Below are 59,171 nucleotides of genomic sequence, written 5' to 3'. Positions count from 1 at the left end.
AAGTAGTATTTTAAAAAAATCTAAATATATAAAAGGCTACAAAGATTTATAATCAATTAAAATATTAATTAAGAAAATAGAATAAAACTTCTTAAATTAGATTCAAATGATATTTTAATATAAATAATAATTTTTAAATCTTGCTCAAACTCTTATCGTCTTATGGGTACGTGATTAGGTATGTTAAAAAGACTTTTTGTTCGTGAACAACTCGTGTTCGCTCGTTAAGCAAATGAGTCGAACACGAACACATCTTTTGAGCTCGAAATATAAACGAGCCGAACACTAGCGAGCATTACACCCCTAGTAATTATTGTATATTTAAATATTTAATATTTAAATTTGATATTTACTTGAGTGCATTCTAGTTCTCAATCATATAAGAAGTAAATATGAAAATGTCTTTTTTTTTTTTAAGTTTTAATAGGGGTGATATTTTTTTATGTGAGTTATAATTTTAAAGTATTTACATGCGTGCTACTTAAAATATCTTATTTAGATATTCAGCCTAAAGAAATTTATACTAACCCACATAGTACTTATACTTGTAAACAATATAAGAATATATTCATACTTATCATTTATCTTAACTTTTGGTTATCACGAACATAACCAACACCTCTTATCACATATGTAGTCACAATAGATAGTATTTGTTCAAAGAACCAACTCAGAGCAGGAGGTAGGCAAGAACCATCCAGAGAAAATTAGTAGAAAAGATTAGAGCGTAGTATGTATTTAGAGAAGGTCAGAGAGACAAGATTGCAATAACCACAAGTAGCAGGAACATCTGTTAGCCAATTCATCCCATTGTTGGAGCAACAAGATTCATCATTAAAAAAATTTTAAAAAGACCATTGAGAATTAGAGAATTCCTTCCAGGATGTGAAGGTTCCGATTGAGGGTCTGTTTGGGGCAACTGTAGCTTATTGAATAATCTACTGATAAGCTGATTAAGAATAATCTGCTGATAACTTAGGTGCGGTGACTATTCCAAATTTTTATTTTTTTTTGGAAAATTTAGATCATTGCCAATAAACTCCCACCGCACATAGTGTGAAAACACTATTTTCTGTTTTTTGAAAACGCATAAGCTATCAAAACGCAGTTTACCCAAACAGACCAGTTTACCCAAACAGACAGACCAGGTGTGTTTTCAAAACGTCACCGCACCAAATAAGCTGCCCCAAACGGCCCTGAATCTCCAAAATTATAGAATCATCCCTATGTAATATGCATCCATAGTCATAATAGAGCCCCATGTAGAGATCAAGTCCAGACAAAAGGCACCACTCACCATTCCATTGCATGAAATAAAATAAATAAGTAGTGCATTAAGATATAATGAAATGCAAAAAATAACATTCTACTAGTAGTGAGAGAGAAATCTATTGTCAAACTTATGAAAAACTTATGCAGAAAAAACACCCCAAAACTCTAATCCATTCTAGATGTTAAGCACAAAAAATAGCATAACATGTGTCATAATAGGAACAAATTAGTTACAACAGTTCATCAACCTACCAAAGAGAACCGCATAACCAAACACGACAAAAACTTTGTAGAAAGAGAATTGAATCGACTAGTTTAAATTAATTAGAAAAAAAGATATAGGACGTAGAGATTGTGAAATTATGCTTAATCGGCTTCATTGGAATTGAAGGTGATTAAATCACCAGCAATATTAGTCTCATCCCAAATATTTGATTAGGATTCATGAATCTTCACTCTTCATTTCTGTTTTTGTTGCCATCGTAGGCAATTCATGTAAAGTGTATGTTCTAAAATGCTAAATCAAAACGTTTGGCAAAGTGGAATATTGATCCATTAATCATTGGTGTTGTTCGGGCAACTCTAAATATATCTCAATTTTGAAATGAGTTTTTTGTATCTTTATTTATTTATTTATTTTTTGGGTGTTGATTGATGGTGTCAACCATTTGAGATTATTTGATAGCATTAGGGCAGTCAGAAGAGTTTGTTGTTTGCAAACAGCTTACACTCTAGATAACATCATTATTATTGTTTAGGTAATCTATTGCTGGCATCAACGACGTTTAGAGAGTATTTATATAGTGGTTTACTGGGGGCATTTGAAAATTTTAGGCAATATTTTGTTGTGTTTGTGGAGCCAAAAACATCCCAAAACCTCGATGCCTAAGCACTGGGTTTGGGTGCCTAAGTGTCCATTGTTGGACGCTTGCACCCTTGTTTGGGCGCAAGCAGAGAAGCCTTGGGTGCCCAAGCTCCCAACAAAGCTAGGCGTAGTTTTCTGCTTCCCGAGAGCTTGACGCTTAGGCGCCAAGTCTGGGCGTCTAAGCGCCACGAGCGGTTGACTTTGGGATTTCAGTTTTAATCCTGATTTCGAGCAGATTTCGCAAGAGCTTGGAATTTTCTTCCTGTGTATTCTTCAACAAGCATCTCAGTGAACGGTGAGAAGTGTCGACGAGGTGGATTCGAAGATTTAACGTGATTTTCTTGCGTCTGATTAGTGAAGGAAGATTGTTGAGTGTGTCCTGTAAGTTTCTTTGTGTGTTGAGATGAAACATGTGCGAGTTCCCATAGTAAATTTCTTGATAGTATGACTCCATAGTTTTTCCCATTATTAGGCTTTTTCATGTAAAATTCTTATGTGCTTATCTCTTTGCTATTTATTATATTTTCTGTTCATTCTTTTGCATCATGATTTAGCCTCTAATCGATGATAAAGTGGGAAATTACTTGGTATACAGTTATTATAGGTGTTAAATATGAGATCTATAATTTGTCCGTAAATCCCCGGCCCCAAAAAACCAGAAATCCCAATTTGGCATCTACTTTCTTCGTCGGATCGAAGCCACTGACGCCGAAATTCGACTGATATTCTTCGTCGGAATTCAGCGGAGGGGCCATACTCGGGGAGAGAGAAGCAATGAGTTCTCTGGGGACGGCGAAGGGCATCCTGGAGATCGCCAAATTCGCATTGTACATCGCCATTCCGGCCTCTCTAACCTATGCAGTCGCCACTGATTCCGGCACTCTTCACAAGCTCATGGGATTCGTGAGTCGTACGTCTCTCTCTCTCTCTCTCTCTCTCTCTCTCTCTCTCTTAGGGCATAGTTCGCCCGCGATTATTACTCAACAAGTTTGCTTATTAACAATCTGATGGAAGAGCTAGTTCTGACCTTTTCTTCAATCTCAACTCTCTTATATACAAAAGTCTCCCATGGTTGGGCACGCATTGTAGATTAATTTGGTTATTATAATTGTCTCCTGCATCTGTTTCTTTGTTGGTAAATCGTGGGGATTGTTTAATTCCTTTGTTCATTTGAAAGTTTGGGTTTTTCCCTTTTTGTGGTTATCTGACATGACTAATGTTTAACAAATTAATCTAATGTTTATAAGTAAGAAGTTGGCCTTATGTAAAAAATATAAATAAAAATTTGTGGAAAGTTTACTGAAGTGATAGAGAATAGTAATTTGATTACTCTAAACTGTATGCTGTACAAAGGGATGTATGCATAGTGTAGATAGAATTGATTATGCAAGGATAGTGGTCCCAATGTAGGATAGTGGAGAGGAAAGCAGGTTGTTAAGAATAGAGGAGATGAGCTTGGTTGTTTTAACCAGCTGAGATGCATTATGTGTAATAGGGCCCCTCAAATTAATAATTCGAGCCTTGGATTGTTAATTTGGTTCTGAGATCACGGAATCTTGAGGTTGGTAGCGCTTTGGTCAAAATGTTGGCGATTTGATCATGTGTGGCAGTATGATTCACTGAGATTGTCTTCGTGGAGATTTGGTCCCGAAGAAAGTAGAAGTTGATTTCTATATGTTTCGTTCTGGTGTGGAAGATAGGATTTGTTGTGGTGGTGAGAATAGATGTATTGTCCCAGTAGACTGGTGTCAGATCGGAGATGGGGATGTCAAATTCCTGAAGTAGTTGTTGGAGCCAAATGGTGTATGTGACTGCGGCAGCTACAAGCTTGGTATTCCGCCTTTGTGGACGAGCGTGCTACTCTTTGTTGCTTTTGGAATTTCTAAGAGAATAATGTGCAGCCTAGGAATGTGTAGAAGCCAATGGTCGATTTGTAGCGGCTCCTGCTCAATCACAATCCGAGTAGGTGCGAAGGTGTAGCCTCCCTTTCGCAATTGGTACGCCGTTGTTTAGAGTCCCCTTAAGGTAGAGAATAATTTATTTTAAGAGTTGGAAGTAAATTTATGTGGGATTGTGCATGTGTTGGTAAGCAAATTGATTGCAAATGTGATGTTTGGTCGAGTAATGGTTTCGCATTGTAGGGATTCGATGAGGTTGTGATAGAGGGCTGGGCTGGGAAGAGTTCTATTGGTGGTGATTGAGTTGGAGATTTGGTTTGAAGAGGCGTTTGTATAGGTTTGCAAGTGTCCATGCCGGCTTGTTGCAAAATTGGGGAGAGGTATTGGGATTGAGTCAAGAGCAGCCTTGATTTTGTGTGATGAATCTGTATTCCTTGGATTGAGAGATGGTACTTATATCTTTCATGGAGAATTTGTTGTGGAGGTTTTTGATCAGTATGGTGGAAAATTGTTGTTGTTTCTTGTTATGAGAATGTATTCGACATAAAGAAGTAGAAATTTGTAATGGGTACCTTGGGAGTGTATCAAGAGGGAGGGATCCGCTATACTTTGAAAAAATTACTGGTGTTTGGGATTGCTTGAGAAGGTGGAAAACCATTGTCGGGGAGCCTATTTCAATCTATACATAGCTTTACTAAGCAGACAAACATAGTTGGGACGTTGAGTGCTTTACATTTTTCATATATATAATATCTTCTAATTGTCAGTCAATAAATGCGTTTGATATGTCTAATTGGAGAATCCTAATTGTGGAGGGCAATAGTTAGGAGTAGTCGAATGGTTGGAAACTTAACAATTCTGATTTGTTGTTGGATTTGTTTGATGGTTGTGTTAAGCTGGATTGAAATCATGTTGCAAAAGAGAGCAAATTTCATAGATGTTTCTCTTCTGTATGTCATTGGATATAACCATGTGTAACGAGTAAAGTCTTCAATGAAAAATATATAATAGTTGTAATTAGCAGTAGATAATATTGGGGAGGCTCCCCAAATACATATGTAAATGAAAATGAAAAATTACTTGTAGAGGTAGATATGGGAAAAGGTAATTTGTGACTTTTAGATTGCATGCAAGGGGTACAGGTGGGGGGATTGAGTGATATATGCAATTCTTTGTGGCTGTTAGAGATAGTTTGAAGAATGGTTGGATGTGGGCGACCGAGTCTTTGATGCCAAGGGAATGTATGAGTGGCTGACTGCAGAGCTCAAACTTGCTAGATTTGATAAATGTCATTGTCGATTTTGCATTTATGAAGACTTTTTTTGGTGATCTTGTCCTGAATGTGATAACCATGAGAATTGATGAGATGGTACAATTATTGTCAGTTGCTAGCTTCTGGACGGATAAGAGGTTATGAGATCAGTGTGGATTGTATCGAAGATAAGATAGATGCAGCTTACGGGTGGGATTTGGTAGTATTCCTTTCCCCATGTGAGTGATGGGTAGTGCAGCTGCATTGCCAACTATGATCTATTCAGTTCATGGTAAGATGTGACGATGCTCCTGTATGCAAGATCCATTCATTGGAGGGATATGTGGTAGTTTTCGTGAGCGCCTTCTGCTTCTTGTCAAAGGGAACGTAGCTCATATTCGATCTTTGTTAGCAATAAAATGCGGAGTGCCCAGGTTTCTCACATATCCGACATTGAATATTTGCTTTCGAATTGGGTATACTGTTGTGTGTAGTGGATGGAGTGGATCGATTGGTTGGGTTAAGATGAGCTCTTCCACCAGGTTTGTATTTGGATGTAGCATCATTTGAGTTAAGGGAGAGTAGTGCTAGTTGTGGGGTTGCTTCTTCTTTGGTTAAATCAACAGCAACATTTACATCTTCACTATAGAGTAGTTAATATAGACCGTCAACGTGAATTGGGGTGAGCTAGGTTCATATTACTGCTTCGAAGGAGTTATATGTCGGTGAGAGACCATTAAAGATGTATAGTTTGATGTCTTCTGGCTCAATGGTGGATCCTGCCGCTGTAATTTGATCTACCAACACTTTTACTTCGGTAAGGTATTGGTGCATATTATTTTGCATCATAGATGTGGTGTAGGTCATTTTTTTAGCTGGATCTGGAGGATTGCAGCCGTTTTTTGCAGAGTGTATTAGAAGGATGCAGCGGGATCCAAATTAAGAACATATGGAAGTATATTAGGGGATATAATGGAGAAGATTGCTGTTGAGAGGTTTTGATCTATTTGTTTCCAGACAAGGTATTTTGGGTTGGGTATGAATTAGCTATTGGAATCGATGAGATGTAGGGCTGCTTAGTCAAGAGTGTCGTCTTGGAATGTCTAAGAACTCTTTGCCTGAAAGAGTTTGCTGATTTGGGTGCTCCAAATAGTGTAGTTTTCTGTGGTAAGTTGCGTGGATTCTAGAGATTTGTTGTGAGTGAGAAGGAATTTCAGGGAAGGGGGGGTGTATGAGGTATTTGCGGGCTGGGCAAAATTAATGGTGCTGGTTTGGGATGATGTCATGACTGCTTCATTGGGAAGAGAGTTATTTGAGGAAGAGGAAGAAGAGAGCTGAGAAAAGAGAATGAGGAGAATTCTCAGCCTGCTTTGATATCATGTGGAATGTTTACTGAAATGACTCGATCCGCGGCCTGCGTTTAGTGTAAAAACTCCACTGCGTTTTTGGATAAGCTGCCGAAACATGTTTTCCAAACGGTGAGGCGCGACGCACATATAAGCTGCCCCAAACGGGCCCGAAGTTGAGTGTAGTAGGCATGGAAAGTATATTTGTTTGCTGGTTGTAGTAAGTTGGTTTGAAATCATGTTGCAAAAGAGAGTAAATTTCATAGATGTTCCTCTTTTGTATGTCATTGGATATAACCATGTTTAACAAGTAAAGTCATCAAGAAAAATATATAATTGTAATTATCAGTAGATAATATTGGGGAGGTTCCCCAGACATATATGTAGACTAAATGAAAGTTAAAAGTACTTGTCGAGGTAGATATGGGAAAATGTAATTTGTGACTTTTAGATTGCATGCAAGGGATATTAGAGGAGGAATTGAGTGATATATGTGACTCTTTGTTGCTGTTAGAGATAGTTTGAAGAATGGCGTGTGGGGGTGCCCGAGTCTTTGATGCCAAGGGAATGTATGAGTGGCTGATTGCAGAGCTCAAACTTGCTGGATTTGATAAATGCCATTGTCGATTTTGCATTTATGAAGACTTTTCTTGGTGATCTTGTCCTGAATGTGATAACCATGAGAATTGAATGAGATGGTACAATTATTGTCAGTTGCTAGCTTCCGGACGGATAAGAGGTTATGAGATAAGTGTGGATTGTATTGAAGTTAAGATAGATGCAACTTACGGGTGGGATCTGGTAGTATTCCTTTCCCCATGTGAGTGATGGGTAGTGCAGTTCCATTGCCAACTATAATTTGTTCAGTTCCATGGTATTTTTCTTGTCGTTAGAGATTTGCAAAGTTTGGAGTTAGATGTCATGATGCTCTTGTATACAAGATCCCCTCATTTGAGGGATATTTAGTTGCTTTGAGCGCCTTCTGCTTCTTGTCGGAGGGAACATAGCTCATATTCGATCCGGTGTCAGCAAGAAAAAGCGGAGTGACCAGGTTTCTCACATATCCGACATTGAATTTTGGGTTTGGAATTTCGTATGTTGTTGTTGTGTAGTGGATGGAGTGGATCGATTGGTTGGGTCAAGTGGAGCTCTTCCACCGGGTTTGTATTTGGATGTAGCATGATTTGAGTTAAGGGAAAGTAGTGCTAATTGTGGGGCAGCTTCTTCTTTTGCTAAATCAACAACAACATTTACTTCTTCACTATAAAGTAGTTAATATAGATCATCAACGTGAATTGGGGTGAGCTAGGTTCAGATTGCTGTTTCGAAGGAGTTATATGTGGGTGAGAGACCACTAAGGATGTATAGTTTGATGTCTTTTGGCTCAATGGTGGATCCTGCCGCTGTAATTTGATCTACCAGCACCTTTACTTCTGTAAGGTATTGGTGCATATTGTTTTGCTTCATAGAGATATGGTGTAGCTCATTTTTTGTGTTGGATCATACTTGAACGGTGTGAGGATTGCAGCTGTTGTCTGCAGTTGGATTAGAAGGATGCAGTGGGATCCAGATTAAGAACATATGGAAGTATATTCGGGGATATAGTGGAGAAGATTGTTGCTGAGAGGTTTTGATCTATTTGTTTCCAAACAAGGTATTTTGGGTTGGGTATGACCTGGCTATTGGAATCGTTGAGATGTTGGGCTGCTCAGTCGAGCGTGCCGTCTAGGAATGTCTGAAAACTCTTTTCCTTAAAGAGTTTGCTAATTTGGGTGCTCCAGATAGTGTAGTTTTCTGTGGTAAGTTGAGTGGATGCTAGAGATTTGTTGTGAGTGAGAAGGAATTTCAGGGAATGGGGGATGTAGGAGGTATTTGCGGACTGAGCAGAATTTATGGTGTTGGTTTGGGATGATGTCACAACTTTTTCACTGGGAAGAGAGTTATTTGAGGAAGAAGAAGAAGAGAGTTGAGAAAAGAGAATGAGGAGAATTCTTTGCCTGCTGTGATATTATGTGAAAAGTTTACTGAAATGATAGAGACCAGTTTTTTCGATTACAACACATCATTGCCCCAGGGACACATTGATTCTTCTCATAATGAGTGATATGCTGACGGACTTTGATTATCTTGTGACCTGTTCTTTACTGAATTCATCAGACCCTCTTTGACTTTTTTAAGCCACTATTTCGTAAGCGGTTTGTGATAAATTATTCTCTTGATTGAGAAAAAATATTCTCTTGAATGAGAAATTTATCCATAAAAATATTGAGGGATATTTGTATTATTATTATTATTATTATCGGTCAATTCTAAATTGATGGCAAATCTTCTCAGAATTATTTCTATGAATCCAATAGCTAGAACTTTGATTTGTCACACCGATGTGTTCATGACATTGAAATCTACAGTATGTATTGAGATCACCGACTAGAAATATTTCCACTTCCTTTTGAGTTTAAGCTTAGGTCAAATGGGTCAATTGGGATAATGAATGGGCAACATTTATGGTTTCTTCATATGAGAAAATGATTTGCATCATTCTTTGCTGGTAGTTATAGGGAATATTTAAAATAAATATGAGGATGTCATTTTGGAAAACGTAAAGTAGCCTCTCATTCAGTTCATTTTTGGAGATATTTCTATGCTTGGAAGGCTTGTTCTTTCTTCACAACCATTGTCACCTCAAAACTTTTTCACAACCTTCAATTGCTTTGTAGCCATTGTTGCACTATGATCCACTGCAACTTCCACTTGCACAATGGCCATTGCTCTGAAACCCATGCTACAACAAGTTTTGCATTGCAACAAGACCTATGTTGTGACTTTTGCTTGCATTGCAGTCGTCCACATACCGAGATCCACCACAATGTATTACAACTATCGCTGCATTAAGATTTATGCTGCAATTGCCTATGTTGTTGTGGTTTCCTTTATGATTAAGACAATAACTATCTTTCCTAATGCCTGTGCTGCAGCTATTTCCTATCACGCATGTGGAGCAATTTTCTCCAATAAACCGGTTGCATAACTATCTTTTTTAAGAACTTACTTGCACCATACTTGCCTTCCTTTTGATCTACATTGTGATTTTATTCCTTAAGAAACTGCAAACATCTTTCTCAAAATTGGTGCCGTCGCCATCTCATACAAGAAGTTTATTCGTTGCTACCTTTTGTCTGTAGGGGGTGTAAACGAGTCACTTGTGTTCGGCTCGTTTATATTTCGGGCTCAAAAAGTGTGTTTGTGTTCGGCTTGTTTGCTTAACGAGTCGATCATGAGCTGTTCACGAACAAAGAGTCATTTTAACAACCCTAATCATATAACCATAAGACAATAAGGGTTTGAGCAAGTTGAATCTAATTTAATAATTTTTATTCTATTTTCCTAATCAATATTTTAATTGATTATAAATCTTTGTAGCCTTGTAGTCAATTAAATTTTTTTAAAATACTGCTTAATATATATATATATATATATAAACTTGATGAGTAGTATTTCGAGCCAAAACGAGTCGAACACGAACGAATACATCTTAGTTCGTGTTCGGCTCGATTAACTTATCGAACGAAATTAACGAGCCGAACACGAGTTGTTCACGAACAATGAGCCGTTTTGACAACCCTACCTTCAGGTACACCAACCACCATTCTACAGTGCAACTATTGACAAAAATTTTTGTAGCTTTTTTTTTTTTCCCCTTGCATTGGCATCTTCTCTAGCCATGGGGAAAGACCATATCTTGTTACTGTTTTATACTAATAGTTCTTTTTCAATTGGATAAAGCCTCTAGGTTTTTTCCCTTCTTGTGTTTACACGTAATAATTTTTATAATCTATTCTTTTTTGTTTGTAGAGATTAAAATGATTAAGGCAATCAACATTGTTTCATATTTTATCGATTTGATTTATCTCATGTAAACTGGTTGGCTCCATATGTGGAAAATATTTCACCTATGTTGATTAACAATTGTGATCATTGTGACATCTTTGGCTGATTAGCACAACTAAGACAAGGTTCCGTGCTTCCTCAATATTATCTTTTAAGGTACAATAATGACATTGGTCAACAAATTTAAAGTGGACTCTGCCACTCATAATTCATTAATTTTGCTTCACTTATTAATTCAAAAGCATGGATCAGTTCTAGGATAACACTTTTTTATCCTTCAATGAGAAATATAGTTGGTCCAAAAAAGCCCCTTCTCTATAATTGTTGGAATCATTGATCCATTCAATCCACTATGATAACAAAAAAGCTTGATGTTTATGTTTGGATGATAAGTAGCTTGTGTTTAGCTTGTTTTCTACGATATCGTTTACTTTTTGAGTGAAATACAAGCATAACATTATTTAGTTGTCTTTCATTCGATTGTAGCTTGATTATGCTTATATAATTATAAAAAAATAAAAGTCTATTCCATATATTTTATTGATGATAGAGTGGACACATGGTTAATTATATAATTTATGGGGCACAACGACAATAGATATTGTCCTACAGTTATGCGGAGAACAATATAAATCTTTTATGCGACAATTGTTGGGATCTCGAACTTGAAATCTATATACCCTAGAAATTAGGGATCATGTTGTTTGATCCTAAGGATTTTATGTGTATATGCATCAAGGCTTAAAATTGCGCAATTAGATATTGGGGGGTTTTTCTTCAATGAGGTGAGGCATAAGCCTCAAGGCATTTTGAGGCGTAAGCCTTGCAATTAAAAATTGTGCAGAGCAAAAACGAAAGTAAAAATTAACATATCAACATACTAACGTATAAACATATAAAAGGGAGATATATTAACATCTTAACATAGAAAAAATTAGAAAAAAATAAATGAAAATTTGGATACAAATTAAGGACTAGCTCCTTGCCACGTTATGCAAAGTCTCTTTCTTCAATTTGCTCAACCATAGGAGAGGATGCCTCAATCACTGAAAGATAGCACCCCTTGTGGTTGAGTTAGGATTGCAAATGAACTAAAGCGTTTGAGAAGCTACTAATGGCTCAGCTCGATTAAAGCTCGTTTATGATCATTTGATTAATTAGTTGAATGAGTTTGAATACTTGCATAGGCACTCTTTTATTAAATGAACAAGCTTGAATGACTTATTGTTTGGTTTAGTCATATTCATGAATATTATTATTAATAGTTCGTCAACAATCTCGATTAAAACTTCATTATGGATTGATTAAATCTTATCATGAACAATACTGTTTAAATGTTTTATTTTAGGTTCAACAACTTTGTTTGATATGATTCGTTTATTTTTTTTTTTGAATAAGAATAAGTTGCTCGTATAAAGCTCTAGTCAATCTCGATTAAAGTTTGATTAAGCTTTAATTTGAGTTCATTTTTTTTATTAAATGAGCTGCTTGTTAATAAGCTCAATAAGATCATACATGAATCGAGCTCCAATCCAGTTTAAGCCGAGCACGAACAGGGTAGCTCTAAATGTGCTTGTGCTCTAACAGAGGCTTAAAAGCTCGAATCGAGCTCGAACAAGCTCGAGCTTGAGCAAGTGCCTGCTTGGCTCAGCTCGGGTCATTTCTAGTCTTAGTTAGGGGTGTAAACGAACCGAACACGAACGAACAAAGTTTGTGTTTGTGTTCAGTTCGTTTAAAATTTAATTTGTTTGAAATAAGCTCGTGTTCGTTTCTTAACGAACGAGCCGAACACGAACCGAACACGAGCTGTTCGCGAACGACGAGCCAATTTGACATCTCTAATATTAATATATAAAAATAATATTATATATTAATTATATAACTTATATTATATAAATATACAATATCTATATTAGTATATTACTACTATAGTATATTAATATATTATTATTATTATTTTATTATATATTATAATTTATAAAATTTAATGTTTTAAAATATAATAAATTTTTTATATATAATTATTTTATATTATTTTATATTTCAAACAATAATGATTCGAACACGAACGAACGCATCACTGTTCGTGTTTGGTTCGTTTAACTAACCGAACGAAAAAAATTTGTTCGCGTTTGTCTCGCTTACTTATCGAACAAATCAAACACGAATTCATTGACGAACCGAACACGAACTGTTCGCGAACAACGAGCTTTTTTGACAGCCCTAGTCTTAGTTGAGCCTTCATTCACGTGGAAGCACTCTTAAAAAGTAATAAATCCATGAAACGAATTCCTCGAGAAGAAATTGAAAACATGAATTGAGTGTAATATCTCTGCTGCAACTGGTTGTCTTTCAGAAATGTTTCCAGTTCCTGTCAATGAAATACAACTTACAAAGGTTAAAAAACCTACCACCTTCTGTTTGCTAACAGGAATCTATTATTCAATTTGAGTTTGAAACATTGCATGACTTTTAAACTTTATTATTAGTGTGGCTCTAGTTCTTCTCTGCTATATATCACTTTCATTTAAGCTGTTCATCCCTTCACTTTGTTACTGAAGTATCCTGCTGTTCTTTACACAGAGGCCTTATGTTGTTTATCCTCCTGAGGGTCCTCCTCCTCCATCCCCAGAAGAGCTACGTGACATGGCCAGGGAGTTGGCGCGTAAGAATAAAGGTAGCTGATTAAATCTAGGAAAATTTACATACTAACACAAAATTCTTATATATTTACATATCTCACACCTAAACTTTCATATTTACATACATAACAGGTTGGTGCTTTAATTTACCCTATGCATGAATGTGTATTTCACTTTAAAAAGTGGTAATTGCGTGCTTTTTTTTTTTTTAATGTGATATTAAAGATTTTGAGTGTTGTGTGTAAATATGAATGTTTAGGCGTGGGATATGTAAATCGACCATTGAACTGCTGTAATTTCACCATTTAAATCTGCAAAATTTCTCACAGCATTCATACCGTTGGCCATTTTTATATTTATCACCAATTGTATGGTTTTACCAGCTTATACTCTTCAATGAATCTTCTTAAGATTAGGAAATAATAATGCAAAATTTGCGTCCGGAGTCCAGTAAGCATATGTCACGGGGGCATGTGGGCCTCAATCCTCTTAAAAACCTACCAACCAGTGTACTGCAGTATGGAGGGCCATTTGCCACATGTCAAGTGTTGATGGACTCCTGTCACAAATTTGTATCCGGTGTTCTGATAGAATAATCTCTCTAAGATTAGCGGTCCTTTCACCTTAATGGCTTTTCATGTGTAGTAGATATGCTTTTATGAGCTTGTATTTAGCCAAAATTAAGTTAAATATATGGTATGTATCAATAAACATTTCAAAATTGAGATAATATGTGATGCAAACATTAAGTTATGGATTTGAATTTTTGTCTCGAGAAGAAAACATATTTATTTAGTTTTTATTATAGAAAGAAAGGTGCCATCATACTTTAGGATTAGAAGAATCGTTGATGTAATTTCTTACAATCATCTATAATAAAATCTGCAGCAATGGCGGCCGTGGTGTTAAAAATTGGGCTAGAACATTCGCCGGTTCAACCGTGATCCGATTAGTTCGGTTTAGTCCAAGCTTAGAATTATTTCTGGATAGAACTAAGATTGAATTGGTTATAATTGGGCGAATGGTGAAACGTACAACTTCTAAAGAATTTTTCAATTCAAATAATATCAAATTTTAGCCTTTTGATTTTCATGGGATGACCATAAATAAGATATTTAAATTGAAAATAAAAAAAAAAAAACTTATCTTTTCTTAAATTTTTATCTAGAATATTATTCAAAATATTGAAATGATTATTTTAAATTAATTTTTTTTGTTGAATCAATAAAAATGATATTAATATATTATTATTATTATTATTATTATTATTTTATTTAAATTATTTTAAAATAATTTAAATATACATTATGTCTTTCAATTAAATATCTGGTTTAACCTCGGTTGGACCATTGAACATTGAATATTTATTTCTTGTGGTTCGTTGTCCGGTCCGGCTTTCATGACTTTGATATCAATTGATTTAGAGGCATCTGTTTAGTCATTTCGTGGGTTTGAAATATGATTTAACACTACCACTGTCGGGTCTCTAGTCTCATATATAAAAAAGTTGAGAGTTGTGTTTGGTAATTGACAGCCAGCATAATTTTTTTGTCGAAAGAGTCAAGGCATGAACCCTTTTGATCATTGTGTAAATGCTAGAACGCTCCCTAGCAGCGGTACATTTTATGAAATGAATACAATAAAAAGTATGCAAGGTCCGCTAAACTGGCACCCAAGTCTAGTGTGTGATAAGCAAAGTGTTCCCACAGTATGGACGTTTATGTGCATAAAGTTAGTTCATAAAATTAATATTAAGATATGATTTTGGAATATAAATATTCTCATAGATTCATTAATAAAATGAGTAGATATTATATTTTATGTAAAGGTGAATATCACATGCATTCAAAAAATTAAATCGGTTGGAGAAAAGACTGAGGAGATTAATAGCTTAGGTTTTGGTATTTAGATAGAAGGCACACTACAATTTGTTTGTAATTATACATAAGAGTGAAAGATAATATCGTAAAAATTAATAGAATTGGAGATAGAATTGCAACTCTAAAGATTATTATTGATATTACGATTTTTAATGTTATAGTATGTATGAACCTCGAGTAGGTTTAGATAAATTTTCAAAAGAGAATTTCTGGAATTACTTAGAAAAATTAATATCATCGAATTAGATTGAGCAACTAAAATACAAAAAAAAATTATTTTTATGAGTAAACTTTAACATTTTAAGATTTGGGATGTTCATGAAAAAGTTAATTCTATGTGGAGTAAAGTAACAAACACTATTAAACAAGTGAGAACTATAAAGTGACACATATGTAGTTTAAATATAAAAGTTTAGATAATTGGGAAAACTATAAGGTGGCACATATGTAGTTTAAGAGGATAATTTGTCATGTTAGGAATTATTGTTTTAGTGATCTTTATAATAGATTAGATACTAAAGAAGGTGAAATATATACTTATAAACTAACCAAATAAAGAGAAAAAAAAAGTAAGGATTTAATTCAAGTAAAGTCTATTAAAGAACATCAAAGTGTGATTTTCTTAAAAGAAGATACTCAACATAGATGAGTGAGATATTTTGATAAATTTTTCAATGTGACTTAATATTGTTAATAATAATAAATCTTTTTTTATTTTTACCGCCACATTAGTAAAAAGAAGTTAACGAGGCTTTAAAGAAAATTAAGGGTAGAAAATTTGTAGGACCTGATAATATCCCAATAGAAGTGTTGAAATATTTATGAGATTTGAGAATTTCTTAGATTATTAAATTTTTTAATATTATTTTTAAAACAAAAAGATATATGAAGAATGAACGAAGAGTAATTTGATTCTCATTTTTAAGAATAAAGGGGGCGTACAAAAGTGCAAATTATAGAGGAATTAAGTTAATGTGTCATACATTAAAATTATGAGAAAGTAATTAAGAATGGGTTAAGCGTGATACGAAGATTTCCTACAATCTGTTTGGATTTATGTCATTCAAATCTACCATGGAAGCTAAACATTTATTGAAAGGTTTATGGAGAAATACAAAGAGTAAGGAAAATTTACATATGATTTTCATTGATTTAGAAACGACGATAAAATTCCAAGAGAAATTTTTTAAAGAGTTTTAGAAAAGAAAGTTATTGATATGAGTTATATTCAGGTCATTAAAGATATGTATACTAACGCTGTTATTAGTGCTCGAACAGGAGAAGGATTGACCAATTATTTTAATATTTGAATTGAATTACATCTGGGATTGGCTTTAAATCCATGTCTTTTTTGCTTTAGTTATAGATGCACTTAGTAGACATTTACAGGAGGACGTACCTTGGAGTATGTTTTTTGCATATCCTTCTTGTGGATAAGAGTAGAGAAAGAGTTCAGAATAAACTTGAATTATGGAGGTCTACATTAGAGCTCAAGACTTTTGTTTGAGTAGATTTAAAACTAAATATATAGCATGTACTTTTAGTAATAGTACTAAATTTAGTGCAGAGTTGTTACAATGTGTGATCAACTCATTAAAAGGAGTGAATGTCTTAGATATCTCGGGTCTATTGTTCAATGTGCTTGTGATATAGACGGGGATGTTATTAGTAGAATTCAAGTTGGATGGTTGAAGTGAAGAAATGCATTAGGCCTTTTTTAGTGATAAAAAAGTACCGCTTAAACTTGAAGGAAAATTATATAAGATGGTGGTGAGACCTACAATGTTTTATGGCTCAAAATGTTGGCCTATAAAAGAGAAGCATAAAATTAAGTGTTGCTAAGATGAGAATGCTTAGGTGGATGAGTTCTTTTGCACTTAGAGACAAAATGTTAAATAAATATATATATGTGAAGGTGTTGGTGTAGCTATAGTGACAGACAAGATTAGCGAGAGTTGTCTTTGATGGTTTGGTCACATTAAATGTCGGCCATCCGATGATCCCATCAGGATATTAAACATTTTAAATTTGACTTTTTTTAAGAAAGGTAGAGATAGACCTAAAAAGACTTAGACATGTTCTATAAAAAAAATGATATTAATTTATTAGAATTAAATGAAAATATGACAGTCAATAGGACACAACGGAGAAAAATGTTTCATGTTGCCAATCTCACTCATTGAGATAAAGACTTCTTCTTGTTGTATTTATTAATTTGTAGCAATGGTAAGCATGGTTTTAAACTTCTGGCCGAAACGGCCGATTCATTCTAAGCTTAGAACTGCACCTGTATAGAATCAGGATTGAACCAGTTAGAACCGAACTAACCGGTGAAATGTTATGGTTTCTAAAGAATCGGTTGGTTCAAATATTGTCTAGTGTTAGCCTTTTAATTTGATCGGATGACCATAAATGATATATTTAAATTAAAAATACAAAAAATATCATATTTTAAATTTTTGATCTAGAATATTATTCAAAATATTCAAAACTATTGTCCTCTATCAAAATATTATTTGTTCAATCGATAAAAATGATATCAATATATTATTATTCTATCACTTAAATTATATTAAAATAATTTAAATATATATTCCATCATGTTAAATCTCTTGTTCAACCTCAGTTAAATCATTGAATCTTCATCTTTTGTAGACATCTTTTGTTTAATAGGCATCCATTAACCATTTGGTGGGCTTAAAATGTGATTTATTTGGGCTTAAAATGTGATTTATTTCTTGTATTTGTCATATTTTTTTGTATAAAACAATGGGCCAAATCTCTCTAACCATGTTGCATACATAGCACACAACTCGCATCTAAATTTTCATATTTACAAAAATAGCATTTAAATATTTAATATCACATAATAGCACTATTATTACTTTTTAAAATGCTAAATACATCTTTTCATGAATGAATTTAAATCACTAAAATGTTATGTATGTAAATTTGAAAATATAGGTGTGAGATAATGTAAATACATAAGAATTGTGTGCTATGTATGTAAATTTTCCCCCAAAAATAGGGAAGAGTTGCATTCATTCCACCTATTCCAATGTATCTACATATCTAACACCATATATATATGCAAATAGTGGTATTTTTTATATGCAATGAAAGATTTGGATGGCATATATGTAAAAATTGAAGTTTTGGCATTCTATGTGTAAATACATTTTAGAATTGAGTGGTATGTATGTAAATTTTCTTTTCTTATATATATATATAGAGAGAGAGAGAGAGAGAGAGAGAGAATTCGTAATGTTTTCAATTCAATTAATTGAGAGAGAGATTTCAATTCAATAAATAGAGAGAGAGAGAGAGAGAGAGAGAGAATTCGTAATGTTTTCAATTCAATTAATTGACCTAGAGAGAGAGAGAAAGATAGGGCTGTCAAAACGGCTCGTTGTTCGCGAACAACTCTTGTTCGGCTCGTTAGCTCGTTTTGAACATATATTATTATTATTCTATGTATGCATGTGTGTGTGTATGGGTGTGTGTGTGTGTGTGTGTGTGTGTGTGTGTGTGTGTGTGTGTGTGTGTGTGTGTGTGTGATGAGCAGTACTTTTAAAAAATTTAATTGACTAAAAGGCTACAATGATTTATAATCAATTAAAAATATTAATTAAGAAAATATAATAAAAATTATTAAATTAGATTCAAATGATGTTTTAAATTTTGCCCAAATCCTTAACATCTTATGACTACATGATTAGGGTTGTCAAAACGACTCTTTGTTCGTGAACGGCTTGTGTTCGGCTCGCTAAGCAAATGAGCCAAACACGAACACGCTTTTTGAACTCGAAATATAAATGAGCCGAACACGAGCAGAGTCGGGGCTCGTGTTCGCCTCGTTTACATCGAGAGAGAGAGAGAGAGAGAGAGAAATTGTAATGTTTCTAATTTTGTCAAAATTTGATAAGAATATCTTACATCCTAATTAAATTTTTTATTTATATCACAAAATCATTGATTAGACCATTCCCTTCACTAAAGATTGGATCTACTCTCCTAATCTGTATTATAACATAATTAATTGTCAGCATAGTCTCCACCACGTTGGCATTATTCCTTGCCAGACGTCTATTCGTAATTTATATATATAAGAGGGTTGGTGGCCCAGAAGAGGATAAAAAGTGCTGTCAAATGACCTGAAAGAGAACAGTGTTTGTTTGTTGGGTTGGCCCATAAGACATAAAAATAGTACATTTTTTTCTTTTATTATAATCATATTATGATATTCTTTTTATGGTATGCTTTCAATGCACTTGAGAATCTCATGTTTCAAATTATTAGAAAAATAGATTAAAAACCTTAATGGACCTCATTTTAAAATAATGTTGAATCTCAATTTGTGAATCACACCCAAGAAATATAGTCTAATGCAGGAGGGAGGAGGAAGAGAGAGAGAGAGATGCACGGTAATGAACAATAATTCAAATTATGGATTAGGTCTTTTTGAGGAAATGATCATCTTATTTATAGAAGAATGAAGTATGATATTTGAAATTATATATTTGTTTCTACTTTAATGGAGCATTATATAATATTTTAGGTACTGTACATTTATAGACCTTCAGTTTGACCACCACATGACTTGACCGGCTGAAATTAGTAAGTCCTGGCACTTGTTCGTCCGATTGTGTTGAATCGAGGTTATTGGTAGGCCTTTGATGGTCTTCCGGTGGGTGAAACTTGACTCAATTGGTTTGGTTTTGCCAGTCTGCTATGTTAGTCTGGTTGCAAACTATTAACTCCTGGATAAGGAACTTTTGTCAGCATAGCAAGGCTAGCTATCAGGCAGAGAGTGAATCACTGTAATCCTGCATGTAGCTTACTCATAGATGTGGTGATCCATCTGGACTAGGGCTTTTATTCAACTTAATATCGAACATGGTCCCATTAATAACATCAATTTGAAAAAGAGAGACAACGGTTGTGATTTTATCAAACTCCAAGTTTCCTCTAATACAAATATCTCTCAATAGATATTATTCATTAGAAAATAATGAGGAATTTAGGAACCACAGGATATCCTTACTAATATCCTACATACAATTAAGGACTCTGTTAGAAGATTTTATTTCATGAATTCTATTATTGTTATCCCTTCCACAATAAAATTGTGTAAGAAATTCAAATCAGATTCATCGTTCTTGAGTTGGAGACATTTGGACCACAATTTTAGCTAACAAAACTCTAAATTCTTAGCAAATGAATTGTCATCTTTCAATTTGAGTGCTTAGATGTGATGTTCCTTTTCTAGCGGATTCCTTTTTAAATTTTCATATATTATAATCTCCTCCTTACATAGCTTAATAATATCATAGGATAAATGATGTAACTTGAAATGTAGAGTTCGTTAAAGCCTTTAAAATATTATTAAGCTTATAATATAAAGCAAGAATAGGATCTTCCCTAACATTCATATTTCATGATGCCTTAAATGCCTGTAGTCTTCCCCCATCTATTTTTATATAAGAATTTGTATCGACAATGAGTATGGTTAGCTATATTAGTTATGATTGGTAAATGACTTGAGAAGAGTAGAGTACAAACTCCATAATAAGTATAATATAAATAATCCAACCAACTCATATTACACAAAGCCCTATCTAGAGAGATTCAAATTAAGGCTTGAACATATTGATTGTACCAACTATATAATAAGGCTTTATTGGGAAGATTCAATAATATATTCTCTAAAATGCAATTTTTTAAAGCCTTGGAGCTTATCAACGAGAATACAATTGTCTCTTGTATTGACCATGTTGAAGTTAACCATCAATAACCATGGTCCTGAAATATTCATAGCCAAGTATTTAATATTATTCTAAAGAATATTTCCATCCACAACCTCATTCTCAGCAAAAATGAAAGATTAAAAAATATTTTTAGATGGAGTAACATTGAGAAGATCATGAATAATTTGAGAATTTATTAAAAGTGTCAAATAATCTACTTATTATGCTTCCATTTTTCTCAAGTTTTTCTCAAGTTTAATTTTGTGGGTGTGTGTGTGTGTGTCTATGGGGGGGTGGGGTGGCGTGGTGAAAAAAAAATAAGACTCCCATTAAGTCTCTTAACATTAGGACGGAATGCCAATGAACTTGCATCAAACACAAAAGGTGAACAAGGTGACTCGACAAGATCGAACTTCACTACCAATGTAGGACTTACACCGGGTGGGAAAAAAATTATTACAATCTTTCTCATTATTTAAAAAATCTAGAACGTCTATAAGGGAATTATCTGACATATAATAGAATGGTATAAAGTTTAACTAACTAAAAAATTTTAGTTTTTCAGATTTTTAATGAGGTCTTCAACTTCAAATTATAAGGCTCCCATTAAGTCCCTTGACAAGTAGCCAAAGTTAGTAGTGCGGTAATGAAAAAATAAAAATAAATAAAACTTATATTTAAAAAAAAATAGAAATTATTAGTAAATAGTAAAGGAAATAATGAAATTGAAGATAAAAGGGGTGGTCCTTTAGAGATTAGAAGTATGCAATTTATTTATAGACTTCTTACATTTATAAAAGGCTAGAGAATGAGGTTTAGTTGGTTGCTAAGAGGAATTAGAAATGTTATATTGAGAGTGATCATTCCTCTCACCTTCGGTAGAGGGATGGAGCATGAGAGGAAAGTTGTTGGGGACAACATTATTAGAGGGAGAGTTAATAGTTCACAAATTTGAGGGAGAGTGCTCAAAAGATTGAGCTTGAAGCTAATATAAAATAGATAAAAAAATTAGACTTCAAGGATGGATCTATGAGGAGCGGATTTATTCTTGTGAAGATTAGAAGAATTTGAGGTGGAAGTATTACAAAGATGCAAATTTGGAGCTAGGATGAGATGAGAATTTGTTTGATTTAGAGTTGAAGGTCTCCCTTTTTGAGAAATTGTGGATCTATGTTTTCAATGGATAATAGTAATGGGCTGGAGAGGATTAATATTAGGATTCTTTTGAAAAGAAGCAACATTGTGTGAAATAGGACGAAAACTAGAGCAGTGATTAGGTTTTATTCATAAACAACTTGTTTCTGAAAAATAGTAACACCATTGAGATATACAGAGATAAACTCAACAAAAGTAAATATTGACTTATTAGTTGTTGAGAAATCAATAATTAGAGTGGTGCTAATTTTTCCTGCTCTTTTAGATATTCCTACTTCATTCCAAATAAAGGGGGGAGTTGGGAAATTTTATTTTGATAGAAATATCTTTCAAATCTTTTTTTTAGTTATCTTCAAATTAGATTCTCTTTTTACATGATAAATGGTCAACAAAAGAAGAACAGAGGGCCACGAGCATAAACGTAATTGTAATTATCTAGGCATGAAAGTTTGAAAAGAAAAAAACCAATTATTATATTAAGCATTTTAAAGCTACCATTGAGTTTCTCTGCAGAAGAAATGACATGGTAAATGCTATTGTAGAATGACCTTTTTCCAATAGCATACTTGAGAAGCATCAAATCCCAATCATTTGCTCTTTATATATCAAATTTAAGGAAAATAAAATTTTCCTTCTTTGATGTGGCATATGAAAGATCAAAGGTAGAACTTTAGAAGCATTTGGATATAAGTATATCATTCTAGTTCATAGTAGTCTTACTTATGGAGGTTAAATATGTGTGAGGTGGCCATAGAATACTTTTACCAAGCAAGGGGAATGTGGTTCCTTCTTTGAAATTTTTTATTCTATGCAAAAAGAGCTAAGAGAAAAGGGAAATGAAGAAGTTGGCTGAAGCCGGAGAAATCTGGATGTAGACCATGAAATGTCTAGAAAATCTTAGTGTGTATGAAATGCATAGAACTACACTATTTTGTCATACGAGTGGCTCTAATTGTTTGCACAAAATATGATAACATATTAGTATTCTTAACTTTACCATTTCAAAATGTCTATAATGTTCATAGTTTTGCAGTACTGTTATTTTGTTATAATTTTACATTTTAAAAGCAAAATAATCTACTTTCTTTTGCTTGCTAATAAAATTTCACACTTTTAATTTAAATAATAATATGTGTTGAAAGATCCGTGGCTGTAGAGTAATGAATTATTATCTTAGTGTTGCACGAAAACTCAACACACGCTTAGGTAATTACAGAGAAGTAAGCATGAGGAGAGATCTTAATTTTTACATGGAAAGCCCTGAAAAGGGGAAAAAATCATAGGGCCTAGCTGGTTGAAACAATCCACTATAATTGGCGAGTACATAGGCACACCCTTCTCCTGAATTAGGGAATATGGAGTTACAAAGTTGATCATTTTAAATGTATAACAGTAGTTCATCAATAATAGTTGTAGTCTGATGAATGAAGTTCTCGGTGATAGCTGGTTGTAAGGACCATAAATGATTGTTATGGTGACACTAGTTTGTCGTGAATGTTATAAAAGGTGATTGTAGCTCCAAATTGTCATATAGGCCATAGGTAAACACATTGGTAGTAGTTAGCCGTGTTGGTTGCTTCAAAAGGGTTGGTTAGCCATAGAGGCTATAGTAGGAATCTATAGAAGTTGTGAGCTATGTAGAACATAGTTTGCCACATAGGCCATAATGGTAGATTGTAGAAGTCAGAGTTGGGAGTTGCACTAGCTGTAAACCATGTAGGCCAAACTTATTCACGTAGGCCATAGTGGTAAGTTGTGACAATATTTATAAGTCGTAGAGGGTAGAGTCGAGTGCTGCACGAGTTGTGGACCATATAGGACGTATTTGGTCACATAGGTCATAGTGGTGAGTTTTGATGATGTCCGTAAGATATATGAGCCGGTGTTGAGAGCTGCACGAGTTGTGAGTCACGCAGATAATAGTTGGTCATGTAAGAGGTGGTAAGTTGTGATGACATTTGTAAGCCATAGAAGCCAGAGTTAGGTGTTGCACAAGTTATGAACCACAAAGATCATATTTGGTCATGCGAGTTATAATGGGTCACTAGGTCATAGTAATGAGATGCGATGAGATCGTGTGCCACGGATGTCTTAGTTAGAAGCTGCATGAACTGTGGACTACGTAGGTTGTAGTTCAAAAACTTGACTCGGCCTGCATTTACGTGTATTTTGAATATCCAAAATATTGCTAAAAACTTGAGCCAATTATATTCAGTGGCTAGTGTGAATAAGTATAATGATATGAAAAATAAATAATAAAACTTCACATTAAAAGTACTACGAAAGTATACATATCGTTTCAAGTAATATATGATTTTCCTTAAAAACCCCAGTATCGATCCAACGATGATAGTTGAACTATTTAAGTTGGCTTGCTAAACGCAAAAGTAAATTCTATTTAAATTGCAGATTTAAATGAAAATGAAATGATAACACTAGTTAAGACTAAATTAAAGCAAATGGAAAGAACTATATTTACCAGCTTAATAAAAGTAATTCTAACGAGTTTGAATAATATGTAAAGATCTTTTCCCTTGCAATGATATAATAATTTATGTAGGATTTGAATGACTAAAAACATGATGATGTATTGTGACAAATAGAGCATTTATATTCTTTACCCTCTCCCAGTGCTAGCAAAGAACATTGGCTAATTTAGATTTTTTTCATCAGCTTGTGTAGAGTGCTGAGTAGATTCTGGCCTCTCACCTCAAGATTACCCATTGTGCTCTCTTTATAGGACCTACAAGGAACCTTTACGATCCAAACTCTAAACCAAATTTGAAAAAGAATCTAGTTTGTCACCCTAGAAACATTAATTCTACGTCCATCAAAACTTATCTCCCTATCTTTCTGCACTCCCCTTTAAGTGATCGCAACGGCTCTGCCCAGAATGAAGTGTGACACTCACTAGTTGGGTGAAATCATAGCCCTCTCGGGTCTTTATGTTTTTCAACAGATTTTAACCTCACAACTGGCCAATTTGTAAAGTCAATGAAGAATCAGTGAAAATGTCATCATAATTTTTAAAAGTAAATAAAAATCTTTAAATCATTCTCATCCCACAAGATTAATTCCCAAGAGCAAGGAGAAAGAAAGGAAACAACTCAGAATTCATAGAGAGTAAAACAAAAACACCAAATTTGTATTGAAATCCAAGTTTTAGAAACAAAAACTCAAACACAAATACAAAGTACCTTATGTCTTCTCCCCAACACAAATTCTGGAGTCTTCTTGAAGAAATCTCAACTCTTACTCTTACAATAAAAAACACACTAAAACATACACTTAAACACTAAAGTGAGACTTCAAATGCTACCATAAAGTCCTCTAATTCGTCTAATTTTCGTCCATATTAATAGATCTCTGAAAATAACCAAAAGTTGTTTCAAACACCCCTTTAAAATTTGACCAAATTCAATGGATCTTCTTGAAGAGAAGTTACCAGCGCTATAACGGCATTTGCTCACGTCTGTGGCGTTGTAGTGCCAAGGGCGTTGTAGCGCCAGGGGCGTTGTAGCGCCAGGGGCGGCGTTATGGCGACATATAATTTTACACAATTTTTGCTCATTTTTCACTCATTTTTTTCAAAATGACCATTCCATGTACATGAAACCAAAAATATACAAAATACTTTTTCTTAAAGTGTAATATCACTAAAAATATGCTTAACATGGTCCTAAAATATGCACTAAAAAACATGTAATTTTAAGGTGGATCAGTCACATAGGTCATAGTGATGAGCAACGATGATGTCCGTAGATCACATAGGCCGGAGATGTTAGCTACATAAGTCGTGAGCCACATGTCATACTTAGTCTTGTAGACCATAGTGGTGAGTTGCGATGAATTTCGTAGGCCTTAGGAGCTAGATTCAGGAGTTGAAAGAGTTGTGGACCACGTAGGTCGTAATTGGTCATGTAAACAATAGTGGTGGGTCGTGAGAAGAGAGTTTTATGGGTCCAAAAAAAGTCACAGTCTTCGGGGTACATTGTTACATTATCTTCAAGAGGCGTCATTACACCCATGAGGGGTGTGGCACTACATGGTTTACTAGATGACGCATTGCTCAATTGACTGCTTCACTAGCTCACATTGTACATTGGGATTCCGTAGTGTACGTTGTATCTCTACAAAAAACTTCGCCGCAAGGGGCAAGTGGTGGCCAATGGACGACCGACAGGTGGTGGTTGACAGTGATTGGCGGCTGTCAGTGTGGGAGGTGTTCCTTAGATCTATGGTGCAGAATCGATGCTGAACTTCAGGGCCCTTTCTAAGCTTTAGCTTTTTCTGCCTCAAGGTCTCCCTGGTCTCTCAAGAGGGGGGGTATAATTATATTTATAGAATATAATAGAAGTCTATCTGTAAATAAGGAATGGATTCAAACCAGTCAATTGGACAACCCGAAAAGATTCCATAAATCAAGTATCGTTCAATGAACATTTAAGTGCCTTAATAATGTCAGACTTGAACAATATTATGGTCGTTGTATTCCTCTCGTTGAGACGCTCGATTTGATTATAACGTTGTGTGATTTGAATTTGTTTGACCTTTCGATTACATACTGAAAGCTTTCAAAATTGATTTAACGACTTGTTATGTGCTTGATAAGATTCATATTAGACCAATTTTAGTATCGTTGTGTTCTTCTCATCGAGCCGGTCAGTATGATTATAAGTATGCCGAAATACTAGTTCAAGATGATTTTTAATCCAATTTAGAATGTTTCTTGCTAAAAAAATTGCTTCAAGATTCATGTCACGTCTCAAAATTTACGTGGAACGATAAATATTTATTGATGACGCATCAATTCCGATAGTATTATTTTCATAAAAAATTATTTTTTAAGTAATAAACTTTACTTTTTTTCTTAATAATTTTATTCTTTTTTATGTTAATATCGCTTTAAAAAAAAGGCTTAAATTATAATATAAAAGCATTTAGAGAGGAAGAGAGAATCTTTTGGTAATCACACTTCAAGCTTCGCATTAAAAAAGACCAAAAAGTAAAAGGGCAGATTTGTAAATATTCCAATCCCCTGCTTTTCATAACATAGTTTTATATGAATAACAGCCGAAAAAATTCAAATATTATTCTTCCTATTAAAATTATTTATTTATTTATTTTATCCAAAAAAAAAAGAAATTTTGTTGAGAGTGGGATTTGAACCCACGCCCTTTCGGACCAGAACCTTAATCTGGCGCCTTAGACCAACTCGGCCATCTCAACTTAGCTGTGGTGGGCTTTAATTGTAATTTATTTATATATTAATAACATTTAAATTGTCAATTTCATTTTGATAATTAAATAATATAAGTTTATGAAAGAGAATTAGCTATTATACACTTCTATTTATTAACAAATCATCATTTTTCTAATTTTTAATCTGAAGCACAAAATTAAAATTAGTGTTTGGAGATTTGTTCAATTGGGCTCCAAATTGGTGTCGATTGGGACTAGATAGGTTGATAATTGATTTAGGTTTGAAATTGAGTGAGATTGAAGTAAATTTGGTGAGAATTGGGATTTTGGTCAAAATTGATCAATTGGGTCAAATTGGACCCAATGGGCGGTTAGGTTGATTTAGAAGTGGTTTCGGGAAATTTTTGGACATGAAGGATATTTTGATAATTTTTGTAATTTTATGGGTATATTGAGAATTTTGAAAATTTTTGAGTGTTTTGAGCAATTTGAGTGATTTGAAATGATCTGAAATGATTTTTGAGGAGAAATTAACAATTTGGGCATTTTTTAAAATTTTAGGATTCTTGGGATATTTTGGTAATTATGGAAAAGTTTGGGGGAAAAAAGGTCAAAAATTGGAGTCTTGTGGAATTGCTATCAATAAGGATGTTAATCAAAAAATCACCCTTTTTGAGCCATAAGACCAATGGAACCCTCATTTTGGATCATCCATGTGTTAGTCCTAGCCATCCTAGCCATGGGCTAAGAGTTTGAGGGACCACCCACATGAGTCTCCAAAAATAGGGAGCCATGCTAAGCATGTGTCGTTTAGGATTTTAGGTTGTGAGTGAAAGTGAGAGGTGCAAGTGTGTTTCTGCATGACCAAAACCACACCAACTTGGGCTAACTCTAATGTCAGACAGTCATATGAGAATCCTTCTTTGAGCTCCCCAATGCTAGTTTCATCCTACTAAGTGTTAGAAGATAGAACCAAACATGTGGAACTCCAAGAAAAGTAAATAAGTGTTTAGAATTTCTAACAGGGTAGGGTTTCATTACTAGTCCTCTAGAATAATCAATAGGAAATTCATATGACTAGATTCTAGGCTTCTAAGAAAGAAAGACTAAACCTCAACAAAAAGTAAGGTCAACAGAGCCAACCAAAAACTTTGTTTTCTAATCTTTAATCTTGTTTTCAGGACCAACCATGTAGACCTTGGAGCCACTGATGAACTGAATGTAAACATCTCGAATGATTCTAAAGGATAAGAAGAAATGGTTGACTAGGTTGATCGACCAGGGAATATTCATCCTTTGACAAAAAAAGGATGAAAGTCATTATAACAACCACAAATTTTGAAGAACCTTAGAGGGATGATCCCATATTAGTCAAAGATCGACTGCAACTCCCTATAGAATGACAGTTGAAGACCCATTTTAAATTTATCTTTGTAGAAGACTAAGTCAAAGAAAAAATGACTCATGGCTTGCTCGGGATTAGCTGCTAGTCCAAGTTGAATCGAAGGGGTCAAGAACATAAAGACTCTAGATCTCCCTCACATCCACTGCAGAAAGTACTGAAACCTCTGAAGCATGGGAGAACTTCCGCTCCATGAAACTCATGATGTTAAGTAGAAGAAGAGTGGAGGGAGGAGGAAAATGACAAATCACAAAGAGGTGCAAAAACCCTCCGCCACCAAAGACATGGACACTGTCTATATATATATACCGTAGACAATTCCTCGGTGAAGCAATCTCTTATACCTGCATTCACCGCATATCCTAAAAAGGTCATTATGACCGTCCCTCAACTGAACAACAAAGCCCTCTCTAAAGGCTAACAACGCCAAGCAAAAGCGCATTATCTCCCCTCAAACAGCAAGCATCTCCCACTCGCAAGGCAGAAAATTCCTCGCGCAATGAAACAACCTCTTTTCCCACCCGATTGACCCTCTTCAAGACCTCAACAACTCCTTTTTCACTATCTCCTCGATGATATCCCATGTACAAAGGAAGTGTTCATCCATTTCAGCAAGACGGTGCTTCAAGAAGTCAGAAGACACCGACACCCCCCGATTACTTTCTCTTCCCTTGCCAAACCATACTCTTTCCCCCATCGAGAGATTAGTTCTCATCCATCCTATATCTCACAACGCCTTATTCCATAGCACCCTGCTCTGTAGCACCCTGCTCCATGGCACCCTGTTCCACAACACCCTGCTCGATAAGCACCTTATTCTGCAACACCTTATTCTGCACTGTCCACTCCCCTCACAAAGATTTGCTCAACAACAATCGTATCATCCTCAAACTTGATGTGAGTACCGTAGGAGATAGAAATGACAATCGAAACTTCTACAAATGCACCAAAGAAAGAAATATAAAGGACATAATTCAAGCTACGTACTCTAGATTTGGTTCTACTTAGATGTGATATAAGAAATAGCACATTCACCGGTCTTCTCTAGCCCTTCACCCACTGAGGAAAGGCCGCCCTTTTGGTGGTTAAAGCCATTTCTCAGCTTCAGTCGTCGCCTCCTCGAGTCCACCTTGGGGAGTCATTGCCCTACAACCGTTTGGAAGAATGTTTCTTTTAGTCCGACAGGAGCGCCCACTTTTGAGGATTGATCAATAAAGTAATCGTTGGGATTACCCCTGGTCTACTCCAAAACTCTTTCCTGTAACGAGCCTACCAGGGAATCGGGGGATCCAATGTGATCCTCATGATCAACAGTCTTAAACCTCTGCATAGCCCTCTTTTTTGCTCACTTTCCCCACATAACTATCACCCATAAGTTTTTTCTTTGCCTCCGATTTTTGGGCTAGGGTTCAGATGCCACCCAGAGCTTTATGGAGAGCATTCTTATCAGCGGATGAGCCTCCCGCACTAAAACTTGTGACAGACTCAAACGGAATGAGAGGGAAGAGCCAATGGTCAAGAAGGAAGGAAGACTGCGCGAACTTCTCTTACTCTGTGGCTTATTTAAAGTGACCTGGGAATAATAATGATGTTTAATTTGTAACTTTTATGTATTTTTTCTTTTACCACTGAAAAAGATACCCTTGTTTTTATGCACTGCACTATTTTTAAGAAATAAGAAAATCAGGAAACTAAATATTTACAAAAAAATACGTCCGCACAAATCTCAATACAATCAGATGGCTCTGAAGAAAGGGGATGATCGATTGTCCAACCGGTCACCTACAGTAATTGACAACAGAAGGTTACCAAATGACAGACATATCATGTGCTGACTAGGAAAATGTAAGATGCCAACAAGTGTATCAAAGGACCTTGCCCTCAAAACGATGATCGACCTTCTTCAAACCAGTCGTCAGATAACCCAAACTTGGATCTACAGAGTCAAGACGGGACGAACGGTTGACGAGCTTGTCACCATTCAGATAAATCAACGAGCCTTATTTTATTCAAATGTTCTTGTAATTTACTAAAGTGACCCTCTAAAAGTTCATGATGAATGGGCAGATCTATAATTTTGAAATACTAAGTCCCATTCCTATAAATAAGGGGTCTATATCATGAAAAAAATTTAGAAACTCTTTCTATTCTCTATTGTACACTCCATCTTTTTTTTGTGTGCCGCTCTATACCTCGGTGTTTTTCTCACACTTTTTGGATTCAACAGATTCATTTATTCAAATTAAAACCAGACAAAACATCTTCGCAGTTGCCTAATTATTAGTGTGAAATTTTCAATTATTGTAACTAGTGAACACTTACAATTAAAGAGGAAGAAAGACATAAAGTATGAGCGACACAAAATAATGGATATAATGAAACTATTTGGGGAAGAATGTAGCAAATAAAAATCAAGAAAAATATTATAACTGTCATCCAAACGTGCAGACAATGATGTGAATTTCACCACACTCCACGTCCAACAATGTGATGTGGCTACACATCTAATTTATCGGATGAAATATTTTCTCATTAAATTAAAAATCATACGTCCATAATCTTGATAGTAATTATTGAGCCATAATCAAGAAATATCCAACCAAAAACACTCGCAATAGTCTCATCATAGGGATATATATGAAGGTCAAAATACAGGTAGCATTGCATCACAAATCAAAGAGATAAAAGTAAAAGCCAACTTAATGTGATTTTCATCATTACATATCAGACAAGTTTATTAATTGAGCCGCCAGTGAACAATATCAAAAAGATAAGCATAGTTGTTATATACAAGCCATCAATTGCTTGCCCATATGCCACAACAAGTCAATTTATTTCCTTCTAACTTTATTGCACTTGGTTTGAAAATTCATTCCTAGAAGATAATGCTAATTTCTTTTTCCCTAAAATTCTAAGTATCAAACCCAGTTTTCATTAATAAAAAGTCTAAGAACAAATAAGATATTAGAAAAATGAATAAACAGAATACATCACAAATGCAATTTCCTTCATAAAATATATCTGTTGAATCTATTTTGGGAATTATCATCCCGTATACCATACAATCCGATAGAAGATCTCTGTAGTTATAGTATTGAAAGAAAACAAAGAATCAGAAGAGGATAGATGGATAGTAGTTCCTGATGCACATCTCCAAAAATATCTCGACTCATTAGAAGAAGAAAGAGATAGGAAGAGAGATGGAGAGAAAAGGTTTAGAAGTCGTTCTCTCTCTGAGTCCCCTCCCTTCTCTACAAGGGAGACCCTTGGCTATAAAATTTTGACTACAATGTTTCTTCATTCTAGATGTAAAGACATTAATGTCTGATGCATATTTGTCTTGTGCGATGGGCCAGACATAAAAAATAATCAAATTTATTTAATATTGATCGGATTGTACTTCAGGCAAGATTTTAGTCTCTAGTACTCTATTTTGTGTGTTGGTTTGATTCAACCTCTTCGGCTGAACATATCGATTCGAAAATCAGATTCCGCCACTTTTAGTTGATCGGCCAGGTCCGGCCACTTCTACTGATCTACCTACTACAATGTTGGCAAGATGATCCTGATTTCATGTCTGCAGTCTAGTTTTTGTGCATACACATTTATTTTTTTTCATTCCATCCAAATTGCAAACTAAAAGCTATAATCTTTATAAAACTATTTAAAGAAATTTCCTTTAAATTATCTTCACTACACACTTCAAAAACAACTTTTTTAAACAGATATAAATCTGAATAAAGAAAACCCTCCTCTTTTGAAGTGAATCTTCTGCTCTCGATATTATGAAGCTTTGAAACTCTAACGCGGCGGACTGTCCCACTCCTTCCCTCTCTTTTCTCTCTCTCTCTCTATATATAAATATCTGGATTCTTCTTTCTCTGTGGTAGAGCGCGCATGGGGTACGACCCCTATGTCTTGGTCCAATCCTCACATCCTGCTTCGATGCCACCCTACTCCTGCACACCTACCCTCTTCTTCCCACGCCACTCTGCTCTGATTAACTATATTTATATTCTACATTTTTTATATTACATAATTGCACGCTTTCCATCTCCCTCTCTCTCTCCTCCATTAAAGCTTCCAACTGCCTTGCTGCCTTTCCTACTATATATTCCTCCAAGTGTTACCGCACCTTCCTCATACTTCCTTCCTAGTGCTCTGTTTTCTTCCTTATCGCTAATGATTCATTCCCAATATTTTTTTGTTCTCTTTCTTTTACTTATTCATGCAAGCTTCTTTCTTTCTTTCCATTCTGTGCTTTCAAATGAAGTATAAGCTCATTTGAGGCTTAAAAATTATATTTCGTGGCTTAAAATTGGTTTTTTTATATGATTTGATATAGTATAATTAATGCTTGTTGGGAAGCGAAGCTCTTGCATGTGTTTTCTTGCTTGTCTTATTAAGAGGAAGAAGATTCAACCACCTTTTCTTCTATTTTGATTTGCTGCTAGGGATCTTGGGGTTGACTTATGGTATTTAAATTAACACCTCATCCACATGCTATATGCTTGCTAATTAATTGCTAGTATGGTAAACAATATTTATCTCTTCCCTTCTAGGTCATGCTAATTTCCATCTATTTTTCAAGTTTTATTCCTTCATTACTTTCACCATCCTTGGTCATGTATCAATGTTTCCTGAGTTACTTTCGCAAGCTTTCATCAATGCAAATGCAGTGGAATCTGACTAAATGTGTTCGAGGGAACAGGTGAAGCTGCCAGCATGATCTAGACTTGGGTGATCTTGTCACAGTCATAATTTCATAATTGTAAATCTTTTTTTATTGTTGCTTTTTTTATGTTTTAAGCTAGTTTTGTAAAATTAGTAGTATTTCATGGAAGTATCATACTTTCAAGTTTGTGATATGATTTGTTTTTTAAACTTTTTTAAGTAGCAAAGGTCTTACTTTTTACATAAGCCAAAATGTGTAATTTTAAGAAGTGAAGGTCAGTCATTGCTAGGTCATGCTCGGCAGCCTCACTTCTTCCCAGTTTGGAGCATGAGAACCAGCAGCTTGGTTTATAGTATATTTATGTATATAATCATGGTGGAAAAACATTGTAATGAGAAGTGTACTGTTCATGTAAGTATTGTTCAAGTTCTTAAGAATATTTCTTTAATTGGATTCTAATTTCTTTTTTTATTCTTTTCAGGGAGCTTTGCTTATATTCCATCACTGCATTGTGAAGGTTGATTTTTCATGTCTGTTTCTGGTTCTCACATACAGTTTTGGAAAATAGAGAGCTGATGTAACAGCAGTTCGGGATAAAATTGTAAAAATATGTCGTATTTACATATCACTTGTTTTATATTTGAATTGATGTGATCTTTCCATTATAATTTGATGTGATTGTTAAGTGATGTAATTTGGATACAATTTTGGGTTGTATTATTAATGTTCTAATGATCCAAAATTTCGAATATATTATTTTTATCATCATCAAAATTTCATGAGTTTAGGAGGATAATTGAAGCGGTTAAATTGCTATTAAAGGCAGGATTTGCCTTCCTGAATTTGCAGCGTTGTAGATGTTATTCTAAACTTTCATCTTAAATCTTATAAGCGAGCTTTCTCTTCAAAATCATCTTCTACGTGAACCACCTTCATAAAGAAGTCTGTGTCAAGAGATTTGGCATGAGAAAGCTGCCTTCGTTGTTTTTGAATTAAGGATTTAAACCACATAATTAACTACTGATAGCGCTTTATGCATGTCCATTAGACTTGCCTATCCATCTGTCACTTTCATAATTTTGTACAACTCCCCTTGTTTCATATAGTCTTGTTTCTCAATAGTCATCACATTTGTCAATATATCTACAAAATTTTAAGATTTGTATTGTGTATCTTTTAGGAGTATTTACTTGTCAATACTCTTTAATATATGTAAAAAATTTCATGGTATATATTGGCTATCTTTTAGGGGTGTGTATATAAAGTGATATCTCAGATTGTCATAAAATGAGAATTAGTGTTATTGGCAAAGTAAGTTGCATTCATATTATCACTACGAAATTTTTCAATCTTTTGCTCCTTGCATCTTACTAACCTTAGTGATTGTAATGTATGTTGCCTTCGTAGTTAAAACGTGCTACTTGAAACTCAAGCTCATTGCTTTTTACTCCCAAGTGAAGATAAATCTCATTCTTATACTATCACATCATCCTGTCATTTCTGATCATACATAAATCCCTATAGATTGTTCTTTGTACTTCCAAATTAGAGTGTCATGTTGATTGTTTCTCTTCAATACTTAAGATTAATCCCATTCCATCGTCTCTCAGAGATGTAAGGGTTGCCGGAGTACATGCTGACCACTCATTTATATTTGATCTCATAAAAACTGTTGGAAGCATAAGAAGTTCCCATCTGTTCTAGTTTTGCTTTAGACTTAAGCGATACCTAGTTTTACTTTACGTTAAATCTCTATTAAATCTTTTCAACATACTATTTGAGAGAATTTTAGTGTACTTGCACCATGTTCATGTTGATTTTTTTGGTTAAATCTCCATTATTTATCTTGAAATCTCCTTATAATTGCTTCTTTAAAATCTTGATTTTTTTTTATATCTGTCTATATAATTAAAATGTCTTCCACATACAAAATAAATATGATATAACAATTACCGAAGTTTTTGAGGAAATAATCATGGTTTGCTTGTCACTTCATGAACTTGTCAAAGCTTAACCATAGTAATGTTTCTTCGGCTTGTCAACTAATTTTCTTTTCCTGAAACCTCATTACCTTGCAGTTGTACCATGTATAATTACTCCAATTCTCCATGTAAGAAGGCCATCTTTACACCCATCTGCTCAAGATGTCGATCTTCTTTTTACTATTAAACTTGGCATAACTCTGGTTGTTGTCACCTTTATCACTGGAGAAAAACCTCAATGTAGTCGTTACGTCTGTGTAACTCCTTCATAAGAGGACTTGCCTTGTAGCATCTGATACCATACGACACATCTTTCAACTTGTGGACCCATTTGCCCTGTATTGCTCTTTTTTCATATGATAATACCGTTACATCTCAAGTTTAATTTAACTCCAAGGGTTTTTATATCATCCATTATAAGCTCACACTATTGTACACTTGAATGAATTTCATATGTTGTAGGGCTTGTATAGTCCCTTAAAGGTCTTTGTAAATCATGATCGTTTTCAACAGTTTGGTTATTTAAGTGATTTTGTGATGTTTGTCATTTCTTGAATATTATGAAGTTCTTTTCATTTTCAAAATTTTCTAATAGTTCGTTCTAACTCAAAATTATAGGGTAGTAAACCTTCAGATCCCAAGCTATGCATGCACATTTAAAAATTCAAAAATTAAAAATAGAACAAAACTCTTAAAATAAAAATGTTTTAGTTATTTTTTATACTTTTTTGGGTTTTTTAGAATTTTTGATTTTTTTCAATTTTTTTATGTTTTTATATTTTTAGAAAATAAACAAATCTAGTAAAACAAAATAAAATACAATTCTCCCTAAATAAATCTAAAGCCAAATAAAAATAAAAAAATTTCTAAGTCTAAAAATTTCATTATTTTCTCTGGCAATGATGCCAAAAATTTGACCTGACCCGCAATTACGTAATTATTTAAGACTGAAAAGATGGCTAGAATGTTGACCCCTGTATTGCAATGTAATTAAATTGATTAAAAGTTTACACACTATGGGTACTACACAAGTATACATATCGTTTCAAATAATATAGAATTTTATTTAAAACCCCTGTATTGAACCCACAGGGAAAATAATGAATTTAATATGCTAACTTAGAAATATTTCTACTTAATATGTAAACTAAATTTGTCGAAGAATAACATTGAACTGTTTGTAAAAGGGTATAACTAATGTGACAACTGCTGCTAAAAGTAAATGTAAAGTCTCTAAATTAAAAAAGTGTAAGTAAATGTAAAGTCTCTAAATTAAAAAAGTGTAAAGAAGTACGATTTTAATAAAAAAGACTTTTCCCTTGCAAAGAGAGTGTAAATCTGTGCAGGAATCAAATGATTAAAGATGAAAATGAGGTAATGTGACAAAAAACATACCTATTTTTTACCCCTTCGGAGCAGAAAAAACATTGGCTAATCTAAAGTTATTTCCAGCTTGTGTGATAGTGCTGAGTAAATTCTAGCCTCTCACTTATAGATTACCCACTGTGCCATCTTTATAGAACCTACCAGAGACCATCCTTAGTTCCAACAATAGACCAAATTAGTAAAGGATCTAGCTGTCACCCCTTGGATTTGACACCAATTCACTTATAGATTACCCACTGTGCCATCTTAATAGAAACACCAATTCTACGCCCATCAAAACTTATCTCCATATTTATTTGCACTACTCCTTGGATTTGACATCCCCTTTCCTCAAAGGTTTAGTGTGGTACTTACTAGCTGTTGAAAATCATAACCTTCTCGGGTCATTATGTTTCGCAACGGGTGTTAATATCATAAATGGTCAGTTTGTAAAGTAAATGAAGAATTAGTGAAAATATCATCACAAATTGTTTGAATAGAAGAAATCTTTCAAACATTCTAATCCCACATATCATTTATTCTTATTGCAAGGAGAAAAAAAAGAAAACTACTTAGAAATCATGGGTATAACAAAACAAAACATCATATATATATAAATCAAGTTTACAAGACAAATCTTAAACAAAGGTACAAATACTTGTCTCAAACTTATTTTCAAGCAATCATTTGAAGTTTTCTGAAAGAACTTGACTTCACAAGACTCACACAAGACTCTACAATCACCACACTCTCACTATAGTGGTTGCTTATCTCTATAGTAGCCTAAACTACTAATAAAAATTAAGTTTTTCTCTTTTCTCCACCTCTAAATGTGTAGAAATTTCTTCTATATATAAAACTATGAAAATAACCAAGGGACACTTTTTCGAAATTCGTCCAAATTCAATGAATATTGGGCAAACTGTTTCTGACACCTAGGAGCCCAACCTTCACGCCTAGGTATTGACTTTCTAGAACATCTTGACGCCCAGGGGTCAAGTCACGTTTTGTGTCTTCGGCTTCAATTGACCATTTTTGCTCCCCTTTTTCTTAATCTCTATTTCTTACACCTGAAATTAAAAATATATTTTATTAAAGCGCAATATCATTAAAAATAAGCATGAAATACATAGATAAAAATAGGTAATTTTGAGGTGTGTCTAAAAGCTCCAAGGATAACTCAAGAATAACCTAGAAAGGTCTAAGGTTATGTATACAAGTGAATGGTAAATAATTATCTAGAAACTAGACTATTCAAATGTAATCTAGAAAGCTCTCTTAAGCTTGGGGAGGACTAAAAATAGAAGTCCCTCCCCCTCATTTGGATCCATCCAAAAATCACCAAGGATCCTAAGCATTCAAGTCTTGTATCCGCTCTTTCTTAGTGAAGTGTTTCTTTCTCCAATACTTCTCCCTATTCTTCTTCCAAGAGTGTTTTTTTGTGCTTACAGGTTCAAGCATTCTAAGAATTAGGTTGATTTAGTACCAAGGAAGAGCGCTAAAGCCGCACGGGTGACTTGACATAAGTTAGTACGGGACAAGTTATACTTAGACCTAAGTACACACTATCTCCAAATAGTGGATACCACATTTACTATGAAGACTTGCTATAGTGCTTACAATTGGAAGTGTGATTGTATGTTGTTTCATTTGGCTTACCATGTATAAATGATGTCTGCTATTATCATTGAAATTATATGCCCTATTTTGTTCTTAGATGTGTCTACTATATTTGAGTCATACTATGTCAACTTTATTTTGTATCTCTTTAGTGGACCCCTTCGTTGGGTCTACTTTGAACTAGGTCAAACTGTCACTCCCTCTTATCTAAACTTTTGTAATGCCAAGTTGATTGATGAATACATCTCCTTAGTTTATTATGTTTCCTTTTGTCCTTGTGTAAGAAATCATCACATGAATGTGAAACAGCTCACAATTACCTTCAAAGTCTTCATAATGGGTTGTTAAATATGCCCATCAAAACATATTTAATGTCATATCAAAGTATTAACTATGCTGCAATTTCTAATTAAGAATCTTATGGTTAGTCGACTTAATTGCTTTTCATTTAGGCCCACTTTGCCATTATATAATGAAGGCCGACATGCTGAAAGTAAAATATTCTGAAAGATTTACATGCATACCACCCAAAACCAATGTATTTACATATCTAACACCTAAACTTTTATTTTTACAACAAACCACCTTACTTATGCATGAAACAGGAGCATTTCATTCTTTTAAAAGTTAATAAATTAGTATTTTGATGTGATATGCAAGATTTAGGTGGTATAAATGCAAAAAAAAAGCAAAGTTTAGGAGTTAAATATGTGAATAAAAAGGATTTGGATGGCATGTATGTAAATGCCCCATTTATTTAATTAGAATTTTTTAATGGGAATTAAATATTATTAGTTTGTCACTAAAAAACTTCATTAAAAAGTGAAACTAGAAAAATAAAAAATACTGGTTGATTACATTTTTGACTCAATTAGGTAGATCATATACCCAGTGTATTTCATTATTTCATTACAAATGAAATTTGCAGCAGCTATGGATTGAGCTTAATGGGATCAATTTGTAGGTTTCAATCTATTAAGGAAATATTACGTCTTGTAAACCAGACATTCAGACGATGACGCGGATCATACCACCAGACGCACGAAGTGGTGCGATCCACGCAGTCAGATGCATGGCGTAGTGCAATCCACGCCGTTGTGTTTTTTTTTTTCAAATAAATATTATGAGGATATCATGATTACAGTTATCTTCAAATAGTTTTAAAAAACATTGTATTTGCTTTGATATTAGTGCAACACAAAACTTTCACATACAACACAAATCTCGAAGTAAATCAAAATTGATGTGCCACTCGTTGTAACTCTTTGGTTGGCATCTACGAAGTTTTAAGTCCTTTAGGGTCACAGGTTTGAGCCCTCCTGAGTGCACTGCCTTGCGACGCGAGCTCGAGTGGTTAGGCACCCCCACCCCTCCGAGTGTAGGGTGTGGTACTATTATTGACGCATGAGAGATGATCGAGGCTCGTATCATAGCCTCCGGTCATTCCTCCTACAAGTTATTGGAAACTCATCAAAGTATCCATGAAGGAGAAAATCACATAACTTTATATTACTCACAAACCAACACTAAAATAACAAAATTCAATTATAATTGCAATATATAAACTATTGATTACTTAACGGACAAGCCACATGTCTCTTTTACATGACTTCTATTTATATTTGTCATACAATTGTGCAATCACTTCATGTTTCATTCCTTAGTCAAAGTCTTCCTCATAAGCTTTGACCATTGATTTGAAGTTCTTCGCATGGGAACAAAAGTCAATGTCAATAAAACTCATGGGGCGAGTCATGTACTTGATTTGAAGTTGCATCGTGTATCTTCTTGTATACTCACTTGAGTCCGATGCATGTTTTTAAGGCATGTTGAGGATGTCAATATACAATACTATTTAATAGCTTAAAAGATAAATGGTTGGAATTTAATGACAATAAGGTTAAGAAAATTTATATGTATTTATGTATAGTTATTTTAAAGCTACATATTGACTATACATTTCAAATATAAGCATGTTTTAGACTTAAATATGAAATTTAATAGTATTAATATACTAAACTATTTATTGCATTCATAAGAAAATATTATTACATGAAGAGTAATACATCCTAAAAATTTTATGGAAGATTTGTTTTGTTACATTATATTCAAAATAATACTTCTTTTTCTTTCCAATTTTACAACCTTTATTGAGCATGATTTCAACTTAAAGGAACTATAAAGTAAATAAAATTACAAGAAGAACTAGGAAGAAAATTAAGTAAAGAGAAGCTAAAAATGATTATAAGGAGAAATTAAAGGATCAATATTTATGAGGGGAAGGGAGAACCCACATGTCAAACAAAAAAAATTGCAGTTTCCGGTTTACATATGTAACAACATAAACTCTCAACCATCGAGATATTGTCCGTTGGTGCCTAATGGCCTCCCAGTTTTGTCACCTTGAGGTAATTTCCCAAGAGGTAACCCATCTTAGAAGTGCTCCCAACGCGCTTAACTTTGAAGTTTCTATCAAATATCTAATTGATACATCACAAGATGTCTTTATGTTTAGGAGTTCCGTTTTATTCTACTTAAAGGTCATCATAATCTCCCCTACTTAAGTTATTGATGTCCTTGTTAATACTCTTAGCCCAAAGTCAACCACTAGATATATATCAATTTAAAGGTAGCCTCTACAGATTTAAGAGGTGGCTCCTACCATGAAGCACTTTGTCGCATCTTGGCTCCCATGATATATTACTTTGTTCTATATTTAGGTCACATAAGATGTAATCCTGTGACACCATTTGTAATAGTCTTAACTCTCACCATCAAGATATTGTTCGCTTTGGCCAAATGGTCTCATGGTTTTGTCCCCTCAGGGTAACTTACTAAGAGGTCACTCATTTTTGGAGTGCTCCCATGCAAGAATGCTTAACATTGGAGTTAATGTCGAGCGCCAACTATTACAATAAAGGTGGCTCAATGTTTAAGAGTTCGGCTTCATTCCACTTAAGGGGTTTCACGACAAATTTACTAGTAAGTTGGTTGTTAAAATTTGATGGGTTGTAGTAGCAAAACAACCATTCAGTAACACCCCGCCAAAAAAAAAAAATCATTCTTAGTGACTATATCCAATTAAAAAAGGAAAATTTGAGGTCCTTTAGATTGGTAACCACTTTAAAGAGAATAACTCGATATCTCCAGCGCACACAAAAAAAAAAAGAATCTACCATTCATGTTTCACCAGCAAGTCATACATCGCTCATTGTATCATCTTTTAGCATTTGTATTTTCTTGTAAATCCTTTAAAAACTAATATAGATTTTCTTAAAAAATAGCACCTCCTTTACATAATTTCCAAACATAAAATATATACATAATACTTTTATTCAAAGAAAAAATGTCATCCATAATAATTATATATATATGCAACAAAACATTAAAAATATAAATTTGGAATCATAAAATGAGATTGTAATGTTTATATGAATGAACATAAACAAAACCAACATTTAACAAATTCTTACAAACATATTAATCCAAATAATAATTATACAATCACAAATAAAACATACATTAATTTCTTATGTCCAACATCAATATTTGTTTTTGTCTCACTCTTCATCCTCTATTTCCTCATCCCCCTTTTCTTCCTCTATATTTATTGGCAATGCATAGCTCCTATTTCAGCATCCAATGCAGTAGCATGAGCTTTCAAAGATTATGTCAATACAACTACTTAGTCTTATTATCTCTTTTATCATATCTCTTGTCTAGCCTACATAAAATGTTGGGAGCATTGGGAATCAAATGTTAAGTCTTAGATGTCTAATTTATAAAATTTTCTTTTCTTTTGTTCTTTAATTATCTAGCTAATATTCTGAAATTTGACTGTTGGTATAAACTACTGGATGATCTTTTTATATAATTTACTCTACAAATCCCTAGTGTTCATGTGTTCATCATATAAAATATTTAGATTAGCAATGAATAATAAATCAATGCATAATTAATATTTTAATTGCAACCTTTTAATTTAACATAAATATGAATTAATCAATTGTCGACCCACTTTAAATTTAATTTATTTTTCTTTCATTTTTTAATTTGTTTAGCTCTATTGTACCAGATTTTATTCTCAATATTATATACCCAAGAATGATGATTTATGATATATATTTGTCATAGTTGTTTAACAGGCACAATACTTCTTACATCACTGACTTGTGTGTGTGTGTTGCTTTTAAATGGAAACAATGGGGAACAATGGGGTTCAACTCCAGGAAAATAGAAAAACATACAAAATCGAATTATCCAAGGTCCCAAAAAATAAAGCAAGATGGAAGAAGAGAAGGGAATAAAGAAAAATGCTCATTAAGCTACAAGCAATAACCAACACAAAGCTTGCAAATAGAATTGTCCAATCTCTAAATCTACAACCCTACAAAGAAGGAATACAACATAGAATAAGACACGAGATGATGATAACAATAACCTTAATTAATAATAGGAATTATAGGTCCATACAAAACTAAGTCAAACTAGACTAAGAAGACCAGATACAAGATAATAAATAAAATAAACTAGTTAGATGATAATACACTATCGATTTAAAACCAAGAAAAAATACATAAAATAAGGGTTTTATCGAAATTGGTACCAAGAGATATAAACGACCAACTAAGAATTACTAGAACCAACTCTGAGAATAAATGAATAATTAGGTCCAACCAAGATAATAAGTTGAAAGTGTCTACAATTAAGAGATCTTTTCAGGCTCAAATAAGATAAATCCATATGAGGCTAGTCCATCATGATGACATTCTAAATAAAGCCAAACTCTTAGTAAGCGACCATTTTCTATCTAAATGAAGGGGGCAACTCAAACCTCTGGAAAGAATAAGTATCAATATGTCAATTCTCTTAACTGCAAAGGTTATAATTTATAAAAAATATGTCATGTTAATTAAAGAATAAGAAAAAGTAGTGATGTAATTATGCTAGAGGTAATAAGAAACTACAAAACACTGTTGACCTCATTTTTGGTGAAATTTAGTTTTCCTCTTAATACTTAGGATCTAGCCATAGGACTTTTCCTTTGACTATTCTAGAAGACTAGTGATGGGATCCACCCCATTCAGGATTTCAAGCCATTTCTTGGCTTTTTTTTTTCTCACATGGGTTTTCATAAACCTCCAGCACTTGGAAGGTTAGGACCAACATGTGAAGACTCAAAGATGAGTTCCTATAGAATCATAAGGCCTTAAGGACACCTTGTTGACCCTTGGTGGCTAGGGCATTCCACTCCACACACTAGCCTCACATCCCCCTCCTTTGAGGTTCCTAGTACAGTGTGATCCTTTTGGAACCTCACATAGATGGTCATAAACCTCCAGCACATGGAATATTGAGACTAAAATGTGGAGGCTCCAAAATAATTTATTTTGGGACAATAAGGCTTTGGGGAGGCTTTTTATGCTTTGGTCAATTACCTTGTACTGCAGTATCTCCTCACCTCTCCAAATCATGTAAGATTACCTAAGTTTCAATTCCAGAATCAAGTCAAGACCTCTAATCCTATTCTCATGGACCCAAAGTTTCAATTCACACCACTTTACCTTAAATCCTATACAAAATTCTAAATCCAAATCATCATCCCACCAAATCCCAAGCCTCATGGCCAAATTTGACCAATCCACATCAAATTCACTTCAAATACACCCAGTATTCAAATCAACCCACATAGAACTCCATTCCATAAATCCAATTGCCAAGAAAACACTTGAATTTCCCCCTTAACAATGCCAAAAACTCACCACATCCACCAATTATGTCCTGCCTTGCGTTCATCGGTTGAATTGAAGTAAAGAAGGATTTAGACTAGACTTGGGTTTAACTTGGGCTAGACACAATGCCAATACTACCTTAACACACCTCAATACTACCTCAATACTATCATTTCAATGTCAACATAACACCACCAAACAAGCCTTTGAAAACCCTCATCATAACACCAAAAATCCTTCAATAACCCCACAATACAACCATATTTTCATCCCAATACAACCACAATAACACCACATGTTAAACCCTTGCAAATCCCCATAATAACACAACAAAATTTCCTAATAACACCATAATGCTACCAATATACCACCACATGAAACACCCAAAAACACTGATTTATACCCTCACTAACACACCTAATAACTCCTACCCTCACTAAACTGCGGTAACACCATAATACGCCCGCAGTCCTACGAGCGTACATCTACCCGCGGCCGCACACACCCACTCGCAATCCCGTATGCACACCCCCACAATCCCACGCGCACCCTCCCACAATCTTACAAGTGCACACCAGCCTGTGATTGTGCGCCTGCTCTTGCAATCCCATGTGCTTGCCCCCGCAATCCCACATGCACATCCCTGCGATCCTACGAGCGCACACCCGTTCACTGCTGCGCACACGCCCGTGCAATCTCGCATGCACTCTCTGCAATAACCCCTCCACACCGCGCTGCAGTCATGCAATACCACTGATAACACTAGTCCCGCGGTACCGCTCAAACCCTGAGGATAACCTCACATCTCCGAGTAATACACCTGCCAAACCACCCGCGGTTCGTTTAAATCCCAATACGTCTGATTTTTTGGTGATTAAATGCCCAAATAACAGTAAGTTGGCAATTCTTTGTGAACGTTGTACCCATAATTCTAGACATGTTCTCTCCACATTAAACGATGCTCAAACCATGCCACCCATGTGCATGCTTGTTTTCCTTAAATGGTAATAGGTGGGACTTCTTCCAATGTCTTAAACCCACTTATTACCCCACTTTAACCTAAATAAGAAGTCATAAAGAAACTTTGCCTTGAGCTAAACAAACCTTAAAAGCTTGTCCACTCACCTCCTCGAGTAGGCTAACCCTCTGAGTTACCTAGGAAGCCACTCCAAACCTTTTTTGTTGGGTTAACCATGGGTAAACACAACTTGTCTCAAATCCTTTTCACCTTAAAACTAATCCTTCAGACACAGAAAAATATATTAGTTAAATCAGTGTGTTAGGCCCTCCAGAAATGTTCAATGCCTTTTTACCTACCATAAAAAAATCTACCATGTATAGCCATGCCATTTTAGCCCTTTTGAAATTCCCTACTTTCCTATTATCCCACTAAACTTATTTTCTTAAAAGCTATTTTCCTCTCAAAAAAGCAACTAGAATTCTAAATTTAATTGTTATTTAAAAGGAGAATAGGGTTACTATATTACCAAACACCTCCTTGTCAACAACCCTACTCATCCCTCAAAAGTGGAAACTCTAACATGTTTTAATTTTCCCTAATGTTATTATTTTTTGCAAAAAAAAAACAAAACTTAATATTATCCTCCCAAAACAAATGCCTAAAGTCTTCTAGTAGCCACCACTCACTACTTCCTATCTCTTTCCCCAAGTTAAACAAGTCTAAATGTCCTAAAGTCCAAAGAAAAAGGTTCCCATACTTAAAACTCTCTTTTCCTTGCTTTATCTAATTTAATAATAAGCCGACATGCAATTCTAAAGCCAAATGTTGTGAACATTTGCAAAAAAGTGAGCAAAATGCATAGTCTTTTGAAGAAATGAATTGAGTGGGGGAGTAAAAGTAATGGCAATTCGTGTGGATTAAAGCAGCTGGTGGACATAAAATGCCTGCATAAAGACTAACATGAAATAAGAAGAATATGCTTGCGACAAGCCAGTAATAAAAGTAACATGAAATAGCTGAGAAATGAATATAATATATTTAAATAATCAATCAATAATTATCATCTATATGTTCTTTTAAGTAAAATATTTGTGTGCACTAAGTTTTATGGCTCTTCGCTTTTACACTTCTTTTAATTGCATTCATTCAATAAGGTTTGGACTGTCATATTAGGAAAAACAAGGGGGAATTCATAAAAGGTGCTCCACATAAATGAATTATTATTGGCAGCCCAGATTCACAGCTGAAGCTAAAAGAGGCATCAGGAATACCATACATTAATGGTGAAAGCAAACCATCTATAGATAAAGAAATCATTCCCGTTAGAGTATGGTTTGATGCCCACCACATGATCTATATATATATATATATAGTGAGAGAGAGAGAAAGTGAGAGAGAGAGAGAGAGAGAGAGAGAGAGAGAGAGAGAGAGAGAGAGAGAGGAGGGAGAATCACATGCCTATGTTTGGTTAAGATGCTCTTCCTCTTCTTTCGTGAGCCATATGCAACATTTGGGACCATACAATATGGTCCCCCCAACATAAATTAGCCAATTGCATGAAATAATTAAATAAGTCTTAGTAGTTTGTTCTTTTTGTGGAGAAATGTAATTTAAAATTTTAAAATCAGGATGGTTTGCTTATAAGTTATATATATATATATATATATAACTTATAAGCAAACCATCCTGATTTTAAAATTTTAAATTACATTTCTCCACAAAAAGAACAAACTACTAAGACTTATTTAATTATTTCATGCAATATTTAACATTAGTTGAATATTTAATATTATGAAAGTATGTTCTTAATGACAAAGTTGGAATTAGATAGATCTAAAATTTATGTGAAAATTAATTCAGCCCTACTTGAAAGTTGAATTATCAATAAAGATTTTGAAGGGGCTTCATTGGAGCTCATGCCCTGAGATTTTTAAGAATTATAGGGGTTCTTAAGATATTATATTGTGAAGTGAAGTGATTCTAAAATATTTTCTAGAAAGAGAAAATAACAAGTATAAAAAGAAATATATTCTTAGTTGTTCAACCAGGTCGGGGCATAAATGTCACTATTGTTTGAAAGGTCAAACGTCGTTATCGTTAGTTTTATAACCTTACTGAATTTATTATAATGCATATTAGAATATGACTTTCTTCTGAGTCATTATTGAGGATGAATATCACATGAGATGAATATATATTAGTTAGATATTATTGTTACATACTAATATGTACTATTTTTCACTAGTTATTTGAGAGCATCTATAAGCCATTATATGTTAGTTTTTGTTTATGCATAAACTATTTTCTATTAATCTATGTGAAAAATTTTTAAGGAAAAAAAAGTTTGTACTCTTCAAAGAGATGAGGAGCTGTCAATGTACTTAAAGGAACAAATTAAAAATAAATTAGCAAAAGTGGAACCTTAGCCCCAAAGAAAAGAAAACAAAATAAAACTTAAAGGGAAGATGAGTAGAGTTTAGAAAAAAAATATTTAGATTGAATTCTAAAGAGAAGTTATCCATTATATGTTTCATTCAGAAGGTCTGCTATTCTATAAACAAGTGATGGTGACTCTTCTGAAGTGATGATACTTTTTTGTTGTTGTTTTTTCTTATCCTTACTTGTCAATATATGCCCACTTTTGTTTGGTGCTAATAGATGATTTTGCTTTAAAAAAATTATCAATTTTTCATGTTCTTATCACTTCTCTAAAATGTTAGTTATAAATAGCATATTTCAACAGTTTAGATGAATAGGTCGTCCTAACAACAAAGCTCATTTTTAACTTGATTTATCTAACTTGGCTCACATAGGTCATAAATATGCAATTGGCCTGCCACTACTTTAATGATCAATTTCACATATTAATTTAAGATGATATTAAGACCTTATTAAATTTGGCAAGAAACAATCCTTATTATATATTGTTGAATTTGAGATTGTCCTATGATATATACCCAAGGAATATAACATAGAGTAGGAGTAAGTGAGAGAGGGGGAGGAGTATTCTACTGGACATTAAGATGAGGGACTTGTATAACTTTTTATTCATGAAATAATCCCCTCAATTTATAGATAAGGGAGGTACAAAATTGAAGTTATATTTATTCCCCTATTAAAGTTGGGTTTGTATAGGTTATTCTAGGGATTATACCCCTGTGGGCCTAGGAATTGGCTGCTCTTCGACTTGGTCTAAGGGTTAGATGAGGTGAAGTGGTTCGTAATGTCGGTCGGTCGCATAATTGGGGACCATCGGCTGATTGATCCCTCAGGCGGGGACGACTGACTAAATGTCTAAAAAATGTTCAGTCGAACTGATTCGACCAATTGACATTAGTCGACCGGATGTGTTGATTTTCTCATCAATCATTAATTCTCTCCTAGGGGATTTTCGCCGACTGAGTAAAACTAGGTCGTTGGACAGATGGTGAATCACCATAACCCGATGGATAATTTAGCCTTTGGAGTAGAACCCGCTAAAGGTGGTCGAAGCCCTTGAATCCATAGTACCTCAAGCGAACCCTCGGTCATTTCTAGCATCATGATGAGTCATTTGGGAGTACACTATGAATTGGTTGGGGTGATCTCTAGATGGAGAAGCCGATTGAACTTCTGAGTCATCAAGTCATTTTCCTGCAAACCCACCTAATTCACCACATAATTCCGTTTTGAGCTGTTGAATTGTCTCGAGATTTGTGCTGACACATTCTCTGTATGTGTGCATGTGTGTGTCTAATGTGTAATGAGAGGATATAGAGATAATGAATGAGTTTCAACTTACATGTGATATATCAAACATTTATCAATAGATGAGAGCATCTCTTTGATAGCAACATGAAGATGGCTAAAGAGGGGACCTTAATTAATTCAATGGCAATAAAAATTTGCAGTAAATACAAAAACCTTAACATGCATGCATGAATAGCACCAATTGAAATATTATTGGTGAGAAGATGCCATATATTTGTTCTTTAAGGTCTTCCAAGGACCACACATTTTTCAAATTGAACCACCTACTTCTTATATTTCCAACTTAGCCTTCACCACTCTAGCAAATAGCCAACAAAAGAGATCAATCCCACCCTCCCTCTCCCCACCGCTATTTATTCCCCCCTATCTCTTCCTAAACCCTAGTGTCCAATCCCTCTCTTCATCTCTCACTCTCTCTCTTTCTCTCTCTTCATTTGATATCTTCTGTGCACCAAAAGTTGCTGAAGCTGCCAGCATGATCTGATTTGCTCATCCATACTGTATAGATCAGATCATGTGGTAGTTTCATCTACTAATGGGAGCACATAGCAAACAACCGTGCTAAATTTCCTGCAGAATTCTTCCTCTTCTTCTTCTTCTTCTTCTTCTTCTTCTTCTTTCTATCTGTGCAATAATTAGGGTTTCCATACAAGCCCTAATATATTTCAGAAGCGAAGGACAGACATAAAGGTTGGTAGAAATTAACTCTTATCTTTACCTTAAACTTTTGTTTTCTCCTCCATGAGTTTTACAGAAAAGATCTTGCTCTTGCAAATTATTGGTATAATTTATTATATTATATTATTTATTTATTTATTTTGTTTTGGATTGTTTTATTTTATATATTTTGGTCCAATTAAGCAATACTAATTTGAATGCTACTCTGTTTTTGTTTGATTTTTCTTTAATATTTTTCATATAATTTCTCTTTTTCTTAACTTGTATTCTGTCTTTAGTCAGTCCTTGTTGTTGAGAGGATATAGTATAATTTCAGCATAATTCAATATAATATGGAAAGAACTATATGTTTGTTTCAATTGCTTGCATTTCATTAGTTGCATCAGGTCTTCATGAAATTTTAATTGCTTGTATTTCATTATTTAAGCATGGCATTTATTTTACTTATTATTGATAAGTTTTCATAATAAAATTTGATTTTTATTAGCCTTATTGAAACTATTTTGAATTTGGCTCTTTTAGTCTTGATAGATTTATTGCTAATTAATACTCTGTTTGAGATTATAAATCTGGATTTAACAGTTAATTAACTTTAATCCGCTCTTTCTTCTTTTTCATGATTTTCATTGTGATTGGTATAGTTCTACAATAGCATTTTTTCCAACTCTAATTAGTCTAGTTTTAAATACTGTTTTCATGAAATTTATCTCTCCATATTTTTCCTTATTTTCTGTTTTAGTTCTTCTCATGGTCATTTAGCTTTAGAAAATAGAAGCTCTCTCTCTCTCTCTCTCTCACTCTCTCTCTCTCATCTCTCTCTCTCACACACACACACACACACACAACAAATTGTTAGGCGCGGACGAAATAGATGCAGAAGGTGCGGATTTTGTTGTTGTATTGGTTGTATTAAATGTATTGATAGAATCAATATAAATACAACGAAATTTGTATTTGTGTACTCTGCACCTAATAATAATATGAATCATATGAAGCAATCTTTAGACAAATTCATGGAGGCTCTATCTGGTTTGAAGGAATTGAAGAAATCAAAAAGAAATATAAATTGGATTTAGCTTTCACCAACATGTTTGATTAGGTAGAAAACCTTTATCCCACTAAGTGGGGTGGGCTACATGAATCATTTTTCTCCATTGCTTCCTATTTAGTGTCATATTTTCATTTAATTCTAATAAATTAAGATCATTTTTTATGCAATATGCCCAAGTCTTCCTATGTCTACCTCTACTTTTCTTAACATAAGTCGAATCTAAAACATCTTTTAATCTGATCATCAGATGGTCGACGTTTAATGTGACCAAACCATCTAAGACGACTCTCTCCTATTTTGTCCGTCACTAGAGCTACACCAACCCTATCACAGATATATTCATTTTGCATTTTGTCGCAAGTGTAAAGCCACTCATCCACCTAATCATTCTCATCCCGATAACACTTAACTTAGTTTTATGCTTCTATTTTAAAGGCCAACATTCAGTTCCATAGAGCATTGTAGGTCTCGCCACCATCTTATTAGCTTTTTCTTTCAGTCTAAGCGATGATTTTCTTATCACACAAGAGGCCCGAAGCATTCCTCCACTTCAACCAACCAACTTGAATTTTACTAATAGCATCCCCATCAATATCTCCATCAATTTGAACAATAGACCCGAGATATCTAAAATGTTTGCACTTCTCAATAATTTGATCACCAATAGTTACATTTCTATCACTAGAGCTACTGCTATTAAAATTACATTCCATGTATTCAGTTTTAGTTCCACTCAAACGAAGAACTTTAGACTCAAAGGTTGACTTCCATAATTCAAGTTATTTCGAGAAATTGAGATAAATATATTTTGTTACGCTCTTGTTTTGTTGATGGAAGATTGAGTTTTTATTTCTTATTTGAATCGAATATCAATAAAAATAATATAAATTCAAATGCTTTTGCATCTTTAGTAGTGAAATAAGTGCATTATAATGCACTAAATACTTGTGTTTATTCATATTAGTTTTGCGTTTACTAAATGTTGAAATATATATATTATTCTTTGGGGGTTTCGATCCTGGAAGCACATGTCATATATTTACGTTGTCTTAATTGCTTTTGGCACTCATGCAAAGCAGTTCAAAACTCTAAATGCAGGAAGCATTGGGAGATGTGAAGTCCCTTTCAGAGCTTTTATTTACATGCAGATTTCAGTAGAGTTTTTTTTTTAATATTAATTTAGAAGAAAATATTTCGTGCCAGAAATTCAAATGTTCAGAGAATGGTCTGGATTACACCACGTTATTGTCTACATGAATAGATAAATGATATGGGCGTCCGGAGAATGACGTGGATTATATCATACCATTGTGCACAATAGTGTGGTGCAATTCTTGATGTTATCTGCATATGCAAAAAACTTACGAAATATTTATCTCAATTAAGGGTTTGTTTTGGGAAGCTGTAGCTTATTGAATAATTTGCTGATAAGCTGATTAAAAATAATTTGCCGATAAGTTAGGTGTTGTGACTATTACAAATTTTTAATTTTTTTTAGAAAAGTCAGACCGCACCTAGAAAGCTGCCGCCACACCTAAATAAGTGCGGTGTGAAAACATTGTTTTCAGCTTTTTTAAAACGCATAAGCTGTCAAAACGCAGTTTACTAATACAGTCAAGGTGCGTTTTCAAAATGTCACCGCACCAAATAAGCTACCCCAAACGGGCCTGGAAGACTTAAGATTACTCTAATTATTAATTTCTAATTTAATTGCTATTAAAAACTCAATTTTTCAAAAAAATAAATAAATAAATAAATCCTTCCTTATTTGGGTACTTCTTCTTTGGGTTCTCAAAGAAGCCAAACTGTGATATTTGCTGTTGAAAAGAAAGCTGAAACTGTACTTTTTCCTCTCTTCTTCTCTTTTTCTCTTAGAAAATTTAACTTTCACAGTTTTGGAAAGAAATCTCTTGAAAGGGACTGAAGCATGAAAGTGGCAACCATTGGCTTGAGCTCTAGCCATTATGTATGCAAGAAAATGAAACAAAAAGAAGTTATTTTTGGCTGCATATGTAAATATTTTTTGCAGAATCATATAAAGTTTAGTATCAGAGATTAAATAAACTTCAAAAAAATTAAATTTTGTTCATCTTTGTGCTTCATCTGTTTGAAGCCATGGTACATACAGACCTTCTTTTCTATTTTTGATGATTTCTTTTGATCTTTTGGCCTTAATTTCAGTTCATGTTTGAAGCAATGTAGGAGAATGGTAATGCACAGTTTAACAAAGCTTAAATGTTCATCAAACAAATATGAAAGTGAAGAATAAATGATTAAGAAAAGCTTATTTCAGTTCATTTTGTTTTCATTTTCTATATGTAAATTTCTTCATAGTAAACATATACTTATGGATTAAGAGTTGGATTCTTAATGTTGAGTTAAAACAAGGAGTAGACAGAAAGCTAGAGAGATAATGAGAAGATGGAGTAAAATAAGATGAAATGGGAGAATAGTTGAACCAACACAATTCTGGTCCACTAATTAGTTACTTTTATGAAGCAACAAACTTAGATGATAAAATAACACATACATGGCAAACAAATCTTATCCATTATTCATCATAGCATTACCAAAAATGACAAAGCTATTCCTACATAATATTTTAATTTATAGGGTTGGTATCAAGAGCAACTTAGTTATAAGCCTAATTCTAAATATAAAACAAACTTGACCATGAAAAAACTTTAAATGTCTAAAATAATTGTGATAACTAAAAAATGTGCATAAATCAAGGGACCACACATTAATTTCCAATGGACCATATTTTTGCATCTATCTAATTTTCAATTGATCTTAAGTCTATTCAACAAGAATCTTATATGTAACACATTAATTATATAGGAAAAAAAATATAAAAACCCTTATTTAACTATGAGTTGCTATAAGATTTGAGCATAAATTAGATTTTTTTTTTCAAAACATTAAATATTATATATATATACAAAGAACCTATGTGATCATTTGGTGTTTTTTTTAGAGTTATCTATTTTTTATCTTTGCTCAATTTTGATGAATGATGCCAAAATCAAGAGTCATACACTAAATGAATCAAATAAGTTTTGTTTAATTCAACTCAAATACTACTAGTGAAAAAGATTGAACTAAAAGAGCAAATACATTTGGATCAAATCAATATATTAACTTTCAAATTTACTTTCATCCCAAAAAATCTATAGTCTATAGCTAAGAGCTAATCATTTTGTATATCTCCATTAGTATATTTTCTATATATTTAAGGTAGTATAAAAATTAAAATTGATTCATTTCTCTCTCTTTGTATAAGAATGACCCACTGTTTAAGCACAAAGATGACTGTATATTTCTTCCCAATTTCATTTTTACTTCATGATAAGAACTCCATTGTAGTGCCCCCACAAAACTAAATTCAAAATTTTATATCTATTAAAATAGATATAGTTATGTGGCAAAACATTTACAATAACCCCAGGAGAATTTATTATCATTGCATTGAATAAATTTTTTTTACTCATACATATAGATATGTTGAATACATGACACATTATACACAAGTTTTCTTCAAAATAATAAAAAAAAAACTAGAGAAAGAGAAAAGTTATTGAGCCTACCCTAGCTAATAATTTTATTAATTTGAATAAAGCAATACAAAGCATACACTTCAATATAATTAGATAAGGCATTAATATAAGTAATATACACGAACCTTGAATGACATTTAGTATGTTGGTGTTATAAAGAGTCTAAATATAATCAATTTTATGATCAGGTGTTGATGAATGCTTCGCTTAGATCTTGAATGACCAAGAAAATTATCTTCAAACAACGATGCCTCGTGAACATCGAACATCAACCATTAGTCAATTTTGGCTAAATTAACAATTTGATGTGAACACAAAAAAAAAGGGTAACAATCAATAGTCTCCTTAGTTACTACTTTAATCAAAGAGAAGAATAGGTATCTAATAAGTTAGGCATTGAACATTAATTGTTGACGGATTTATGATACCCATCTTTAACTGACATCATATGATAGTTGATATAAAATGTCAAAATTTATCCAATAATTTGAGGTTTGCTTCATCTTTTGACACAGAAAGAGGATATGTAACTTGAAATAAGATAAGTAGGCATTCATGATTAATGAGAGTTGAGCATTGGTGGTCGAAATTTATCATTATTAATCATTTGGAACTCTTTAACTTCAATCAATTAGGAACTTCAAAAGAATGTAATAGTGGGCTATTAGCTTGGCCACTTTTTTAATAAGAAGCCAAGGAAAGTAAGAAATTAGGAATATGAACATCAAATATTAATATGCAGAAGAGTATATATTCTATGGGACATGGGAAAGAAAGATGCCTTTTTTCCTTCCTCTACTTATTTCTTTACATCGTTGATGACCCTTAAAAACCTACCAGCCTATGGGTGGTTCCATTGTGGGTCCATGTCTTCTTATTTCTTAAATTATAATTTGCCACAAAATACTTGGAGGCAAAATTATTATATTAAATGGTTGTTTGGTTTGTTATCAAAGAAATATAGTACAATTAAAATACAATGTATTTAAAATATTTTGAAGTGGTTTGTTGATTCAGTGTAAAATAAATAGAGTCCAAAGTATTATATTTGCTTGGAAGAAAAATAAACTCAATGTAAAACACGGTCATTAGCATTAGAGGCGACGGTGGTTGGTGATGGAGAACTGCCCACGATGACGGCAGGCGATTGGGGTATTAAAATATGAGCTGACATGCCAACTTGACCAGAAGTTGACTCGATAATGGGGATTTGAGTTGCCCCAAATAATTTTTGGGTTAGATTCGGGTATCAAATCCTACTCATTTAATTTTGTCCGTCTAGTTTGGGTTGGCCCACCAACTCGAAATTGACCCATAAAATGACTCGCTAATGTGAATTTAACTTGAAATCAACCCTCAAACTCAAAATTGACCTAAGATTAACCCACAATCTACCCAAATTTGACTTGAATTTGATTTGAATAGATGTTATGTTTTATGCTACATGAGTTATGAGGGCAAGACTTTCTGACCAGCTTAATATTTTGTTTGAATTCAGGTTTGGTCAATTTTAAGTCAAACTCAAACCCAACCCATAAACCTAATTTGACACCCCGACATGTGACCATGGTGAGCTGCGACAGACAGCTGCTGGCAACTATGCTTGACAAACGGTAATGACTGCTGATGGTTATGACAATGATAGTGATCAGTTGTTGTTGGTCGTAGAGGGAAGCACAATGATGGTGATGGCAGTAGCAGCGAGCGGGCCTGAGACAATGACAGGATTGCAATGGGGTGTCAAAGATTAGTCGTGGCTGACCAGCATAGGGTGGCACTGTGATGGCGGCATCTACGGAAAGGTGCGAGACAGGGAATGGTACGCAACGAGGCAAAATGGGTTGTCGTTAAAAGTTATAAGACAGGAATCAAGCTTCAGCATGCTACAATTTTCAATGTATTTGAAAATCACGTAAGGCTCTATTTGGGGCTTGCACATTAGTTGCAACACATTTTTCTGATGGACTATGACTTCATTTGTGGTGGTGTTCGTCTAATTTTTTTTGTGATACAACTTTCTACTTTTAGCACAAGCAACCATCATTATGAGGGTGATTTCCATAGTTCCACTTCCATTTCCCCTCGAATCTCCCATTTGTAACCAGCACTCACTCACAGATCCCTAATGTTTTTTCGATTCAGTTTCTTTTGTCTTCTAGTTCTCTAACGATCTTCATGAGGTATGAGGAATTTTTCCTCCTCCTTATTCTTGTTTTGGTGTGTTCTTCCATCATCTATCTTCTCGTTTGGTTTGTCTGGTTTGGGTTTATAGATTTCTCAATCTCTTCCTCTTTTATTTTGTGGGGTAGTTCTCTGTTGTTATGTAGTATATAGAAATATGAAATTGAGCATGAGGCTTATGGAACTCTCTTCCTTTAATGTGGAGCTCAAATATATTTGTTTAGGGCTTCACGTGGCATTCTCTGTACTTCTTTCACCCTGTGTAGAGTTTAGGGTCCTACAAGGCTCTCTTTGATTTTTTAATGTTATTGATCACAATTTTTTATTTGATTTTTTGTTACTTTCTCTCTTCTAGCTTATTATTTATTGTTCATTTCCCTCTACTTTATTTTATTGGTGATATTATATAACAATATGTATTTGGTTGGTTTGAACGAAGCATCAACAACCTAAACTTTCGGTATGTTTGGTTAGAGTTTATGAATTTCTTGATTTCTTCCACTTCTATTTTATGGGGAGCGGTTCTCTTTAGTTTGTGGTATGCCGAAGTATGAAATTGAGCATGGAGCTTATGGGGCTATCTTTATTATGTGTGTGATTCAGGTGTGTTTGGTTAGTGTTTCTATGTGGTGTTCTACATTTTTCTTTCTCTCTGCGTGGAGTTTAGGGTCTTATGGGACTCTTCAATTTTTTACTATTATTGAGCATGGTTTTCAATTTGTTTTTTGTTTCTTTCTCCCTTCTTTCTTATTGTTTATTATGCATTGCCCTCTACTTTGTTTTCTTGCTTATATTGTATAGCAATTTAGCACTATGTGTTGTGTTTATAAAGTGGAGATATATGATATTGGCTTCAAAATTTTGATTTTAAATTATTTTAAGGACTCTTATCCCTATTACCTTATCTCTGATTTTTCTCTTATAATAGTCAAAATGCACACAACCATGTGTGCTTAGGTGAAGAAAATGGAATGATCGATCATATAAAATTTACAATTGCACCCAATCTTTTGGATTTTAGTGGTTATTGTTATTTGATAGTTTGGAAACTAGGAAGCTTGTCTTTGCTTAGCTAATAATAATGAGTTGCATTTACATACACACCACCCAATAAATGTTTAAGATGTTAGTAGTGTTTGTAATTTAACAATTTTCATGAATTGTCTACTTTTTTTATATATGTTCTTTCGTGGATTTGAAATTTGATTTTGAATCGATTCTTTCATACGTAAGGTTATGATGAGTCATATGAACCTGGAGTTCTTTTGAAAGACTTTTATGTTGTTAAGATTTTTGATATATATAAGTTTGTCTTAAACTGATCTAAGGCAACGAAGATATCCTTTTTTTTATAGGTCATTAGCCTCATTCTATTAGTTTAATGGTAGATTCTTTAACTCTTCATGTTAACACCGAGCTCTGAATTTATATCCCAAATTTATACTTCCTAATTTTTTCATTTTTACAGATGGAAAGATAGGTTTATATTCCAAATTTTTACAACTTCTCTTTTCTCACATTTTAATTTAATATTTCTTCACTAGTGACTTGCAGTAGGCAAATTAGGAGAAGATAGTTTATCAATGTTTGACAAAAAGAGGTAGAATTAGGTAATAGACTTACAAAGCATTTCAATAAAGAAGGTTGGTTGAATATAATACAAATCTTTTATGAGAAAATTTGAAGAGAATATGACAGGAGTCACTTAAAAAATAAATGTGGCCAACTAAAAAAAAATTGGAAGCTTTGAAAAGAAATGAAAAGGGGATCAACCAAAATAAGTTAATACCACATAAAGAAAACATTCGATTGCTTTAGATGAATGGTGGAAAAAAAAAATTGTACGTGAAGTTAATTTTTTTTAATTCATGTGTCCTATAACTTACTTAGAATGTGCATGCAATATGAATATTACTTTCACTTCTCTGAAAAGTAGGTTATCCAAAAAAAAAAAAAAAAGAATTTTGTGGCATTGATCATAAACTTGAGGAGAAGCTTGACATGTTGTTCGGTGCAATCATTGCCACTAGTGACTATGCATGGGCTCCAACTCAGAAAGCCCCAATTGATTTAGATACTTATAAACCATCTCAACATAGTGATAGTTCAAATGATCCTAAGAGAGGTTAATACCATACCAAAATTAAGCACACTAAATCCAATTATATGAAGTGTGAACATTCCGCTGAACCTGTCCTACGTAGAAAAAAAAACTGACTAAGCATTTTTTTTTTAGGGATCAAATTGGTAAACTAGTTTTAACATTTTCAAATTTATGTCATGAGCCAATTTCAACACAAGAACCTGTTTCAATTTCCGGTGTCATCAAATTGCTTGAGATGATCCTTGAAGTCTATGATGACGTTTTACTTATTATCTACCAAGTTGTTCAAGGACCCAACTAAAAACGAGGTGTTCAAGTCGATTGCAACTGAATGAAGGGTTCATTTTAGGTTTTTCTTTGAAAACCAACAAGTCTAATTATTTATGATGCGTTAAATTTTAGCAATTTGCAGTGATTCATGTTTGTTGAACCTCCATATTTATTTACGTTCGACTTTTATGTTTTATTTTACCTACACCTTTGTAGTGCTTATAAATTCTTCTGTACTCGTTTATTTCACACTTTTATTAACCTATTTTATGCTATATGAATATAGGGTTTTTTTTAGTTGGTGTTATTCTATTAAGGGATGCTTGATGAATTTTTACTTGTGTCGCTACAGTTTTGTATGACCATAAGAAAGAGCTTCGCTAGAGAGCCAAGTTCGATAATGTATGATTAATTAATGAGTACCACGGAATATTTATATTCAAGACTCGTTCAATGACATCAACATACGTTGGTGATAAATAGATTGTAGAGATTTTTGTAGGGCTGTAAGTTTAGCTCGATGATCGTTAATCATTCAAAAATAGAGTTAAATGAGTCGAGCTATTAGCCAAAACTTCGGAACAAATTTGTTTCAAGCCGATTTCGAGCCATACACAGATCTGTTTGACCTAGCTCGAGATCGGATCAAAATACTTTATATTTATAAAACCTATATATATATATATATATATATAT

At 33.8% G+C, this 59,171-nt stretch overlaps 1 protein-coding gene and 1 non-coding gene across 5 annotated transcripts; one reads left to right on the top strand and one right to left on the bottom strand.

Annotated features, from left to right (window-relative positions):
• Positions 1 to 2,745: 2,745 nt before the first annotated feature.
• Positions 2,746 to 13,912, top strand: LOC110032427. Of its 4 annotated transcripts, none has more exons than XM_020736058.1 (3): positions 2,746 to 3,040; positions 13,105 to 13,198; positions 13,296 to 13,540. In XM_020736058.1, exons 1-3 carry the CDS (start codon positions 2,912 to 2,914, stop codon positions 13,322 to 13,324), a joined length of 252 nt encoding a protein of 83 aa, XP_020591717.1. In that variant the 5' UTR covers positions 2,746 to 2,911; the 3' UTR covers positions 13,325 to 13,540. The 4 variants fall into 4 exon arrangements, with proteins under 4 accessions (XP_020591717.1, XP_020591716.1, XP_020591718.1 ...); XM_020736057.1 differs by lacking the exon at positions 13,296 to 13,540 and adding an exon at positions 13,580 to 13,912 and having other exon boundaries at positions 2,747 to 3,040; XM_020736059.1 differs by lacking the exon at positions 13,296 to 13,540 and adding an exon at positions 13,547 to 13,912 and having other exon boundaries at positions 2,748 to 3,040.
• A 13,181-nt stretch (positions 13,913 to 27,093) lies between these two features.
• TRNAL-AAG lies at positions 27,094 to 27,174 on the bottom strand. The gene has a single exon. It is a non-coding gene; the product is annotated as a tRNA-Leu (tRNA).
• Positions 27,175 to 59,171: the final 31,997 nt, after the last annotated feature.

Source organism: Phalaenopsis equestris, unplaced genomic scaffold (assembly GCF_001263595.1).
Source record: "Phalaenopsis equestris unplaced genomic scaffold, ASM126359v1 Scaffold000938, whole genome shotgun sequence".
Taxonomy (NCBI): Eukaryota; Viridiplantae; Streptophyta; class Magnoliopsida; order Asparagales; family Orchidaceae; genus Phalaenopsis; species Phalaenopsis equestris.
Note: the sequence above shows the minus strand (reverse complement) of the source record. Positions and strands in the feature narration are given on the sequence as shown.

Bases quoted from the DNA above. Each gene is read 5' to 3' on its own strand.
- LOC110032427 (XM_020736057.1), top strand. From the start codon at position 2,912: ATGAGTTCTCTGGGGACGGCGAAGGGCATCCTGGAGATCGCCAAATTC. The intron at 3,041-13,104 runs GTGAGTCGTACG...TTCTTTACACAG, and splicing joins TTCACAAGCTCATGGGATTC to AGGCCTTATGTTGTTTATCC. The intron at 13,199-13,579 runs GTAGCTGATTAA...TCTTAAGATTAG, and splicing joins GTTGGCGCGTAAGAATAAAG to GAAATAATAATGCAAAATTT.